Source organism: Acyrthosiphon pisum, chromosome X (genome assembly GCF_005508785.2).
Source record: "Acyrthosiphon pisum isolate AL4f chromosome X, pea_aphid_22Mar2018_4r6ur, whole genome shotgun sequence".
NCBI lineage: Eukaryota > Metazoa > Arthropoda > Insecta > Hemiptera > Aphididae > Acyrthosiphon > Acyrthosiphon pisum.
Window position 1 is genome coordinate 59,431,641 of NC_042493.1, and position 72,089 is coordinate 59,503,729.

Consider the following 72,089-nt stretch of genomic DNA (forward strand, 5'->3'; position numbering starts at 1 on the left):
TAAATAACTATACCTACCTAAACAATTAAAAAACTTATTATTATTATTATTATTATTTTTTTTTTTTTGGGGGGGGGCATTTGACCCAGGGTGCAATAAGTGTAAATACGGCCCTGCATATCTATAATACGGTGAATATTAGTTGTTGGTCGTTGGACCATATCAGCTTTTTGTTCTCAAACACAAGTCAATGAATATGTAGAATGTTGATCATAGATATACACTATACCTACAATAATGGTATATCCTGTTGTAACAAGGTATACATAATAATAGATTTAGATAGGCACTATAAAAAAAATGTTCTGGTTTTTAATATATTATATTATTAATTGTTTACGGAATTATAGTTTATGCCGTATTAAGTTTATACTGTTATAAGATAACAGCTCGGCATTATTAACAATGTTATAGTGAACTCAAAAACAACTGATTATGAAAACACTAATATAAAATACGACTATGTAATAATAATTAAAGATAAGACAATGTAAATATTAAAATGATTGCATTATCGCTAGTACTTATACCTATAGGTATTGTCATAATTTGTAATAAAGCTGTGAAATGTGATTACCTATAACATTATTAAAACGATAGATTAATAATAATAATAAATAAATAAAATAAATTATAATACTTCTACAGCAAAAGCGTCTCAGATAACATTATTAAATATTTAATTTTTCATCTTTTTGCGAAAAAGTCATAACCAAAATAGGGGACATCGGACATCTTTTGAACGCTTTTTTTTTTTTTTTGTTTGAATTGAAGTATATAATATAGTATACACCTATGGTATAAATATACGGAAATACCTATATAATATTATTAGTAGGTATATATTAAAAATAATATATTTAGTTGCATATATGTAGTGTTTGAAAATTTCATGAAATTTAAAAAAATGAAATATTTCAAACTGTGTGAAATATTTCAATTATCATTATTTTTGTAGTTTTGTCTTTTGAAATATTAAATAATTAATCTAAATAAATTAAATACCTCATTAGTGATTGACACACATTTTTTTCTTAGTTTTAATGTATAATAATATAATATTGTATTTTTTTGCTGTACCTATTATTTGATGTAAAAATGTTAAATAAATAAGGAGTAGATAGGTATATTGTATATGTACCATGTACGTGGTAACTCATACAGTTATATGTTAAAAATCAGATCAGAGTTTTCTTGATCGAGAATCCTTATGACATGTATTTGTATAATTGTATATAAAAAAAACATAATGAAAATAAAAATATAAAAATGGAATATAAATTTAAAAAAAAACGCTTGGGTATAACGTTTATCATATATGTTATATTATGAAAATCATTGTTTCTTATTAATGTTAACATGTATTATAATTATATAAAACAAAAAACATAATAAATATTAAAAAGAAACAGTAAAAGGAAACCAGTACTTAGGTATATATTATAAAAACCATAGTATTCTTGCTAACGATTCACATGAAATAATATAAATTATAATTATAATTTATATATAATAAAAATATAAAACAAAATAATATTTAAAAAATAAAAATCCAATATTTCACAAAACATTGAAATATTTCAAAATGAAATATTTCATCTACTTCAAACACTACATATATGTATAATGTATATGATAGATCGTTTTTCATTATTTGTATTCGTAAAAAGTTTTTTTTGAATTTCAATCATCCATCAGTAAGTATTTAGGTACCTACTTCAGAGTACAAAGAAATCTTACGATTGAGCACAGATTATGATAATGATATACCTACTATTAATATTATAATTATACAAGGTACTTACTGTCTAATATTATTCTAGTACGATTGTAAATGAGACAACCGTGGATTATAGTTTTCAATATGGTCTTTGATAATTTTTTAATATTTATATTAGAAAAAATGTGGTCAGGTGGGTTTGCCACTCTGCTGTATAGTAGTTGTCGAGCGTGTCATTGTAATGGATGTTTGAAGATAGTTTGGATTATTGTAACTATTTTTCCACACCACAAGCAATGCTTATTGAGATCAACATGACAACATTAATCAACAAGTAGTTTATTTATTTAACTGTATATTATTGTAGTTTTGATTTTATTGATAAATAAATATATCTACCTATTTATTATTTTTATTTTTACTATCAATATACAATCCGTATCATTATACTCCGGCCCACGAGAGTCCATACGTAAACCGCGCATTCATATAGTAATACGTGACGTCTGTTTTCTCCCACCATGATGCCATTCCCACTATTCGGCAACGTGCCAATGCGCAGTGACGGACGCGTTCTGACATATGGACTCTCGTGGGCCGGAGTATAGACACAATAAGAATATAGGCTCAAAGTAACAAATATGTCAGGTAACATTATTTTTATGAAAGCAGCCACCCATTGATGACATTTCCTATTGATAAATATATTAAAAGAATATTTGATGTTGCTTATTTTCGATACCTTAATATTCTAAATATTTAAATTAATATAATATAATAACCACGGGTTGATTACTTTCAGAATACTTTAGAATATTTTTAATAGTTAAATATTTTGTATTTTTGGTCGAAAGTATCGCTAATGTGCAGCTGCTTTCCACAAACTAATCAAGAAACTGAATTCAAGTAATTGTAAACTTTTTTTTTCTTTTATTAATTGATTGTTTTTTGACTTTGTATGCATGTTTATCTGTATTTTATTTGGTCAGTGTGCCACTAGGTACCTATAGATTGTAAATTTTGTTTAAAAATAAAAACATAAATTGATACAATTAGAAAAGTTATACAAATTGCCTATATCAAACTCCTTGTATTTGTATAATGTGGTATGTATTTATTTTAGTATAAAATATGGGTAATAATATAATATTTGAAGATGGTACCTATACACAAAACTTACAAATCCTACCTAATTCAACTTACCTATCGATGTACAATTATTTTATCATTTCATTCTATGTTTTTAGAAAATGACTAATGATAAGTTAGGTATCATTTTTATTCCCGTTTTAATCAATGTTTTGTTTGTTTTTTTTCTGACGCTTTTGAAAAACTAATATGAATTTTCCAATTTGACCTTTTAAAAGTACTAACTAGATTCACTTTCCCATCACAAAAGATGTTAAAGTTGAAATCGAAGCATTATTATTTATTTTAAAATCTTTACTCAGAATCGATAAAACAGGTACAATTGTAACATTTTTCATAAAATAATTTATTTCTGCCAAAATTCAAAATCTACATGTTGTTAAATAAAGACAAACATAGAAAAAAATAATGTCACAACTGTACCCAATACAGGTACAATATTGTAACAGCTACCGGGGACTAATATAATGTAGATAATAATTTAAAATGTAATATTAATTCATCACTTCTGGGAAAATTTTGAACTTATGTTTAGTTTATTTTTAAATTTTAATGTTTCATGTACAGAGTTTTGGTGGGAATTTATACCAAAAAAATATCATTTATAAGTATGTTATTTATTTATGTATCGTTTTTAATTAAATCTAAATTATTTACATTTCAATTGTTATTGATTAATTGCAAGTTCAAATAAAAAATAGTATTTTATTTTATCTTCCTTTTTTAATTATACATTTATTACATGACAAATTTATTTTTGATTTATGCCACTAGTGTACAATGTAAATATGTAATTTTTGAAATTACAAAAATACACTTTTAAATTGTAATATATATACATAGACATGCAAACAATTTTAAATGTAATTAAATTTCATACTTTCAATGGGAACATGGGATAAAGTTTTAAATGTGGCAAGGTGCAAATACTCTAAACATTTTAATTTTAAAACAATTAAAAACCATTTAACTTTGTATGACTACACAATAATATTATTGAGACAATATGATATTCAAAATAAATTAAATGTTATCTTTATTACAAAGTTTGATACATAATAATAATGTTGTAAGTAACAAGTAATTTATAATTGATGTGCATGTTGTAGTAAATGTCTACATTATTATCTACATAATTAAATATATTTGCTTATAGTTGACATAGTTTTTTACCTGACTTATAATTAATTAGTAAATTATATTGTATACAAAATAAATTTATGCACTTATCAATACATAGTTAAAATATATATATTTAAATTATACGATATAATTTTCATAGAGAAGTAACATTATGTATAATATCTAATTATATCTAATTTTAAAAGCTATTAGAGAGAGAAAACTGTCGAAGAAGAGATTTCGGCTGTATTTAATAGCTGTTTCATATCATTTAACAGGAACTTATAAACATTAATAGTAATACAATATGATTTAATAATAAGCAATAATTAATTAAAAAAAATTAATGTAATAGAAATACTGTAAGGAGACAATACATAATATAAGAAAATAAAACGCATTGTTAATACTGCGCAAGTAATTTGGTATTTTTTAAGTACTAAATTTACATAGTTGAGCAACTAGTATTGCAAAAATAAAAAAAAACATACAATTACATAATAAGATAATAAGATTAAAACTAAGGAGACAGGACATTATGTGGGAAAATGTTTGGGAATGTCTGTATTCCTATTATTTATTTGATGGCACAAAACAATAACTTACATGCAAATAAAAAAAAACTACATTCCATTTATACTATTTATGGACGGTGGAGACATTATAAGGGTAATACAAATTTTTGAAAACTACGTTGAGAAAATAAAAAGAATTGGATAATCTTCTAAAAAAATAAATAAAGTATTTAAACTTTGTAGACTATAATAATAAATTGATATGCAGGAAAGATAATTTAAATTATAGTTTTCATTTAATACTACCTATTTATGGATAATTATAACAAGAATAAACATGACAAAAAGTATAATAAAAGAATGATAAACAATAATAATATATTATATGTGTTGTATAGAGTGGGCCATGGTGTTTTTCTATTAGATATTGGAAAAAAGACTATAATCAGCCTCTTGTATACATTTTTCATATATTATATTGTTGATTTAAGGCACTCGTTAGTGGTAAGTGATTTATTAAATTGCATAACATCTTATATAATATCATGAACCTACATAACCTACATCCAATGATTGCATCACATCATATCACAGAAAAATGTAATTTAAAAAATAAAAATTTATCTGAACAATTACGAAATATTTAACAAACAACATTTAATAATCTGTATTTAATATATAATAAAATAATGGTTTGATAAATTTGTCATTGCTCTTTTTTTTAAACTTGATTGGCAAATCTTTGTTCAAATGATAACCCAGTTAAGAATTTATATAAAATACACAAAATGTTAGTGAAGTTAATAATCCCATAAAAGTTACATTAATAACTTAAATAGATGGTTGGGTTAAGATTTGTCAAAAATGTAGCAAAGAATGTTTATAATAATATAAACAACGGTAGCATAAGAAAAACATGACCAATTAAATTATTACTGATGTGATTAAAATATTTACAAATGTATGTAAATATGAATATAAAAAATGAGAAAACATACAGTGGTTATTTAAGAAAATAAAAAAAAAACTTTTACGGCTACAATAAGTTGGTAAAATGTATTAAAGTAAAGGAATTAAATTAAGACTATGTGTGATGGTGTAAATAATTAAAATAACCATGAAAAAACACTTTATAGAGGGGGAAAATATTGCAACATGGTCAGTGTGTTAAAATAAAAACAAAATGTAGTTTAACGTGAAATTAATAATAATTTTTATCAAATAATATTGTTCCTACGAGGAATATGGTATTAAATGTTAGGACTTTGTATTATGTGTTTGTTATCTCGAATGGTGACTTGGGTTATGTATGGACCTTGTTGCGGCGAAGACCTTTGCTGTTGCTGTTGATGATTGTGATCATGGTACATACTACTAGCATAATTGTTGTTGGTTGTCGGCCCTCTGTGTTGTAGCTGCTGATGCTGTTGCATACTGTTGTGTCCTTGAGCATCACTGCTTCCGTAGTTGTATAGCGCATAGTTTGGTGACTTGGTCGCAGGAACAGGATAATGATGCCGAGACGATTGTTGTTTTTGACTACGACCAGCACCATTTTTGTTGTTGTTTGCTGCCGCCACTGCCGCAGTTTGAGTAACACTGCCTACTAAACAGGGTAAGAGCGTGTGTGTGTAGGTGTGTGTGAGTGACAGAGATTGAGTGACGGGCCGGCGGCTATACATAAGTACGGAGGTTAGTAGGAGAGGGGGACAACTCACCTTGTCTAGTCAACGAGTTAGAATTGTTGTCCACCAGACGTGATGGGCCGCCGGTCGTGTACGGTAGAGATCTCATCACGCTTTCATATTCGTAATAATTAGAACTAGGTCGTGCAACAGATTCCTTAGGGTCACGTCTTTGAGAATGATAGTGCAACTGCCTTCGGCTAGAGAAAAAAAGAACATATACAATTAATGAAATCATCTTAAAAGTCGTCAATAAATGTTTAAGTGCCTTAAACCCTTAACATAGGACATTTAAACAAATGAAAAATATAAATTAAGACATCACAATTTGTACATTTTAATGTCAAAAAATTGTTTAATCAATTGGTCCAACTATTATTAAAAATAAACTCAATATGAATAATGTAAAAATTTAAACATTAAAAAATTATTAAAAATGACTTAAGGATAAAATGTATTTAAAAAAATGTGAGACACTTATTTCGGCTGGATACAACTCTTTTTTTTTCCTGACTATATTGTGTAGATTTAACGATTTTGTCTCAAGTAGCAGGTATATATTGTAATGAAATTACCAACCTCATTGATATATTTTTACTTAATCAAATTTTGTATGCGCTATAATGGTTACATTAGAATTTGTCCATATAAATAAAGTTGTTTGAAATTTGTAATTATGACTGAATTATGAACATCTCAAGAAAGCCTATTTAAAATAATGTGTAAAAAATATATTTAAATCTCAATGTCAAACTGTGAGGATGGATGAACATAAGAATTTACTAAAATGAGAATATTTACTACAAGGACCCGCAAAAATATATACATAAATAATCATTGATTTTCAATTTAGTGAAGAAAATATCAAGAAAAGGTAGAAAAAAGGATCTTTTTAATATTTATAGTAATTTTTTAGTAATCTTATCATTTTTTTGTATAAACTTAGTTCACCACATGTAAAGAAAGAAAGTAGAGAAGTACTTATAAGTATAATCACGCATTGTAATAATAGGCACATATCACAATCATAACTAAATAAATAATGGCATATACAATTCATAACAATTTAAGATCAGCCTTTTCATTTCTATAATCGAGTACATTTTAGTTTATGAAAAATACCATTAATCTTAGAAAGTCAATTATAATATAATTTTTTTTGTCCAAGAACAATATATATTGTACCATGGATCATTCAAGATAACAGCATAAAAGACAATATAATGTTTGACTCGCAGTTCAGTTCTTCAGTGGCTACAGATGAGTGCCAAGACTATGCTAGAGTAACTGATATTTTTATATGTGTCTTGAATGTACCAGTGTATGTTGTTGTTGTTCTTATTAAAATATGTTTGAATCAAGTATTTGTTATAATAGTGAATATAGCAAAATATTTTTAACAATTTGTGTACTATTTAAATGTTACATATTATGCATTGTAACTTTTATGTTTTTTAACAATTGAAATTGAATACATTAATTGTAATCATCACATGAAAACCTAGGTTATTTTTGGCTGGAACAATTACCTACCTTTCATCGTCGGTGTCATAATAGCAAGACACGGGTTTTTTTGTTTTGCCATGGTGTCGAAGCTTAACGCCGCGTATTTCATGCATCAAACTACAATCAAAAGTGCAAAGCATGCATGACATGGAAGAAAAAATATATAAATTAACACCTTATTCGACACCACAATTAATGATTAATGATGACTAATCTTAGTTTGTGGTGTCTGACACACATCACCAATAGTTGTGAAAATTATTGACATAATGAGAAAGATGTTCCAGAAGGACTTTTCCCAAACCTCAGTATATTCTTAAAATTACAATCAAGTGAACTTATCAACCAACAAAAGTGTAACATGCAAATATGTAATATGTACCTATGTATATCATACTGCGTAGTTATTGAGATCAAATATTTGTATGTACATTATACAAGTTATATTTAACACCATGCAAATGATAATTGTTCAAATCATGTATAGATGTTCAGAATTTTGAAAAAAAATTTAATTTAAAAACACTCATTGATTACTAACATGCAAAACAAATTAACAAAATTATCAGCAAAAAAAATTCACATTATGCATTTAGTGAAATAATAACAAACCTAAGATTCTGCTGTATTTCTTGGAAATTGACGTAATGGTTAAATCGAGAAGAATCAATTATACCTACACGACTACCAGGTCGATTTATTGCATTTTGAGTATTACCGATGGGCTGAAAAGAAAAAATAGTATTAAAATAAAATTAAGATTGTATAACAGAAGTACCATTGACTATAAGTTATAATACATACCTGTCGAACGTCAGATTCATAATGATTTTCGTCCCTCTCATCAGGAATAAACTTTCCACTACGTTCCATGTGTCTTCTTTGATGTTCAGCTCGAAGTTGTTGGATACGATCCATACGAGATTGTTCAGGATTAGACGGTTTTGCAGGCACATTTGAATAATTGGCTGTACCATCATCTATAGCTATTTCTCTACAATGATTTTGTTCTTGCTATAATGTAAAGGTAGGTAAAATTAAGTTACTTGCATACAATAATAGTTAAAAGTAATCATGCAAAATTATAAATTTGAATTATAATATACATTAAAAAATTTTTTTTAATAAAATAGGGTTGGGATTTTGTTTAGCTTTGTGAGTGGAATTGGGTAGGGGATCCTGAATTAAACTTTAAAGGGTAGTTTTGCTGTTTTTAGAGTATTTTCACAATTTATTATTGATGTGAATGTAAATTGTAGTACAGAATATATTTTCATTATTCAGTAACAGAAACAAGCATTTTAGTAGAGGTACTACATAGTGATAGTATAGAATGTGTAGGTAGTAGATATGCAATACTTATTGACCACTGTTTTGATATCTGTAAATAATTGAAGAGGTGACAAAACTTATTTGCTTAATTAAGCATTCATAAAAATATAGACTTTTAAGACATTTTTGCTATTTGAAAGACATTAAGAACCCAGCCTAGATGGTTACCAATTATTTTTCTAAAAAGTAAAGTAAATAATTTATATAGAAAAAATTTTAATTAGCAATAACACATTACATTTTAAGTTACCAATTTTATGATATTTTTTTTTAATAATTAACAAATTAATAATTAATACCTATCAATAATAATAATATGAAAATGTAAATTTTAAAAGATTTTATCTTACTGAAGTTTTATAAATTTACTAAGTGGAGATCTTTATGGCTGTATAGCTATAATAAAATATAACAAACGAATGAAAAGGCCCGTTTCGCATGAGAGCCTATCAAAGCTGTGCCAAGGCGGCAAAATTTGTATCATTTTAAAGGGTGGCAAATGATCCAATATGTATGGTTAATAGGGGAGCCAAATATTATTGACCTAGGGTTCCAATGAAAGTTAGAATAGCACTGTCCCGTATCATACCTGATGTAGTACGATTTTCAGTGACATTGGTTAAGTTCATTAGCACCACTCCGACGATAGCGTTTTTCCTTCGCTGGTACGGCGGGAATGAACTTAATCAATGTAAACTAAAAACACGTCCATGTGAAACGAACGGGCCTAATGTGTTTTAAAAATAATAAAATAGCTAATAATATTAATGTTTATAATATAATTTATCACTTTAAATACTATATTATTTTATAAAATGCAAAATGACATGTCATGTGTTAACTTAATGAAAACAATACCATTTCTGCCTGTCGCTGAATTAGTCTTTGGTATTGTTCTTGTATTCTAAGTTGTTCATCACGAGCATTTCTTCTGGCTATTTCTCGTTCACGGTCAGCAGAGTTATCTTCTTCTGAGCTTAAAGTACCATTTAAATCTGGTCCTCGTCGAGGTTTACTACCAAATCTAAAATATGAAAATTAATAAAAAAAAAATTATCATTACATTACAATAATAACTAACCTAAACATGGAACCAATCCCTTTAAGTAGTCCTGGTTTTTTCTTGTTAGCAACGACTGGTGGTGTATTTGGAACTTTGTAATTTGGTGGAGAATGAAGTGATGACTGTCTACGACCAATTGGATGATCATCACTCTCCTTCCCATCTACAATATATCATTATACAAGATACATGAATAAATTAGATTTAAATTAAAGTTTTTTAAAACTAGGACATTATATTAATTTATTGAATTTAACAAATTAAGTTAAAAATACATTTTTAATTATTCATGTTATTACATAACATAAAAAGAAAAGTTTTAAAAAAATGCGTATTTAAATAAATGATAACGGTAGATTCTTATTATGTCAAATAATAATATTTAAAACTTTTGTAATCACAAACTCAATTGAATTCACCTTGAAGTAATTCACATTACACAATAGTTACCTTTGAGTTTTAACATCACAAGAATTTACCGTTTATATACCATACATTGTGGCTTACAGAAAAATTAAAAATACAAAACAAGACAGCATTGAAGTTTGGATCATCACAAATTACCACTTTTTTTTTTTTTAAATATACACAATATGGCAAATTGTTATATCAAGTATATAAATACCGTAATCAGTAATACAGTGAAACTTCCATATTATGAAGTCTCATGGGACATAACAAAAATTTGTATTATAGGGAATTTTCTTAAATAAAATTGAATACATTTGGTATGTATGAAAGTTTCACTGTATCACAACTAAATAAGTTATTGCAAAAGTGTAAAACAAAATATTTGAACACTTGAATATTTGATAAACATATGTTGATCTTATTAGTATGAAAACAAGTGCTAGTGTTGCAGGTTAGCAACTATACTTAATGAATGGCACTTATATTAGGTGCTAACACTGCATTTTTTTTTTTTATCAAAATGATATAAAAAAAAAAAAAAATGAAAGTATGTGAGCCCACCATTACACTCTGGGAAAGTAAAACTTCTTTCATAAGTAATTTGACACGTGAAATTATATGTGAGTAAGGGAGAGAGTGAGAGAAATCAATACAACAAAAAAAAAAAAAACACATACAATTATAGAACAGTTATTATTAGTTTAAGGTAAGCGTAGTCCTTATGATATTATTTTTTATTCGTTACTATGGTTATAAACAAACGTGTACACATATATAGGTGTACAATTTACACGTTTATTTTAATTAATAGATAACACAAATGTTAATTAACTTAGACAAATGCTATTGTGATAGGAACCTTCTCCATGATATAATCTTTCATCAAAAAAAAAAATTAAGAATGAAAAAATCGGTTGAGTAGTTTCCGAGAACATTAGCATCAAAGATATCTTTTCATTTTTCGTTACAATTTTTTTTCCACCCACACCTCAATAAAGAAGTTTTACTTAAAACATCGTAAATGTTCAAAGAAATATTTTTCGGATTTAATAAAATTAATATTTATTTCTCACAATTTACAAAATATGCTAAATAAGTTAAATTTTCTCTAACCCATAAATATTCTGAAATATGAAAAAAATAATTTTCCTACAAACTCGTAGTTTAACGAATCATCTACATTTTTTACTCACATACAAATCAGTAATAATAATAAATCCAGTCTTCAATTATAAATTATAAGACTTGGAAATACATTATACAGACTTTAAATTGTATCATTTAACCTAACCTAATCAGGTATCTTATGGAAATACTCAAAAGTATAATATGTGATCATTCAAATACCAAAATACTTTTTACTTAACATTTAAAATATACATATTAATAAACCAACATGTTTCCAATCTTAGTTCATGTAAAGACAATGGACCATCCTTATCAATTGCAGCTCTAAAACTTTCATCGCATCCTCTACCACGCACTACTTTAACATTTCCCCGTTTTGATCCACCATCGGTCATTTGCACCTCTTGTACCATTGTTTGTAATGATTCCAGGCTGGAAGATTTTTTCAACCCAAGAGAAGGTCCAAGTTGCTGTTTTGGTGGAAAACCATTGCCTGCATAAAATAATTAACAATACAATTACATAGACAATATTGATTTGTATTATACTAACGAATTTTGGGATCATCTCCACGCTCTTCACGCAATTTTTTATTTCTTTGATATGTATCAGTATTTTTGGCATCTAACGTTGCATGTCGTTTTTCAGACATACTTTGCCGTCCGAATGCATCTCTTGAAAATCCTGAGTTGGCATTATCCAATGATAATCTTTATTGAAACAAATACAATTATATTATATATATACAATCTAATTTCATAATTACAATTTTTTTAATTTATTTTATAAAATTGTACATACTGGCTGGCATAAGTAACATCAGTGCTAGTTGAACCAGTTCTTGTTTGTGGCGATACGATTGGTGATGGTTTATCTTCCTCTATTTTTTTCCGACTAAACGAATAATGTACACAAAACATATTTAAAATAAATTATGGATATGATAAAAAAAATTAATTTTATAATCTTTTTACTATTGAAAACAAACTATATATTTAATATAATAAACCTTTTAATCCTGGATGACACACACAAAAATATCCACGAGAATACACGCACACAACCGTCTTTTAGACAATTAGACTGTATTTTAATGGGTTAATTAAACTTTGAACATTTATAGAATATGGATATTGTATACAGTTTAGAGTTGTATCAATTTAAGTTTACTACTTATTTAGAAGGTACTGATTTATTAGTTAAAATTTTGAATTTGCAAAAATTAATAAAAAAAAATTCTAAAAGCCTGTCTTTTAGACCAGTTAACGTGTATTCTGGGAACCAACTTTCAGAACAGAAGTAAAATAATATTATGCCTATAAAGTATAAATAAAGATTGATCGTTGTGGTTTGGACAAAATTCCAATTTTAATTTTACAAAACTTCCTCTCCTTAAATGTTGATCTATTATTTTTCTCATCTATACAATACAGATGTATTCAATAAAAAGGTAACACAAAATATTTTAAACACGTGATCTTGAATTTGTGGTAATTTGTTTGATCTTTATATCGTTTGAACACAAAGTAAAATAAATAAAGATACCAAAAAATAAATTTAGAAGTTAAGGGTATGTAAAATTTAAAATGAATATTATAGCTTAACTATACATTTAAGACAACTATATAAAAAAGGAAAAAAAATATTATTTTTAAACACGGTTTACACTATCGTGTTAAGTTTAATGTAGATTTAAGATTACATTAATTAAATATTTATAAAAGTATTTTGTGTATGAAACTAATATGGATGTAATTTATAATCTAAATTGTTAATGATGAATAATACAAACCCTTACCTAACAGTATTATAAATTGGGGGGTCTTCTTCAATAATTAACATCTCTTCTGATGATGGATTTACAGTAGGGCTATTTAACTTTTCTTCTTCTTTCAACATAATTGTTGTTTGATGTGTAGCCTGTAATTATTAGTTAATTTGTAATAAAGTTACATTTACAGTGAGTTATTATATTTAAGTTTACCTTATAATAACTTTCATTGCGCAATGCATTATAGCGATTTGAGTGTCCAGTTAACCTTTCCAAAACTGGATTGCGAATTGCAATTCCATCTAAACAAATTATAATCAATTTATTCATGTTAGAACATTATAATTATGTGGTCATTAATACATGAATATTTAACTATACAAATTTTAAGATAATTAAATTTAGTTACCTGGAGAAGTAGCTGCAGGTAATGTATTCCGTTTTGAAGTCTCTGATCCTTGTCTTTGATGCATAAAGATAACAGTGGTATCAGAGTTTTCACTTGTTCCAGAATTTTCTGCCGTATTTTGAGTACTACTATCACTGCTTTCAGCTCGGCTAAATGTTTCAGTGTTTGCTGTTTATGAAATTATATATAAATATGTATAACTTCTGTTTAAAATAGAAAAAATAATAAATTGCTTACCCGATGAATCTGTAAGTAGACTTGACGAAGAGTCACGACTACGTCTTCTATCTAATGTAGGAGAGCTATTACGTCGGCGGGCTACTATCAATGAAATAGCTCCAGGTACTGGCCCAGGATCTACATTCATCATAGTTCTACGTAATGTTTCCATAGCTGCTGCATTAGTTTGGCCAATCAATGACATACCATTTATGTATAATAGCTGGTCATTAGTACGTAATCTACCATCCCTAAAATGCATACCAATTTGTTTATCTTAATATTATACACATATTTATATCAATAAATACCTTGAAGCAGCACCGCCGTGAATAACATTTTTGATAAATATACCTAAGTCTTGTGAGAAGTCTTTATCATTAGAGTTATTACTAGATGATGTTTTACCTTTAACACTAATACCTAAAAAAACAATTATATATTAGTGTGTAAAAAATTATTTAAAAAGTATTTTACCTAAACCAGCTTTTTCTGAATCATGCACAGGAATGTCAAAGGTCAGTATTTCTTTATGTCTCCAAGGAAATGTTTGTGTTTCTTCCAAGCTTTTAACGTATTCCTAATAAATGATTATGAATTAAATATTAATATAATTTATACAAACAAAAATTATAATAAATTAAAGATATTATTAATTTTTAAGTATTTATAAACTATACCTGAACTGTATTACTGTTGGATTTTTCACTTGTTTCTATTAATTGATTTTCTGATGAAATTCCTACTTCTTGTTCATCATTTTCATCTAGATCCTGTAGAAATTTAACATCAATTATCATTAAAACCATAAGCTTATAATCTCATTTCTCTTAGTTAACTCACTTGATTAGATTTCTGGCCTACTTGGCTATTTACTACATCTTCTTGTCTAGAAACAATAATTTTAACCTTTGCACCAGATGGGACTTTTCGCAATACAGCAACTGCTTCAGATTGAGTCTTGCCTGTTAATTCTGTACCATTAACTGCTAATAATCTATCACCTGGTCGCAATCGTCCATCTTCAACAGCAGCTCCCTAAAAAAAACATTTAATGGAATTAGTTACATTTTTAGACTAACAATTTTTAAATATTACTTTTGGTAACACATTTTTTATGTAAATTGGACAATTTCCTCCAGCTGGATTATCTCTTGTTGTAATACTGAATCCAAGTCCATGAAGTCCTTTAGTAAGTTCTAATTCCATTTTCTTTCCAATTTTTCTAGTGTTAGCCACCATCAAGATATTGGATGCTGTATGTGTTGCAGCTGATATTTTTTTGGTTGGGGAAATGGTGGCTATTTTAGTATTTGAGTTGACTATAACATTACATAAATTAGTACAAATTGATGTTGATAACAAATTTTAAAAATGTTAAAATTAAATACTTTTATCTTTATCAGATGATCCAGTAGAAACATTTTCTTTATTACTATAAGTTGCAGTAGTGTTTGAGGATGGTTTAGGAAACACTGGTGGCGGTGGCTGTTTTTTATTACCAGCCACCGTATTTTGACTAGTTTGAATGTCCATATTATTCTTATGTTTTACCACTCTAAGTCTGAGTTCTGAAGAGTGTAGTGAATCTCGAAATATTTCTTGTATACTGGTTAAAAACAAATATTACTAACATTTGCCTTTAATATCTTTTATATTTTTAACTTACGCATTAAATGGTTGATCCAATAACGACCGGCCGTTGATTTCTATAATTCGATCATATACTTTCAATCTGCCATCACAGTGCACCCGACCACCAGGTTCAATACCTTGAACAAGAAGACCCCGTTCTTTGCCTAGAGCATTGTAATCTGGGACAACATGAATGCCTAATGAGCCACCACCAGTGCTTAACACTATAAATTCAGTGCTAAAAAACGAACATTTTAAATTAATTTTTGTGTAAATTAAATTAATTAAATTATCTATTTAAATACTTTTGTGACTCTGGTAAGTGACTAGGATTTGTATTTGCTTGCCCCAACGGTTCTTTCCTTCTGTGGTCTCTTGGTAATGATAATGATAAGGCTCGATTATTTGCCAAATCAGCAGCCTCTGCCCACCGAAACCCACTAATAATGTATAGATAAAATATAGCTAATTTGTTTCAAATTTAAATAATTATTTATAACAAAACAAAAATATTAAGTCGAACCTTGATGACTCTCCCAAGAATTGCATGGATAAACGATTCGAAGAATCACGATGAAATGATGGTGCAAGAAAATGATTGCTAATTGGTGGTTTATCTTTATCACCTAATTCTAACTCATCTTCATCTTCTTCAGAACACCTCCATTTGTCAGATAAACCAAACCCATTGATTTTCATGTAATCATCCTTAAATTTAAATTATTAATTAGATATAATATAATATAAATTATAAACCTTAAGTTAGAAAAATTAAAATTAAAACATATTTAATATTATGTTATATTAATTTTAATTTATATTAATCTTTAAATATTACACATTTAGGCTAGACATTATTTCTAAAACGTTATAAAAATTGTATAATATACAAGAACTAGAATTAATGTGATGATTGTTGTCTGCGTTAATGTTATGATACAAATATTACTCTGGGTATTAAATGCGTAGAACATAATATAATAATATGTTTTAAAAATGTCATAGTATAGATATTATCGTTGATTATAAATACTAGTTATAACCAATGATATTATGTTTTATTACTAATATACTTCTACTACTCTGAAAATGTAAAAAATAAATAAATATTTTGATTGATATAATTTATTAAATTAGTTAGAATATATTAAAATTTTAATTACGGTTCTTAGTTTTTCTTTGGGGTCGTGAATCATAGGAGCTGCTGACCATCGTTTAGATTGACCTGATGCAGCAGGTCTAGTATTGCTATTTCTTTTGCCCAAATTGTTTGCTATAGTATAAATGAAAAAAAAAAAAAATTACCAAATCTATAATTTAAATGATTTGTTACAGATTACACTTACGACATTCAAGTGGTAATTGATTAAGAGCTGGTTCACTACCTCTACGGACATGTAAAGCTGGGAAACCACAAGCAATTTGTTCATTAGTGACTTCAATGTCAGTTTGTAATCCATCTCGGCTCTAAAAATTTAAGTATTTAAAATAACAATATTACTATAATATCCTTAATTATTAATCATAATTTAAGTTTATAAAAACAAAAGATTTCTATAACAACTACTTAAATGAAAATATAATATACTATATACCAACTAGATTATCAATTAATAATCTCTTTATCAAATAAAATAACTATCGCTTTTATTTTATCCCGTGCCGTTTGAATTGTGTGCAATTCACAGGAAGCTGCCTTTGGCGGCGGTCACTGTTGCGACGCGCTTATGAACGCCGAATGTCGTCCCCGTTGGCGAGGTCGGATGAAATAAAACTTCATCATACTGCGCGTTACGCTACTATTTCGTCAAGTTTTTACTAGGGTTTCACAAATCTATTTGTACACGGAAAATTCTAAATACATCACGGTCGTGGTGTATCGTATATGTACATTGTACCTATACAAGGCCGCCAGTAGAAATATTTCTCAATGACGTGGGAGGGGGGGGGATAACAAAAAATATTTCGTAAATCTTAAATCCATGATTTAAATAATTGAGTGTTTGTATAACGTATATTATCATCTAAGCACGGCGGGGGGCGTTCCCATTGACCCCTCCCCCTACAGACAGCCTTGTGTACCCAACTGAGTCCATAGTTATACGAGGAACTTGTAATAATACACACACACACGTCTTATTATATCAAGAGCGACCAACAGATGTGCATTTTACTTCGACCGAATAATCCTGGGAAAACGGACTACATGTTTCTATCGGAATGCGGAAGCCATGAACATTCTCATGTAGTGCATATGATAGGACACTACTATAAATTATAATATAATTTATGGATATAAATTAATAATTATACCAAATATTCCGTGAATATTATTCACACCCGTGGACGGTTACTCCAAAAAGGTTCGATCGAAAGTCGGTCGCGGAGAAAATGGCCTACGCGGACGACTGTTTTTTTAGACATTTGAACGACGGAAATATCGCGATTCCAAGTTACCCACCCGTGAGCTCCGTATACCGTATGGTAGACAACCGTTGACCATCATACACTGCGGGTGCGTCTATTTCCTCCAAATATTATTTTGGACTAAAATTATATCCAGTTTCCTCCAAGTACTAAACTATTTAACCCATAGGGTTAGCATGTTTAACCTTTTTAGATATTATAGTTTTATTTGAATTAAACATATTATTATAATATGATAAAATAATTGTTTCAAAGGTAATTTTTTTCCTTTTGTTGATGTAATATGACTTGAAAATATAATTATTATAATCTTATAGGAGGAAAACGGAAAGTGAAAAAATACTATCAAGATTTATTTATTTTTCTGCTTTGAGGAAAATGGATAATGGGCCAACAACTTTGCTGTGCCCCGAAGACTCGGACGCAATCCTTATACGTTAATACGATTTAAAATGTATAATATTATATTTATAATATAAATGGTATATGGTAATCATGAGCGGGTAATGGTGATCACTAGGGCAGAGGACTAGTAGCATTTGCATATTTGTTTTGCAGTCACAAAAATATCAGAGTAAAAAAAAAATACGTTTTATGCTTTCACAAAGCTAATTTTGAAATTTTATTTTGAATAATTTTTTGTTTTTAGGGCATATTTCTTCAATTTTATACTTTTGGCGGTACATTTTAATTTCATTAATAATTTTATCAATTTTTTACACCACTGAAGTTTTCATTTTAAATAATACAAGTTGTAATATACAACTTAATTTTTGACGAATAATATGATTTTTAACTCCGTAGGCGCACGTTTTTCCTAGAAACGGTTGAAGATAGAGACGAGACGATAAGATTAATTTTATTAATAGATAGATAATTGTTTACAATGTGATGTCATATTGCCGGCATTAAATTTTATTTGTAAAATGCATATTTGGTGATTTTTTATGGCTACAGGTCCTCTGCCCTAGTGATCAATATTTTTCGCCAGTCAGTATTGGGAAGTTGGGACGAATAATCGTCCACGGCGTCGGTCATTTTCTCCGCGTTCTATTCTCGATCAAATAGTTTTTACGTCACCGCCCACACGTGCTTTTATACTTTTATGCTTTTAACGCGATGTCCAGTGCGACGATATTCTGACGAAATGATTCTTGAACGTATTACATACTTAATTACGAGGCTCATCACTTCTGCATTCCGAAAAATGTAGACGTAAAATGTACATGTTTTAAATTGTATAGGTAGGTACAGTATACATTATATTCACAAGTTCCTCGCAGGAGTGGAAGGAGGCTATATACATACGACTGCTATTTAGAATTTATTTTATTTGTTAAGTACCTGCTATGTATTATTTATTATATTAGGTAAGTACTAAAATGTGTGCGTTTAAAGTGTAGTAGAATCCAAGTGAAATCTTGGTAAATTAGTCACGGTATGCGCCATCCGACGGTTGTTAGTACAGCAAAATCTGACGTTTATTATTGTACATTATCGTAGTATTATTCACGCGTAAGTTCTATATTCCTATATGTACCACGTATATACTAGATCTGTAGCAGTATTATATTGTAGCTGATGGAGGTATATTATTCGTCGTTACTCGTTACTAAAATGTTTAGGATTCTCTGTGGCGTTGAGTCTACGAGTATTGAATTCAATTAATCTTAACATTGAAATTAGGTATAGTACTGTACATAATTGATTGATAATAATAAAATATTTAAAAAAGTTGTCTGATGTTTATGGTGACCTAAAAAAATGAATATACTCGAATGTATTTAACTAAAAAAAAACATTTTAGAATAAGCTGATAGTCAATATTATTATAAACTGGTTGGCTGAAATTTTTATTCAGTGGCAGGTGGTGCATAAGATAAACAGTCTCGTGAGTCATATCAAATATAAAGGTTTATACACGGCCATTTATGACTGTTACTTTAAGTTATAAAAAATTAAAAGCACTGTAGTAGGTATCACATAATATAACTAAATTTGAACTATTTAGGAAATTGAGTTGTGGAGACTGACGACAGTTTCAAGTCCTTCTTATCCTTATTTTTATTCATCATCTTTTTAACATTTTATTTAGCTTAATATACATATTTTACAACCTATTGTGTCTAATGGGTATATTGCCCACGGCCCACACAACGCACATGTAGTACCCTTGTCCTATAAATTAGTTAATGTATTACATTTCCGACTCATAAGTGTTGTGAGGCACTAAAACTAGAAAACAATATAATAATATATAATTATGTTTTATGTGTATTGATATCTTACGTGGAACATATCTGGACTAGAGGTAACACTAGCTCCATCTCCACCACCGTGTTGGTGAGGACTATTGCTATCACCGTCATCATAGAGTGCAACAATTTGTTCTCTATCATCCGCCACATCCCTGAGACGATCATCTGGATCCAAGATACCACCATCACTTTGAGACTGCAAACTGTGGACGGTCACCCATGAATTTGAGCTCTAGAATATTAAATTATGGATGGTTGTAATAAATTTGATATTTAATGAAAAATAAAATATTGGAAATACACTTCGGTACATTGAACCATCTTATTTTAGTATCCGAAATAAAAATGATGACGAATACAATTAAGACAAAAATGTAGATTTATGTTAATACAATATTTATTATTTGTATTCATAATTTTTAGATAAGTGTACCTAGTGATCTTCACTTCTTACGTTCTGTTTAGTTGGTCACTTATAGTATTTATAAAAATAAGAAAAAACTGATAATTAATAATACTCTATTATAGTTTCACGTTTTGTATTGTTTTGAAATTAATAAAAAAAATATTCCACTCACTCCGTCATGTTAATGTAATAATATCTAAGTTAATTGTACTATATAATTTGTACACAGGTAGTTAAAAAACACATTAAGTTTCCTAAATTGTGAATAAAAGAATAATGGTAATTGGTAAGCACATTCTATCTAATAGGTTTATAATGGGGAATCATCAAAATTCATGTATTGTTACAAATATACACTGTTACTTAATATCATCATAAGTTGATGTCTACAAATTGAAACTAAAACTATAAAATGTGTATATTGTTTAATAAAACATAATATTTCAACATATTTAATCAGTGTTTTTAAAATAATATTTAAAGAATTCAGTTAATTTTTTACAAGCAGTTATAACAGTTGAACACAAATCAAGTATTTTTAAAGGTAATTTTTAAGTACTTAACCCGTTTAATATAGGTTCCGGTTACATTGGTTAACAAAATAGGTAATACAATTTAATTAAAAAGGTTCGATAAACAAAATGTTTATTTTTTTGATAACTAAAATCGTCACAGTAACTAGCTATAATGAATGCAGTTTTTATGATATAAATAGTACTTACTACAATGTCTAAAACAGTTATAAGTTATAAGAAACGCATTTTTTTATCATCATCCAAATTTTATATATTCGATAAGAAAATCTACTAATGAGTTTTTATTACAAACGACAACGTCTAGACGAAAAAACAAGTATTTTATATATAGCTACTTCGATGATATTTATATTTCTATCACTAGCTCACTACCTATTTTATGACGATGATTAACCTGTTTATTGTTTACTCGTATTTTTAACTGACATACCTTATCAGATTAAGTCCTGGGTTAGCTCAGTCAATATTATAGAGTATACTTGAAAATAGACAAACGAATAATCCGGATAATAATTATAATATTATATTATTGTGGTATACAGTTTTACATAATTATTAGTAACTATTTTGATATAATAACAGTAGCCATTTCATTTAATGTGATGTTATTCAAATACCACGTATTATTGTACGAGCAGTGAACACTGCAGTCTTATTGACATTTTTTATTTATGATAAAATATCGTTTTTATATTTCCTTACAATAATAATTGCTGTAATTAATTAACTTGGTACACAAACCATAATCGGATAGTGGTTAAAATTTAAACTTAAGCACCTCATTTTTTTTTTTAAATCAGATTAGTTTACAGTGATTGATCTAGATTCTAGACGTTTAGTTCAGAACTCTTCAATAACATATTTTTACAAATAAATTTAAAATGGCATCATGATATTCACCTGAAATAATGAAGTGCCGGTCGAGATACAGCCATTTATGATATACTGATATTTTACTAAACAAAAATTATTATTTATTTCACAGTTTTAAGTTGGTATATTATACGTCTTGATAATACATAATATACATTACATATGATATATTATTTAATATTTAATAAAAGTCAATGAAATTGTTTTATAGGAATATTCATAATAATGTATAGAAACACATTATTTAAATGCTGGCGTAGTAAATTATACGAGTTAATAAACTCCCGCATAATATTTATCAGTCATCATTCATCATCATACACAATGCGAAAACAATAATCATATGTATAATATTATAGAGGTATGTTATAAAAAATATTTATACTTGAGATATCTGCGAGTATTATATCTCTGTATTGCCTACGTATGTATAATTTTATACTTCAATGGGAAATTAATGTTATCGCGGTTTATAATTTATATGAACCTAAAAATGCGTTTTTTTTTAGATTGTCGTGGTTAAAAATCGTTGAATAAATAATGATAAGATTACTTATTTAACTTTTTAATTTGAAATACTTAAATGTACATTTACATTACCTATTGAAGTATAATAAGTTTAATTACTCCAGGTTTGAAACAAAAAATATTATTGTATCAGGAAATATATGCAGGCATCGTAACTTATAAGTTATAAGCATATTGAATATTAATTAATATAATTAGGTAGGTACTAGGTACTACATATAGTAAGCCTTCAATATCCTTAATACAGTACCCACTAAATAAAAATTATTGATGAAATAATGACAATAAAATCAATTACATTATAATATTGATATAATTCACAGAAAAATAGTATTTATTTCTATGTTATAGGTATAAAAATGTGTATTATTTTAATTCTTACCTTGTAAGGTACCTTAACGAGTTTTAGCTATAGGTAATAATAAGGAATAATATGTAGGTACCCATATACAGAAAATGATTTTTCTAATTTGATGCGTTATTGAATTCATAAAGGTAATACAAAATACAATAGGCAGGTACATTTCTATGCATGGTTATTAAAATTCAGAACGTTTCAAAATGTTTAGGTAGGTACCTAATAGTTTTTTTTCACTTAAACAATTTGCATAATTAATTTAATTTAGTTTTAAATAAAAACAATAAAAATGTAAATCATAAGAAAAATTAATTTTAATTCTGCTTCATAAAATAGATTCCACGCTCTCGTAATTGTATACCTTGAGAAGGTTTATAAAATAAATGTAAAGCGATTTAAAAAATAAGTAGAATATTATAATTTTTGAAAGAAGGCAGGTTTAAACGGCATCATTTTATAATGGTTGATCTCATCATCATTATTTATATATATTTTTAATAAATTAGTTTATTATTCCTTTAAAATGTATAGTTAAACAATTTAAATAATACGAAATCATAGCCTGCTAGGGGTTAGTGACACGACGAGCGAAGTGTGACAATGGTATCGACTCTCGGCTAATGTATATCATTTTACCTTTTGATAATTGTTGTATAATATAGGTCATATAATATGAAAAACTATTTATTAATGGCGTCAATTAAGGAATAAAAAAAATTATATATAATATTGTATAGGTACGTAATACGTATAGAGTAGGTATATACATATTATTTGCAATAAATTCGTAATTGTAGGTATACCTCGCCGGGTTCGGTCGATGATACTTTATTGAGTTGTTGAGCTTTTTGAACTTGATAGGTTTTTCTGCGTCCAAATACTTTGGCCAACTTTCCAATGACAGATGCACTTCGTTTACCACAGTTGCAATTTTGATGAGATGAACAGTTTTCCAACATGATAATAACATTATCGACGATATAAACAACGATTGTTAAACCCGAACTTCTACAACAGTAGAATCGCACACAAAAATCGGACCATACGCGTAAGTATGCATAGCAATTTAAAACATGCACTCTAAATACATAAAGTACAAATGAAATTATTATTTTTTTTTTTGCTGCTTGAAACAGTTTTTTTAACAGACAGGCAAGGACGTATATGAGCTTGAAACAAACAACTACAGTTTATACACGTACCTACCTATAATTGTTCCTGTGAAAACAACTAAGTACTTTAATTTGTTCACAATTACTTAACTATTTAGAAATTATCTTTTTAATATAAATCAACATAACTAAGTAATATTATATTCTAAACATCATAATATAGTAAGATACATTTTAACGGTTAAACTAATAATAAATAATATAACTAACTTTAATACAATAAATACGACCAGATAAAAGAGATTAATTTATCATTATACGAAAATATATTATATTGGCCAACATAGCTATAACGCAAATTGGGTTTTAAGAATAATCGGAATGATTTAGGGCGTGAATTTTTTACTAACATTTCTGTAATTAATTATCTTGTATAAATTATGTAGGTACCTACAACATACAAATTATTAAATTATCGTTTTGTACCAATAATGTCATATTCCAATTAAAAATTTACATAATATTATTTATTTATTTTAAACTGAGGAGGTACCTGCCTACCTATTAATAATTTGTTTACGTAAATTTCAATTTTTAAAATTTTTATTCTAAACACCTATAGATCATTAAATAATATTGAAAAGGTTGGATTTTTATATAAATTTTGTTTACAGCTATCTGTTATCAAAGTAGGTACCTACCACACATAAATGCATACTTTTATTTTATTTTATTTTTTTGCATTATCATGTAGTAAGCCCTGATTTAACGTACTGTAGGCACCTATATTTTGCTAAGAAAAGTTAATTTACACAAATAACTTGAGGTATGCAATTTTTGTTGGGAAAGGGATAGATAAATAGTTTGTTTCATGTAGGTTTAAATTATTACCTTAGTTTATACGTTTTAAATGATAAATTTTTATAGAATTTCTAAAAATGTAAATTATTACAATTTGTGTACTAAAAAAATATTAAGTTAATTATAAATATTATGCCTAAATTGTTTGTGTCTCTACATATTATTAATTGATTTAAAAAAGTAATCAAAAATACTGATAAGCCTATATAACATATTTGCATGCAATAACAATAATTTTGGTTATGCGTTTTTTCTTATAGACGTGAGGTTTTAAAACTTTTTTTTTTTAATTTTCGATAACATTTTAAGAGATTACAAAATTGCGATGTGAAATGTATGAAATCAAATCAAGTGCACACTTTTAACAAGACATCCCACATCCATAAAAATCCGTTAAAAACCACACACTCTAACTAATTATTTTCTTAAAACTAGTAAATATATCATTATTTTTACATTTATCGTTTTTAATAGGTAAGATTGAATGTGTACCTATATTTATATTCATCAAAATGTAATATTAGTTAAGTTAGTTAAGTATACCAAATAACTATAGTTGAGATAAGATGAGAAAATTAATTTTAGAAACAAATAATGTGTAGTATAATATTGATTAAAAAATTAAAAATTGTATGTGAACACCAACTTAGGTACATATTACAGGTATAACCTATAAATACCGCTATTAATAATTAGTATATAACTTTTTCACAGTTAAGATTTATTTATTTTACATCAATATAAAGAATATATACGTAAATGTGTTTAGTTTTTTTTTTTTTTAATAGAAATGTAATTAAAACCGTAATATAAAGGTACAATATATTTTTTTCGGCGCGTCTTAGTTTCTTCGATTGTTCTCATCACAGTAGCCGACGTAATGATATTGGTGCAAGGTATTTGTCTACTTTTTTACTATTGTTTATAGAGAAAATTAATATCTGTTAATAAAGAACTGAATAATTAAGCCAAGCCGAGCAAAACGTAACAAAACAACAATACCGTAAATATTATGTATACGTAGTATTACGTATACAATTTCTTATAACATTGAGATAACCAATCAGAATCTATAACAATATTAATAATAATCAGTAAATATACACGAAAAATGTGGTGAGATACAGAAGTTGGGAGAGGGGTTACCAACTTTGGTAGATATTGAATAAATTTACATTTTATAGCATTGATGATACATTTTTATATTATGATAATAAATTAAAAGTTATTTAACTTGATTATTGAAAAACTATATAGATTTTGAAAATTTATTGTAAAGGTTATACTACCAGTTTCTAATGAGAAAAAATACTTAAATTAGGTATGTCATATCGTAAATAGTGATAAATCTATGACTACGGGTTTATAATTTTATTGAGTTTTAACTCATACAGTCATCGTCATGCCTATCTGTGTACAACTCAATAAATAGGTATGTTTTAAATTGCAACTGCAGCGTTATTATATTGTGTTAACAAGTTTTTTTATTGATTATAAAATTACTGAAATAAAAGTACTTGTAGGTATATAATTACCAGCTATAGCCAAAATGTATTGAAATACGAACATCAATTTCTAAAATACTAAAGTTAATGTGATTTCTTAATTTTATTAAAATCAAAATTCGTTATATTTGACCCACATTTATTCACAAAATCGAGATACAGTAAATCGCATAGTTGCATTAGAGATCATTTTGAAATAATATGAAATACTTTTAAGTGAAAGATAAAACACTGATAAAATAATACAAACAAACTAGAACATTAATGCATTTTAACGACAAATAACCACGTCTGCAACGTGTCACGCACTGCACAACACTAATAACGAGTGCCGAGTGGTACCTACAACAGGCACAGACATCGTGCGTATAACCTACAGCTGTTCGATGATAATATGAATGTTGTGTTCGTTTTACTATTACTAAAGGTAAAAGTTTTTTAATTTACATACCTACATAAGTAAAATATCCATTGACAGCAAATGTATTAAACGAGAATAATAAGTATAATAATAAATTCTTGAACATTTTTCTACACAAATAAAATATATTTAAATATAAATTATGAAATAATATAAAATAGTAAAATACTATAAATAATGGAAACAATTTTTATTTTTTATCAATAAATTAGTTTAAAGAGGACGTCGTACACACCCGCATATTATGTTCTATGTTATATCTATATTACTCGTAACATAACATATCTACGTATCGGATTCTTACTACAGTTTATTTATAGTGTTAATATTAGAACAAATTTACATATTATAAAATGTATAAAGGAGAATATACTCGAGCAAAATGTGTTGACCATATTTGTTTTTACGAGTTCGAAATAGTTTTAAAATTTTAAATCCATATGGGTAACTCATTATAAAATAAACATATTATAAAAAAAAAACCCTTCACTCGAGCACAGTTAAGTTGATCTCTACAAATGGTATGATATGTAAGTTTGGTCAAATATTAAAACTTTAAACAAACTCTACCTAGTATGAATGAATCCGGTACGTAGAAATGTAGAATTGCTATGTTACGCATGAGTAAGACAGAGACAACACTTCGGGACGAATTATACATTATTATACAATCAGTATACAGAATCATTTATTGCAAAATATATTTTAATTACCTATTTGGGAACCTATAATATTATAATATTGTACTCTACATAATTAAAACACATACATACTCGTATATAGGAAGGTATGAGGTATTTATATAAATAATGCATTAACAAATCTTTGCTCGAATTCAACTAAAATAATATGTTGATTGTAAAACTAAACATATAAATGTATTATATATTATAGTATTATATAGGTACCTACGTAATAATCAGATATCATCAACCTTCGTATATAGCGATAGACATATTTTATATTTTATTAAGCTAAAAAGAAATACTTTCAACTCTTGAACGAAGAACTCGAAATAAACGGTATATTGAGAACAAAATCCACTTCAAAGTGTCAAAACATGTTAATCATTACTCATTAGATATAGCCCAAAATTCTAGATAGTTTAAACTTGTTTCTTTTCCTCTTCAACTTCAATAGTTACCAAAAGTCGATTGTATTTGAAAAATTAAATCATCAAAATAATTAGGTAAATAGAACAAAAAAAGTATAATTTATAATTTTCATATTTAATAGCAAAAGTAAGTAGTAGTAAGTAGTCAATAATCAATTGTATATAATATATTATTATCAGTAACTCCTCAACATTTATAACACCATAGTCATTAAAATAAAGTCCATAAATAGAGCATTAATCAAGTAACTATATGTTAAAATTTTAAAATGTACAACTATTGCGTTTCACTCCTAACTATTAAAAATATATAGGTAAGTACATCGTATATAATAATTAATAAGCATTAGGTATGTACCAGGTACCTATGTAATTTTAACTGTTAATTCGCGCTGACGTGTCTTGAAATAATTTTGACTCTATAAAGAAATTAATCGGATGTTGTACAAACAGTTTAACTATTAACATACATTTTTATATAATATATTATAATTGCAAAAACAATTTTGAACATTTTTCTGATTTATTAAAACATAAATAGGTAGATAACACTTCTTTGGAAATTACTAAGCTTGTAAAATGTGTGCAAACACTGCAAACATACACAATAATATACAATTTTATAAAGATAAATTTCGATTTGATTAATTAATAGATATTTACGGATATTTAATATTTTTTTTAAATCAATAATATCTTTATTAGTTTTGGATTTTTAGTCAAATTCAAAATAATATTATTAAGTTTGTAAATTATTTTATTTGTTAATTATTAGGTAAGTACCTAATAAGAATTTAACGTTAAGATGAATACTCGAGCGGTGATGAGAGGATACCAGAATGGCAAAAGGGTATCTCGTATTTTTGCAAAATTATGGCCCACTGCTCTACCTATAAAAATATTAAATACTTATAAATTATAAGCTTATAACTAATTAACTAGTTATTCAAAATTCAATGTTTTACTTAAAAATGTTGAGAAAAATATTCTAAAAATGATAACGATAAAAAATATTTGCAAAAATGTTGTTTTATGGTGATATCTTTAAATTACGTAAAAAAATATTGCCATGAACAAATACTTTTTTTAGAAAATGAGTTGTATATATAGGTACCTACCTATATTTTATCTCTTTATTAAATGAATCACATTTTACAGCGGAATGATTTCACTGTGTTTTAAAATTGCTATACTTTATACATATTTATATGACATCGTCATTAAGTCTAACCATATAGGTGAATTTACTTAAATACTAAAAATTAAAATACTTATACTTACAACATTTTAAACGTGTGCTAAAACAAGTCTACGAAAACATTTTTAGAGTCATCACAAACTTTTTATTTTTACGTTTATAAATTATGTATAACACTTCAAAATCACAAGGTTTAATTATTTTTTAAAGTTTCACTTCAAAAATAATTTTATCATAAATAACTATAATTTATTATCCTATATGTTAAACACAACGTACGTAAAGATATTTATGTAATTTTAAAATAAATTGTATTATATTAAATTTATTATCTGTACAATTGTGGGTTTTTGTCAACTTCATACGTAATATATTTCAACTATATAAGTATACAGATAATATTTAGCCTTGTATATTATGCGCCTTTTAAAATAGGATATATGCAATATAACATGACTTTCTGTATTCATAATAGCCATATATTATTAGTTTAATAATATTTTGTTTCTGAGAGAATGTCCACTTCAAAAATATTATGTGATATACAATTAATTAGAGGTTAAACATATATTGTATTAATAAACTAAATTAATAATTGTTGATGTTTAGTGATTATCGGGAGTGTTGTTAAGAAATTACTTAATTTTTTGATAGTTTCTATTAAAATGCTTCAATAAATGCAAATACAGTATACACTACGAAGTTTCCACTATTTTAAAACGTTCTGTTGGATCACATTATTTTACGAATTTACGATATAAAGAAAATTTATTAAAAATAGAAAATTAATTTTTAAATTGATACATTTATGGGTACCTACACTTATCAATATATATATTATTTTCAAAATATTTTGACTTATTTTGAGCTCTTTACGGACATTGTCAGTTTTCATTTTTTTTTTAGTTTTTTTTCGAAAAATATCAATAAAATTTTATTTGTTGATTAAAAAAGTTTGAAAATTTAATAAAAGGCTCCTAGTATATTGTTTCAAAAGCAGATGAAAAATATTAAAAATCCGTTAGTCACAGTTTTTTTATAAGCATTTAAAGTTCAAAAATTGACAAAATATGGAAAAATCACGAAAATTAGCAAATTATTTTGAGTTAAGAATTCGTAAAAATTTTTCTTTTTAAATCTAAGATTTTAAAATGTAATACAAGATTCCTTATAAGATTATCTACCTTTATCAAACAAAAAATATCTATAAGAAAGTCAAATTAAATTTTTATGATCGTTTGAAATTAAAATTTTTAGAACATTGGATATTCACTCGATTTCTTATGTAGCGATTTCCTTATTTTGTTGTAATTCAAAAACGAATAACTGTAGATACATGAAAATTTGACTGAATGTTTATATTAGTATTTCCTATAAACCATACAATTTTGAAAATATTTTGACTCTTTTTGAGCATTTTACAGACATACGTAACCTACTGTACAGCAGAGCGAAATCCACTTACCCACCTTTTTTTTGTTGGTTTTTTCCAACGCTTATGTAAACTACTGGGAATTTTTTACTTTTACTTGTGTTCAGAAATGTTATCGAATAAATTTGTTTATTATAGTTGATAGTTTGATACAATTGGCAAAAGATTGATACTTTTAACAAAAAGAACAAAATAATTAATATTTGTGTAGCGATTTTTGACATGTGCGTGCACGTGCGGTAGCACTCCGCTGTTTCTTTTACACACAGTCACGCACACTAATGATAACACATTTACACGACCCTCACGCACGCACTTTGAAAATTGTCTTTTATTCAACTCCTGAAAAACGGTTGGTATCGAGAATACCCCCAGAATCCCTATTACATTTTATTTCAACTGTGTTCATAAAATCTTAATTTTTAGCAGGTATTAATAATAATAAGTAATAACAATATTAACTCTCGATTATTGATTTAAATGTATACAGTATACTAGTATAGGTATGCGTGTAAAACTAGTAAGGTTTCGAAATTCAATTCTACATCGCAATACAAAATATATACGACGGAATAATATAATATGAATAAAATATATTTTTACTATAAGTTAAAGTTAAATAATTATTCCTTTAAATAAGTATTTAATGATTATATAAACACTTGTGTTAAGATAATATCGGGGATAATATTATAAAAGCTTACGTAAAAATCAGTATAAAAATATATTTATATCATGAGAAACATACAAAATATATAATATAAGGTGACTCGCAACTATTAAGTCGTCGTACTGGTACTACCACTAGGGAATAGTGTTTGCAACAATTGTATACCGGATAACAAAAATCCAAAAACAATTAACAAATAGTACCTAGAAGCATCGAAACGAAATTAGTAAATAGTGTTGTGTGGATACACAGATATCGTAGGCAACGAAAGTCACAACTATAATAATGGAATACCTTTATAATACCTTAATAACCTTTTATCAACCATCTAACGACATAGAGATAAAAAAAAACATAATATTAAAAAAAATAGCAAAATTTATGAAGAAAAAACACGAAATTAAGTCAAACTAAAAGAGAATAAGAAATTTTCGACTATGCGTACAGTCTGTTCACTCAAAAATTCTTAATGACAAGAGAATAAGCCCGTATGTATATAATAATCGTAGTCTTTTCGTCCGCTTTTTATTTTATCACAGTCTCTCACAATAATGATCACTAAAGCCCCGTCCAGACCAAAGAAAAATCTGTCGTTTACAATGTTCCTGATTTCCCGTCATAAGCAGTAACATAAATATTTGTCGACGACGTGTTTCTTGGTCTGGCCCGACAACAAAACATTTTAACTGAATCTATAATCATCATCGATTCAAACTCGACATAGGGCATATCCTAGATGTCTCACTAGGACCAGACCTAGGAAACAACATCAAGGCATTAATTTGTATGAAATAAAATATAGGTAAATCATTCTGTTTAACTAAAATAAAAATAATAAAAATAGTAGGTATTATTAAAATCTAAATTAAAAATGTGACTAATAGCCATAGGTATTGTCGCAAAAGTTGGCAATTAAGATCAATAAAAAAATTAAATAATTAATATTTATGCATGATAAAATAGGTAAATGTAATTTGAAATTCCAATATTACAAAATAATAATTTCAATGGTAACCAATATACGTAATATGAGTATTAATCATAATATATTCATATCACGTACCATCAATTAATTTAATATCAACCGACCCAATTGTTTTATATACCTACATAATATAGTAAGTATCCAAAAAGTAGATTGTAGATATACAAGTTACAAGTAACTATAGTATAACCATATAAAACAAATTTGATTTCAAGTTTCAATCATGTTTTTTTATGTCTTTTGAGATGTAAAAAACTATCTACAAATTTTTTTATGCAATCAAAATTTACTGTTGTCTATTTATACCTATAGTAAAACCCAAAGTTATTTAGTTCTATTATATAGACATATATTTAATATTATAGATATTATTTGAATACATTTTTATCGAGACTTTGTTTGTTGTACATCCATAAAATGAGAGAATTATCGACGACTGGTTGACTCATTGTCAAATGTATTAATTAATTTGAACTTAAAAACAACACTTATCATAAAACATGAAACAATAATAATTACAATTTATTATTGTATAGTTATGTCATAAAATGTCTTAAAAATTAAATTTAACCGTTAAACTTGGTTTAGATTATATTATTATAATTATAGGTATCGATGATCTATTCATTTTTGACGACAATTGGCGACATCAATTCCTTGTCGGCATCGGTTCAAAAAAAAAGGTTAGTAGATAGGTACATGACGTAATAGTACCTACTACAGTTATGATTTAAAATTCATCCAGTTAATAATAGAATAAAATATGTATTACGATACGATGCCCGTAGAACAATAGACAACAAAACGAAATGTTAATATCAGTAAAAATATGACAGTTCTTAATATCGTGTGCTAACTGCTAATATTGTTACACGTGGAGATGTAGGGTATATAATATTATTATATGTACATATCAAGCTTATTAGACGTTTACTGAATTAGCGAATTCTAAGAGACCTTGTATTAGACGATACATGCATATTGTATACATATGTAGGCGTGAGCACATACAGTATATGTATATATTCAATAATATATTATATGTACTGTACGTGCATGGCCAGTTTTGCAGAACAAGAACGATCATCAACACAACCAATAACGACCTTGTTGACTTTCATAATGTAAAGTGTGTGAGTCTGGACTCCCAGAATACTGTTGTAAGAAAATACAAGAATATTTTTTGGACAATCAGTAGTTTATTTTGTTCAAATACTTAGTGCTTGCTTAGTTCCTACCTATACAACGTAATTATTAATTAATAATACGTAAAATAATATATATAATATTATTAAATATTTGAGTGTTGATCTAATTCTAATATATTTCAATAAACGTCTATATACATTAAGTTAAGAATTTTTTTGATGAAATGCTAAACAGAAAATAATTTATCTACAGGGGGCGGGCATGTGTAGACTGAAAAGTGGAGACTTACTATGGAAAGTCTGTGATAGTTTGAAGGTTGATAGCCCTTTGACTGTAAACAAAACATCGATATTAATATTATGCTATATAGGTACCTAGGTACATTAAATATAGATTTTTGGAATTTTCAAGAAGATCTGAAGAAAACAGTCTGTTAAAGTAAGTAATACTTTAATCATATTATGTTCTAGCAACTTACAAATTGATAATTCTAAAGAACTAATTAGACGTGTAAGAAATTTAAAACATTTTAGAAAATTTAAAAACTCGCGGAAAAATTACATAACACTTTTGAAAACTTTAAATACCTACTTTTGTACCTTTGTAAGTAGGTACTTATACAATTTTAGTGTCAACAATTTAAAATCATCTTTTTAATAAGAATTTTTTAACAAACACCTAAGTATTACCTACCAACTTATTTATTATTATTTTTTATAAGTGTTTACAATTTGAAAAATTATAATCGTTTTATTCGGTTTTATTACTAGAAGAAATAATAAATTAAAATTATAGGTAGTACCGCCTTAAAATTTTAGCAAATATGTAAAATATATTTTACATTATATTATTAATCTGGACATTTATTAGAATTACTGTTATTTTTTTATATACACTAAACATACATTTTTGTTTTATTTACGCCTCTGAACACATGTTAGGTGCTTTATCTGTATTTTATACATCTTATCATTAATAATATATTTTTAAATTTTTATTATAGCTCTAATTATTAAGTATTTGACTATTTGTGTCATGAGTTCATGATACTCGGTTAACAATACTTTTTAAACCTCAATTTATATAGCATTAAAATTGTATGATTTGTTATTGCTTTCAAACATTTACTAGTACTTCCAGTACCTTAAAAATTATAATACAAACACACAATACTAACTAGTATTGACTTAAGTAAAATAAAAATAATATTCTCTCCAAAAAGTTTACTTTCATATCTGATTAAAATATTTTTTAATGTAGTTAATAATATGTGTAATAGTATGTACAGTTATATGTATAAATAATAAATATATAGTAAATCGGGCCATACATGTTCTTTTATTTATAGATAAGCTCTTGTATGCCTTGTATATTATCAGTAAAGACATATGTATAGAGTAGAGTATATAGGTACCTCCTACTAAAATATAATATTATCAATATTCTACAACAAAAAAGTCCTAACTGTCGCTTATATAAACACGTTCTAACATAATACCAATATAAAATATTTGGAAAGAATATCAATATATTTAGTCATACTTAACCACTAATATTTAAAACAAACAATGAATAATTATTATTTCTAACAATATTAATATAATAGTTTAAATGCTGGTTAAAATACTTAATAATAAAATAATATAGAGTTATGTGGGCAACAGGGGCCATAAATCATAATCAACATCTAAAATACAAGAGTAAAAATGTTTTAGTATGTAGGTATAACAATACAGAACAAAAATATTTTGGGAATATATTATACAAATGTAAATAAAATGTAGATATTTAGGTAGGTAATTGGAAATATTAAAACAAGGTATTTATTATTATATTTTAAACAAAACTATCTTTTTTTTTTTAAATCATTATTGTAATTATAAAAATCTATAAGGGGGGCGAGGTGGCCGAGCGGTCTAAGGCGTTGGTTGTGGCGCTGCCGTCGCTGGTTCGATTCCCTGCCACCGGGCGGCATTTTTCTTCGGACAAGTCACGGTGTCCAGAGAACAAGTGCCGCCATCTCCCTCATGGCATGGCAGATACCTACGGGTGCTCAATCAAAAATTCTGCCAAACCCAACACACACGTGTTCCTCCTACCCAATCTAAAAACCTACAGTTCCATCCTCTCACCCAATGGCCTATGTTGCGGCGGGTTATCCAAAAAAAAAAAAATCTATAAGGAAAATTTTGTTTTTATTAAGGATTGATAAGTTGTTTAATTTGTTTTAGCTATTAGGTACAACATAATATCATTCCAGGTATTATTCAAAACCAAACCATATTATATTACCTATTTCATTCTTAAACAGTTTTAAACTAACAATTTGAGCTGCTATAAATTATAATAATATGATATATTATACAAAAGCATAGACACCCAGAGGTTTGAACTTGCAAGCTAGTAATTCAACATTGTTTAACTTTTTTTTTTTTAATATTTAGGTTTACATGATAGTATCATCGTTTTTTCAAAATTACCCACATTTGTTTTGAGTTAATGTCTTGATTATAAACAGTAATATAAATACATACATTTATTATGAGTAAATAACATGGTAAAAATAATAAGTAGATAGGTAATAAAAAACATAATATTTTAGATGAGTAATATTTCAATTACAGCTATATCAGTACCCATGTCAAAATCCTTGATACAATTGCACTTGATGTTTTCCTACAAAATAATCTTATATGACCATATTACTCAGTTTGTAGACTACCATTTATGGTTCATAAAAACAGATGTTTTCAGAGATGTTTTGGTACTCACTATTTTTATATATTCCTAGAATAGCAATCATAAATTAAAACTAGTGGATTATTCTTCGACAATTTTGTAAGAGCTTATCTGGCTTCCTATAATTATTTAATTTTAGATTAAAAAGTAATACCTAAAAACTTGGGTAGATACTTTACTTAACTACCTATATAAAAAAAAATGTATAATGTCACATTTTTTATTCAGTATTTATCATACCTTATTAGGTTTTAATATGTAGAATCCCGAATACGATAAATAATATTATAAAATATAAAACAGTTGGTATTATTTAGGAATCTATAATAATCTGATAATAATAATTGGTAGGTAATCAACGAGGTAATCAATAACATTAATTTGTTTTATTAAATTTTAAATGTGAGTAAATATTACCCACCTACACATATAGTCTAGTAGGCAAGTGGCAAGCTGGTGGTTACTCTAATTTTCTGGTAAAAATATAAATTATTACAAAATACCTGCTGAAGGCTACAACCGAGGCTACAACTTATTATTTAAATGCAATGATTTAAAATGTCTGTTGGCTGGACAAGTATGTATGCAGTTAATAAGTTAATGTCAAGTTACACAAACAATCACTAGGTAAACATTTGATAAATCAATACTGAGCTAATGGTCACTTAAACTATATCATTGTAGTGGTTCATAATTGGTCGAGTAATTGGTTCTAGAATTGGTCCATTAAATTTTAGTGAATCGTGAATCATTGAATTAATCAATTTTATATTATGTAACTTTATAACCGTCTTAAAATCAATAAACTCCTCGGCACATCAGAGGTACACGATTAAATAAATAACCGAGGGGTAAACCACTCTTGGTAATCAGTGTACAAATGTTTGGAAATGTTTGGAAATGTTTGGTAATCATTGGAAATCTTTAGAAATCCCTAGAAATCTATGGTAATCTTTGGGAATCTCTGGTAGTTTTTTGAAATTTAGAATTAATTTTCGATTTTGCAAACCTCAGTAGACATGTTAAAACAAATAATCATAGCATTTTGGTGAATTAATTTAAAATAAATGACAAATGTATAAGATTTAAATAATAAGGTTATATAATCCTATTTAAGTTCAAAACACGGTGTCAACACTTGATATTCAAATTTTTCTATTGAATTATAATAAATTGCAAAATTGTTTATTATGATTTTGAAAAGTTTCAACTACTTGTGATTGTATCGTTTAAATTGTCCTAAATTTATAATTAGGGGTAGTTCAACATGAAAAAAAGCGGGTAAGTGTGCGATAATCTGCTGTACAGTAGGTTACAAGTTATAAGTATGTACTGTAATGTATGGTGTTAAATTTAATTCAACTCTGAATTCAATGATATAATATACCTATCATCGTATAAGAAAAAACGATTCTGAGCGGAGATGGTTTATCAGCCTTGGATATTTTATATTATACTTATAGTGTTAATATTACAGTGTTATTATTAATACAGTACCTAGCCAGTAGGTTTAATTAATATTATTTGCATATTATCATATTTAAATACAATAATATTATACCTACTTCAGAAGTTTCAAATACCTACCCACACGAATAATAGTTTTAAATTAGAAGAAAATAACTAAAATTGTTATTCTTGTTTATTTAATATGCAATTTTGTCCAAATTTGAATTTTAAATAACTATAAAAAAAAACTGTTTATAACATAGGAACTTATTATAATTACTTAAGCAAAGTAGATAATGTCGGGCCTTTGTGGATTGTTGTTGATATATTGATGCCAAGTGCTAACCGAGGTGCTAACCATAATGATCAATAACTATAACAAAAACCTTTGAGTACCTACCTAGCTTGAAAAAAAAGGAAAAAAGTGTAGTGGTGACTAACAGTGACTTGAAGTGAGAGGGAATGGTAAATCATCTATAGTTATCACTCATCAGGGATGCAAGTACAAATTGTATGATAGTATTTTTATAAATAGATACTTATTTTAAATTAGGTTGGTCGGGGGTAAAATTTAAGGAATGGTACGAGGAAAGGTACCTACCCAGGTACCTATACCTAAACGTTGAAATATAAATTCTTTCTAATCAAGAATAGTGACATATATTTATTAATATGGAGCTATACTGACTTAAAATGTAACTATACCTGAGTACTAAAGTAAATAAAAATGTTCAAGCAATTTTACTCTTAAATTTATGAAAATATACTTGATTACAAGGTAGGTACCTATGTATACTATATGTCTATATTATTGCACATAACATACTCGTTCAACAGACATAAAGTTACATTCCACATCATTCTATAAGCCTTGTATCTTGTTTAAGACAAACGTTAACTGTTCATAATATCTAGGTACCTATTATTTTACCGGCAGGTTGTGCTATCACTTATCAGTTTAAAAACACATCATGACAATTCAATATATAATTAATGTTTAATAATGCACAGTGCCCATTAGATGGATAGGAATACATCATTTGGCCGACCTACCTACCTATAAGTAATGATTAATACCTATCACAACAACAGATATCTCGGTTGACGGTTTCTTTTAGATTCGATTTTCGTCATTCTGATAGGAGGGCAGATATACCTAGGTATATATATATATAATAGTAGGTATATCAGTTACCCTAACTTTGTTTTCCTTCATAACATTTTAAAAATGTCAAAATGGTCATAGATCCATAGATTTGGCAGTTATAAAGCATGTTGGATTGACGAATAAGAACACTTGAAGAACACTAATATCCACAATGGTTCTAAAACCGTTTAAACATAATATGTACCTACCTATCCATACGTATACGTAGAAGTGACTGTTTGTGACTATCTATTCTATTGCTTTAACATTGATGTAAGAACTGCATGGGACTCACCTTTCCAGTGGCTTTCTTGTATCGAGTGATAGCCTGTTGAATTAAATCTCTGACCAATATTTCTCCACGTCCACAGGGGACGATGACCCTAGTTGAACCAAAGCAGACAGTGACTTTCATCGTGTCGCAGTCGCATCACCAGCGTCTCGAGCACGGCAGCAGTGTGATGTGACGATAATATTATTCTAATCGAACAAACCGACGACATTGCCAATTCTCCACCGTGGGGCTCGACATTGGCATCTGGTACCTGAGAACAGTCTGTAGTCGTAGAAGTAGAACCAGTGGGTCACAGCAGTCGTTGTGTCGTTTTCACGTTAACGGAGGCGACTCAAATATCGGGCTCGACGGACTAAAAATACGACAAGTACCACCCCGAGTGGGTGCCCAAAATTTATTTATTAATAATATTATAGTGATGTGCGTACAGTCGATTGTACCTCCACCACTGGACGATAACGATAACGGCGATAATAAAATATGATAATGAATCGACGGCGTTCGGACTCGGCCGGCGCAGACAGCGATATAATATCGTTGACCGGCTAAGCGGGGACAAACGATATTATAATATCGCGTCCGGACGGTTCGGCGTATCGTTTACCGTCGGAAAACGAGCGGAAAATGGCGCGGACGGACAGGATGAAAAACGGTCGAAAAAAGCGAACGGCCGAACGGGGCAAACGGACGTGCGACGGCGGCGGCGGCTACAACGGCTATCATCAGTGTACGGACGGCCGTAGTAAACAAAGACCCATCCGGTGTGCTGTGTACGCGTGTGTGCCTGTGCGTGTGTGTGCGGACGGCGGCGGCCCCGGTGGTGGCTTCGGCGTCGGCCGGTGACGGGTCGCGGCGGAGGAGTGGGGAAAACGGCCGCAGATAAAATTACGAGGGAACCGCCGCCGCCGCCGCCGCAGCCACCACCGCCACTCGCTCGCCTCTAAAACCGTTCGCACCGTTTTCCGTTGAATCGGAAGCGAGGCGGCGGCGGCGGTTTCTGGTGATGCGGATCGGCCGCCGCCGAAACCGGTTTATTGATGTGTGCACAGTGCAGCAGACGCGAGACGTCGACCGTCGCGTCAGACGGCTCATTTCAATAATAAATAATAATGATGATGTAGCTGATGATAAATATTGCGTCCTCGCAGCGAAAATTCGTCAACCGGTCGCCGCCGAAAATCTATATAATAATATTATCATTATACCGGGTGATCCATTTAACGCGTAAGTCGCACCCGTTGTTTCAATATCGCTGTTACTGCGGGTTTGAAAATATTTTTTTACATAGTTTTAAGTTGTGAAAGAACAACATTTTTCTAAAAAATAAATTTTTTTTCATCATCGTAATAAATAATTATATCTTTTACTGTTTTTATGACAACGTGCATTTTTAATTTCTTATTTTAAAGTAGATTATTTTTGTAGACTGTAGTACTTCGACATAATATGTAAATCAAATTTTGGACGAGGTGTTTTGAGTTTATGTGTTACAAGTAGGCCAGGGACGCCCGGAGACAAATGCACCACCTGAAAAAAATTATTTATAATAATTTGAAGTTTTCAAATAAATAATAAAAAATCTTTCTTTGTTAATTAATTTTCGAGATCATGTCCAAAATTTCATGTTGAAAAACTGTTGCACTATAGTACTTATTTTATCGATTTTTAGGGAATATTAAATATTAATAGCCAATAGATATATGGTACTATGTTACATCGTACGGGCTTGAAATTGAAATTAGGAAATTTAAAACTTTATAGGTACCCATAATTATTGTTATAATATTTTCTTTAAAAGTTAGGTACCTAAGTCTGCGATAGGTATCTATATATTATGACTATTATGTATACCTATAATGTTTATTAATTTTACATAACCAAGCTTGATATTTTGTTTTTGTATAATTGTTTTTATAGCTAAGATAAAAAGTGTTTAAAACGCTGAAAGTTAAACTATGGATACCAATATTGCGTTTGAGTTGTAATTAATATTTACATTTTACATTGTTTAGTGTTTACAATATGTTTGTAATACGATTTTGTTCAACAGTATAAATCAATATAAATGATTGTCTACTTGTCTCCAAATAAAAAAAAATGTACAATAGATTGTATAGATAGAATTGATATAACTGTTTGTTGATTGTATCGATTTCTATCTTAATTCTTAACATGATTTTTATACATATAATATATGCATATTATATTATATATTTTTTTATATTTACAAGTAATAAACAATCTGTATCAATTATACTAGACACAATAAAAATATGTGATAAAAGTTAACAGGTCATGAGGTTTTGTTGAAAGAAGCCACCCATTGATAACAATTTCTGTTGGCTTGACAATAAATTTAAGATAAGATAAGAGATCACGAACACACTTACGCTTCAAACGTCTTGGAGGATTTCCAGGTATTGTGGAGTGGCACTTGTAAATCATAAATTATATAATTAAGCAGAAATATGCAAAAAGCAAAAATAATCAAAAAATTTGGAAATAAGAATTTTTTAAAAAAAAAGCAAAAATACCGACTTTTTTTGTTGGTTAAATATATTCATAATTCATACATAAGTATATTGTGTTATTTCAAAAAAAAAATTGTAAAAGATTATATTTCAAAGTTAAATGCATACCTGCACGGTGCATATCTATTACATATAAATATATAATTATAAAAATAAATATTTGATTTTTTTTTCGTCAGACATTTTTAATCGAGAATTTTAGGTAGAAATGTAGAATAGCCAGTATTACATATTGTTGTATGCAGTTCGTCAGTGATCCAAAAGATGATGATTTGAAGTAAAGTTGTAGTCAATTTCAACAGTGAAATGAAGAATAGTGTATTTTTATAAATAATAATTGTACAGTAGTCGTATAAACTATAAGCATGTTTGTATTTTGAGTGGCGGTCATCTGTACATCTCAATATGCTGTAGTCCTAGCTTCTCTATATAATATTATGATGTCGGCTCCTTTGGTATGGACGTGGACGTGATAAAGGCTCATGGTAAGTTGTTGTTATCGTAACAATGTAACCACCTGGCTCTGTCGTTTCTAATGCCAATTTATTACGTTTACCAAATTTTGAAAAGGCAAATAGATCGCGATTCGTGGTACATACGCTGGCAGTTAAATGTTACCCATGAATCTATTGATTTATAGTTTTGTTTACTTAGATGGTAGTTTAGATGTTATTAATTAGAATAACATATAAGTGAAACTCGTTCTCCTTAACATAATATAATGTAATATGAATTCGTGAGACCGAAGCTCGCGACAATATAGAGTATAGACGTATACCTAGTATAGTATTTTGTAGGAATAACAGGAGAAAACCAAAGAAATAAAAAGAATAAATATAAAATCCAAATTTGTATATATCTATTATTTTGCTATTATGTTATATTAAATTAGACATTTAGACATTAGTTATACCTTATAATTTATAATTACAAATGTAGGTGGTAGATCAAAAATCCACCTGAGCAGATGTACTGGTGTGTGGTTACTGCAGGTTAGGTATACTAATTATATTTGTTTTAGGGATTTTAGTCTATAGGGGTTTTGTAATCCAATTTTTTTTTACTATATTGTACATTTGTACCTACTTACCATGACTATGACAAGACTTTCGTTTGTACAAAACAGCTGTAAAAAAAATATAATGATAATATTACCATAACAGTGTTCTATTGTCAAAACCATTTATCATTTTCAAAAGGTTTGTAAAAATGTGTACGTTACGACCGTTACGTCTGTACCTAATAGTATATATAGGACGTATAGGTACTATATTAGAATTTATTAAATACAAATTCAAAAAAAGCGGGTAAGTGAATTTCGCTCTGCTGTACAGTAACAATTGAGTCAATGTATAGTGGATTATATTAAGCTTGAATTCAATATCATTGTATAAGAAAAACAATTCTGAGTGGAGACGGTTCGTCAGTCTGGATTTTTTATATTGTTATTATTTATTATAAGTTGAATTAATATTATGATATTATAAATTTTTATATATTGTTATGATAATAAACAAAGTGTTAGAAATTAATATCGTATATTTTGTAATTATTCAGTAGTTTTTCCCGTGACATTAAAATAAATATCTATTGATAAAATCGATAAATGACCTCTTTAAAGTACCACCTTGATCCAATTTGTTAAAAGATAAGGCACTATAGTTATATACTTATATTATATATGTTGAAATGAAATCGAAGCACTCCTTCTAGTAAAAATGTTGTACCTACTTATACAGGAAAAAAAATAATAAACACCATTGTAAAACCACTAGCTTCCTCGCTCCGCTCGGAATCTAAAATAACATTTTACTTCAAAGATACGAGAATATTTCTCAAAAGTCGTATTATTGAATATTATTATTATTATTATCATCAGTACCTGGATTTATTAATACCATTTCAGTGCTGTGGATGGATGTGTAGTAATTCGTCAAGAAATCCAGAGACAAAAAGTCTATTTAAAAAAAAGTTGGACAAAAAGTCTGGATTCATTTTTTTACTGTCGGACAAAAAGTTCAAAAATACAAAGTATTATACTTGAATTCGATTACTATTAATTATACTTACCTACAGTTTACAAATATTATTATTATTCCATTTACAAATTTAAAATAATAATAATTCTGAACTTAGGAAACGAGCCCGTAAACCAACATGATGTTATAGATCCTTGTTTACCCGTATTCAGAAAACGTTTACTGCATCATCGGCGAGGTAGGCTACTACGCAGGATCAGCTTGTTTACCATTCCCTATTTCATTTATACCTTGCCCCCTCAGGCAACAATCTCAGGCCCCCGTGTTCAAGGCTACAATTGCCCGATCATGACTTAGGATACAGCCAATTCACGCAGTTTCGTACCCCTGGTTGTACACTCCCGCCTCGTCAGTCATCATAGTGGTACACTGCATAAGCAAAATTTCGGTTTCGGATATCAAAATTTATTTTTTCTGATTTCGTTTTTGGTTTTGAATACCGGTTTTCAATTTTTCCAATTTTGATTTCGGTTTTGATTACCGATATTGTTTTTTTTTCGATTTTGTTTGCGGTTTCGGTATCGATTTTGGTTTTAAATGGTTGTAACCGATATCAAATATCGTTTTCAATCCCTGCTTTTCGCCATTTCTCAGCGCCATCAAACCCTTAACTTATCAGTGTTCTGGCATTGATGGGCTCCTGAATTTTAATCATTGATTAGGTTTCTGAAGCATCATCTGATATAAGAGTGAACGCTTGTAATCTACAGAGTACAGACTTCTTAACGGTTTTTACAAGTGCATCTTTCCTACGTATGTGTGGTGGCTTAGTGCTTGCCAGTGTCGGTAGTCATTGCAGTGGTGTAGATTTAACTTATTCAACCCGCTTATTATATTTGTAGTTACTTCTATCAATTCATCTTCTAATTTTGCAGAATCTATATTTATGTTTACTGATTTTTTTTTTACAATAAGGTACCTATATTATTGTTAGTGTACAAATTCTAAAATGGTACCTTTATATTTAAAAATTATTAATTAAAATTTTTTTTTAATAATTATTATGATATAACAAATCATTTAAAAGTAATAAATAATTTTCTACAAAAAATAAAATAATCTTATTGCAGTGTATTTAAATACGGATAGTTTTTTTTTAAGTTTGTCGTTGGGGCCCATTTAAAATGATTGGGTGAAGACCAGTGTCGATGACTGGAGCGGTGGCCAGTGGGGTCCCCAATATTTTCCAATTAATATAAAAAGGGAGGGCCAAGCCTAAATTAGCAAATTTCCGTATTTGATTACAATTTTCACAACAAATATCAAAATTACAATATTTTGATACGTGAAAATAATTTCATGAAATACGTTTACAATAATACAATTAAAATATCGAGTGCAAAATGTAGAAAAATACGATAAGTAGTGAGTATCTATAGGTATTGTGTAGTGTCATCTACTATATTTTGGTTAATTTTAAGTTAAGTACCTACCATTGACTATTAATTATACCATGGATATATATCATTCACACCGTTCTACGGTAAGTCGATGTTGACTCAAAATCAAATAACAATAATATTATAGCATGATATAAAATACCTATATGTCAATATATTATAGATACCTACTAGACCTACTATATTATAATAAATGCAATGTTTCCATAAAAAATTAATTCAACATAAATACCATATTAATAGTAAAATAGAATACTATATAATAACATTATAATATATATGTATAGATATTTATATATAATATATATTATATAAGGCAGACGGACCGATTTTAACCTATTTTACAGAATTATTATTTATTATAGATATAACATAATACCTACTGTATAATATTGATTATTGATGTATCTCAATCTGACAGTCACGCTGATTATCGGTATTCTTTATAACCTATATTGCAGTATTCGAGGCAAAATATTATGTTTTGTCTACGTTTAAAGTACCTAGTATTATCATACGTATCTATACTTATAAATATTATTATTCTATATTGTTTAATATGAGGTATTCTATAGACTATAGTGTCTACGACGAACAAATACATTTTTAAAACGTCTATACGCATACAGAAATGAGTCAAATCGTTGCATATTTATACAATAACGGTAAAACGGCTTAAATAGGACAAAATATATCACACTATAATATATACGAGTATACGACTGTACGTAATTCTAAAAATGTTTAACTGTCAAAAATATTGTTTTTATTATGTTAACTATATTATATTATAACTAATTAGTAATAAGACAAGTTTCATATTCTTTGGTAGGTATACCTACAGAAATATATATTTCAACAACAAATAATAACATAACAAGACTAAGTATAGTGTATAATAATAATAAAAACATGAATAATTCCAAAAAAAATATAAGTTTTACATGATTACCTATATGAGAAAATACGAAAGAAAATATTAAAATAATAATATGTAATCATTGTACTCATTGTAGGTACTCATGAAAAAACAAAGTTGGTTACACAAATCGTATACCGGCATACCACTACACATGAAAATATATATAAAAATATAAAATTATCAATTATTATTAACCATAAAAATATTATAATATCAATGATTCCAAAAAAAAGGTATAGGTATTATACTAACTTAACTTTTTAAAAATAAGTTTAACTTTTAATAATGAGCTCTCCTTAGCCAAGGGCCCATGGGATTTGCACACATCGCACTCGTGTAGTCATAGGTACCTATGTATATAACACACGGTAATGGAAATACAAAAACGTATAACGTCAATTTTCGGTTTCTAAACGTATTTTAATAGAATACAATAAACTTTCATTCCATATACGATTAAAAACCAATTTGGTAATCTTTATATTTTTTTAACCATTTTTTAATACTGGCGTATATGAATTTACTTCGAAGAACAACGTTATAAAATTATTTATTTATTCAACTGTAGTTGATATTTGTATAAATAATACTCCAGTTAAATGAATTTATAGTTTTTTGTTTGGAATTATCAATCATAAATACCTATTAATTTTAAAATGGAAAGTTATAATTTGGATTCAACATAATATAACTACTCTATTATAGACAAGAAAATAATAAATATTAAAGGAATTTTTTTCAATACTTATAATTACGTATAATCTATATAATATATAAGAATCTAACTTGATTTTGGAGACAAAGGAAACCGGTTTGTTTGTTTATTTATTATTGTTATTATTATTATTAATTATTTATCTATTTGCTTGCACTTGCATTTTTCCATTTAAAATAATATTATATATTATTCATTGAAATAATAATTTATTATTACATTTTTCTACCTTATCACTATTCTAAAATAAAAATAATAAAATTTACCATTACAGTGGTTAAATTCAAAATGTAGGATATATAATTTTCAGAAATTAGCAATAACAATAACTACAATATGTAATTATATTATATTATTTGTATAGCCAAAAAATAGTCATATGTTTTTAAATTAAATTAAAAAAAAAATAATTTCTTCCGGAGGAAGGTCGGGCAGCTAGTATATTATAACTTGTTGGTATATTTGACTAATGAACAAAACATGTATATATAAGGTGTTTTAATCTTATGTTTATTAAGCTAAAAATAAATTTAATAAATTTATTAAAAATACATTAGCAATTGAAAAATAACATTATACCGTCACTGCGTTACCTTACATCGGTTGTTTTAAAATATTTCAATTTTTCTGCGGTAATAATTATTTTTGAACTATAATATTTTACATGCTTTTAACTTGTATGAAAATTAAAATATATTGTAAAAAACAACGTTAAAACACACATTGGTAGTTGCGTTACTTAAAGTTGCTTACTAATAACAAATAGTGCGCCAACATTCTCTTAAGATTAAGGCGAGTAAATAAGAAATATATCTAACGACTAATATTATGGTATATTTGTGAAATAATAAATTGTAAGTTATCATGTTTATACTATAAAATTATAGCATCAAATGTAATGCGTTGTATGATCACTTTTACATGATTTAAATATAAATCACGTTTAGATGCCTATAATAGTATAATATCATAAATATGCTCAACTTTGGAGGCTCTATTATGATATGAAAATTGAAAATCCGTGTAGAGCTTTACGGGCCGTTGAGCCGTTGATTATATTATTTATTATATCTTGGCGATAGTAACCACCAAAAATATATGCATCATCGTTTTATTTTAAGGTCGCTAAACACCATCATAGGTAGATAATTCACTTCTCGCAGTGAGTTGCGATCATAAAAATAGGTATTTCAGTAAGTAAAAGAAACACATTCAGCTGTATTAAAAACAATGCAAAGCATGGTGTGCATTATGAATTATGATTATAATTAATGGGTAATATAAAAACGACCTTCCAAGATGGACTGCGATTATATTATAGTTACCATCAGCTAGACGTCATACAACTCGGATACAATAATATAGTGTCAAAATTCTGGTGTAATAAAAACTACTACTTTACTAACTAGTAATAGTACTTCACACTTTATATCCAAACACAGCTATCTTATATTATTAATACAATATTATCAATATTTAAATACATATTTATTATTATAAAACGCAAATCAAAACTTAATACAATTTGTATAGAACTGCACGTTAGGGAAAATACTGGTCTACTCTTTTTTATTATATATACCTACTGCACTCTTTGAAAAATAATTTCAATTGTTACTATAACCTATACGGCTAAACAAAAATATAATATATACATAAGAAAATGAAGAGATCTATAAAATATATGACATTGAAAACATAAAAATCGTTTGAAGTTATTTTGAATTTTGTTGAAATATATTGTTTCTGTGTTACTAATAGTAAGGATGACAGAAAATTAGTGCATAATAAAAATGAGAACGGACTAACAATTTATACAAAGTTATTAATGCAGAATAATTTCTAAATTGTCGACAAGTGACAACTACGTTTTAAAAATCCCAATTTTGCAGAAGCTTTATTTCTAATAAAACATTGAAATTTGTTCACTTCCCGCCCTTGCCACACAAAATACTATTCTATTTTAATTTTAATCAGATAAAATAAATAATTAAAAAAATGTATGATAATACATTTTTGTATTATTCTCAACCTAAATACTTAAATTAAACGGATATAAACACGTATCACTGTATGAGTATTTTATAATTATTCACCAAATTATATGGTGTAAAATGCTCGGTTCAGTGGATGCTTGATTTATAGGGTAAACAATAATATTTATAATGAATTTGAAAATATTTGATAGTATCTACACATCTTTTAAAGTATTCTTATTTGTAATCAAAATATTTTTTTTTTTATTGATTACCTACTTATTCAAATACTTGTTTTAAATATTTTTCAAAATAAGTATCTGTATCTGAACTCTGATACTTTTAAAAAGTATATTTTACAAAACTGTCGATACCCCTTAGTGACGCCTATGTTTGCCAGCCACTGTGATATAAATGTGGTCTGTTGACGGTTGACGAGTGACGACGTGCGGTCGTTCGCGCGTTGGATTCCCCAGAGGTAACGATGACGGTGGAGATCCGAAGTCGTAACGGCGTAAAGCCATTATAGAACCCGGGGTGACTTACGGATATAAACTGTGTTGAATATAATTTTAGAAGTTAACCTTGGCGTCGGTGAAGGGGAGCAGCGGGGGCAATTGACCCCTCAGATATAATTCAAGGGGGACAAAAGTATATTTTGCCCCCTCCCCCTACTACATTAAAATTAAAGGGTATATAACGTTAAATTATGTTTAATTTATACGTTTACGTATTCAAAATTGGTCTCATTTTCATAAATGTATGAATATGAATATGAATAACATTATTATTATTATTATTATTGATTTATTATTTATTATTATAACATAATACATACCTAATAAACATATTGAGTAAGTTTTATTTATATATTGTTATCTACTTTAGAATATAACTTAAAGTTTAAGTTATAAAGTTTAAGTCTTAAAGTATAAAGTAGGAACATTTTTTTATATTTAATTAATTTATATATTGTTACTTTTGAATATAACTTCAGGTAAAAAGTAAATATGTTTTGTGTTTTGTTTCAATATATAAATGTCTAAATATAATGTATCTATATTTATATTATACAATAATTATATCAGCACATTTATAAAATTCTTATATTATAATATATATTACCTATATCAATATTAAAAGAATAAAATATTAAGAAAGGTTTTCTGTTATAAATCACAAATAAATATATAATAGTTGTTAGGTGTTTTAAGTTTTGCCCCCCCCCCCTCTAGAAAAATAGTTCCTGCGCCACTGGAAGTTAAATGTTATATTATAATACATTTTAAATTTCTTAAGAAAATGATTTTAACTTGAACAATATTGGCGTAAAATAATTGTAATTATGAATAAACAAAAAAACCTAACCTAACCTATATTTTTTTGATATGTCTATTTTTTTATTGAAATTAGAAAACAAACATGAACCATAATATTGGTTTCATATTGTAATAACTAATAGGTAGGAAGTAATTATTATTTTTAGAGATTTTACATTTGTAGACACTCATATAATCATGCCTGTCCTACAATTACTTAAACTTGACACTCAAGCTAACCATATAGGCAAGCTGCAAATCGAAATTTTATTGACTAAATGATTACAAGGAAATATCGATTCACTGTACCTGTTATCCTAAATCTCTTTCGATTGCCTTGTCCGAATATCACGCCACCCTGTTCCTTTTTCACTCCCTATACTTCCAGACTTCCTCAACTAATTATGGTCAAAATTAACCACTACGTTGCTGCATGTATTTAGCTAATCATAATTTAGACCCTTTTTTCTTGCTTTAATAATTAAATTATTGTCCTACCAATGTATTGTATTAAATGTATAATTTGAGTATTGGGCAAAAGCATATTATAAAACGTATTATAAAATAAAATTCGTTACATAAAAAAATATTACATAGGTACTTCTATTCTAGAAAAAAAACTTATTTTATATAAAATATATAACTACATCATACCTACATGTCAAATTCGCCGTCAAATATTCTAATGTTGGCCGGAAATTATGTTGATAATATTGATTTTTAATTCATCCTTAAGATAATTTTTTGTTTAAATTTCAAGATAATAATATATCAAATAGAATTATTTTTTTAAGTATAACTTTGTATTTTTTGTATACGTTTTGATTTGTTTGTATAATTGTGTAAATTAATATATATACGTATCATAGCTATAAATATTTTGTATTATATAATCTATAAAAAAAATTTAATATGGAATTATATTCCTGTAATAAAAAAAAATAATTTAAATAATAATGATTATATAGATAATATTATATGTATTTTAAATATAAACATATTCTGGGACAGTTGGGTATTAATCATTATTTAAAATAGCTAGAAAATATCGTTAAATATTAACTTTAATCTGTCGGGTGGCACTACTGAGTGTCCTCCCAATATAATATGTTAGTCTCGCTATGTAGGTACCTATAATGTATATATTACCTTCATTAAAATTATTTATTGTATCAAATGTGTATAGAAGGTAATTATATTTTAATAAAAAAAAATATTAACTTAGCAATAAAGGTACTACATAGTCATTGTCATTATTGACTTCCTAGAAATTCACTATAGCTATAGGTAGATAAAATGACTAAATATCAACATTGCCGCTAACGCATATAATATAGATAGATTAAGCTTTACCTGGATAGATAAAAAGCAAAAAAGCATCATTGATGCACGTCAATGACGAATAGCGGAATAGGTAGGTATAGTAGGTACCTACATAATATTACCAGGCATTGAACTAAATCAAAGTGCATGATGATGGCATGTACCTACTTACCTATTTAGTTGTTGGTTATTTACGTTAGATACTCAGCATACTTATTGTATGCACCTATTATAATATATATATTATATATATATATATATATACTATATGGAAAATATATTATGTCAGATAGTAAGACGGAGTGCAGGTGGGGTTACTTTGGACTACATTTTGATAAAAGGTTTAAGGTCACAGGCTAAATTGGATAAAATATGTACTGTAGTGTCGTGTTAATCGTGCACGCCGCAAAGGTTAGAAACTATTTGCACCACAGAACACGTTGAGATTATTATACTAACCACGCGAGGTGTGGTGCAAGCTCATATAGTTTCCCCGAGTATAATATGTGCCCAGTGGGCGGTCCTGGTTTGCGCACAAATACCAAAAATACAACTTGTCACAACTTGTTTGAGCACAAGACACTTGAATACTTGATACAGCACTCGATTCTCATTTGGAAGCAGTTTTAACTTTAAAATAAGCGTACCTACATGGTTTGCGACGTGACGTGGAACGTGGTTGCACCATAGGTAGGTACACTTCCATGTTAGTACCTACTACCTACATCATTTGGTACCAACTCATTTCTAGAGATGTGAGTTTATTATTGTACAGTGATATAAAATTGTATTGTACAAGATATTATACACATGGTAAAAAAATGTTTTCTTACAGGTTGTATACAAACAAAAAAATATTGGCTATATTTTATTGGAAAATCAATTTGATATTTAAGACTATAATTTACTATTAATTGTAACTATTATTTTAACTTAAAATTATTTCTAGTCACTAGGTATACCAGAGTTGGTAGCATGATGCCTTTAAATAAATACTCTTAAATAGTTCTTGTATTATTGTGGTTTTTAAAATGTTTCCTGCAATTATAAAACCATTGGTCACAACTATTGTTAATTTTCCGATAATTTGCTATAACACTGCTATACATATATTATGTTCTATACGGTATATTTCGGTATTATAAAAAAAATTAATACCGCATTTTAACATTTCTACTAATTTCAAATAGTACAGCTGGCTTACTATTACTATATAGGCTTATAGGACTGTCAATGAAAATATTTTCCACTGGTATGGTTAAAAATGTATGCGTAAGCTGCTATTACTCGTAAAATAACTTAATATGGCCTTGTTCTCGGGTTTAAATTTTAAAGCATCTAGTGTAGCTGTGTAGGTATTTATACTAATACTCGAGAATAATTATATTTATAGTTAATAATACTATGGTTGTTTTCCCCGCGGCCCGCGTATAAGCAATCGCCCATTAATTCTATTTGTAATTCATCTGGTAATATTTACTCCAGATGCATATTTTCTCCAAAAACTAATTTTATGTTTGACTATTGTTTATTGTGATTTAAATGACTACTCTTTTCAACGGTAATTATTTATGATATTTCTAATTACGTTTCAGCTTTAATACAGCATAGGACTACGTATACAAATATTAAACTTGATGTACAGCGAGCTTACAATAATGTATAGTGGCTTGTGGGGCAGTGATCTCAATATATAGGTGCTATTTTAAGCGTCCTATGTAAACATAAATAGTTCTTATAGCTTAAATGTTTTTTTCTTGTATTACATTGACGCATTCGAAAAAGGTGGATAATAATATAATAGTTATAGAAAAAAGGGGAGGAACATTATTATAAATTTAATTTATAAACTTTTTCCACGATTAAAACTAATACACATGATATTTTCAAGACACGTGATCTAATACTTCGCTGATTTCTAAATCCGTTTTTTAATAATAATATTATAATATGAATTTGTCATATAACGCGTTTGTCGTTGTATACATTTTATTTTATTACATTATTACCTGCAGGTACGCATACTATTGCTAATAATAATAAATTCACTACAAGTCCTCGAGTGAGAATATCAATGGTATTACAACTTTTTTTCAGGAAATGTACCTTTATAATAATATGCTAGATTTTCCGTTTTCGTTATAAGACGTGACTAACGGCTGCCTATCGCACCAGCACAAAGATAAGAAATAATTATTATGCGCGCGATCGGGTTGTATATCGCTGGTACCTACGTTTAATTTTATCACGTACCGTATGGCATTTTCCAGTAAAAATTGTAGATTGTCCGCCAACGAATTACGGCTGCCGTGTATGTGACACGCCGAGGTAATTTTTCCTCGACACAAACGTCCGCAATTATTATAAAGGTACTCGTGTACGTCCCACGGTTAACCTACAGCAACAGGCCACAACCGCGGTATATGACGTAGCCTGCAGTTGTAAATTAATAGGTGTACGTAGGCAGGTGATTTCTGTAGAATTATTTATGCTTTTAACAAACTATAGCACCGTCTGCCGGCATCGTTGTACAGGCATGTTGTATAATATCTTATAATATCTATAATATTATGTCGACTGCTAGGCACCCTATGTACATAGCCTATACCGCAGTATACATATTAATATAATATATACACATATACAATGAGTTCTGTGGGGAAGTGACTGGCTTGTGGTGTCATATTATGATATAGTATACCTAAATACCTTAGGTTATGAAAAAACGCACATTTATAATGAGGGAGGTCATACTCTTTTTGACTTTTTTAATTTGATAAAAATAATTGGTATACCTATATTGCTGGTTTGATGTTAGTTGATAGCACACTAATATAACTTTAAATTTAAAAAAAAATACGATAAAAAGTTGAAAAGTTTTGACGGTACATCAGCGCGTAAATGTGCGTTAGGTTTGGTTTGGTTTTGTTTAAAAAAAAAATAACTAAAAAATTCAAAGAGTTGGACCTCTTTTCTTCCTCTTGGATCCTTCAAAGGAGTTTTCTTTCATATTTTAAACTTTAAACTTTAAAATATACTATCATACTATGACGCCAGCCGGTCACTTCCTCCAGGAACACATTGTATATATTATAATTAGAGCGGCTATATTCGTGTATTATATTAACAGTATTTTACACTTCAATAATGCAAGCTGAGGCCGGAATGGTGCAGTGGTCACGCAGTTGATTACGACTTACACAATCATCGGTTCGATTCATAGGAAAGTGCAAAAAAATTTGTGTGGTTTTACGGGATCATCAATTTCCGGTGCCATCGTCCGATCATAAGTGCAACTAGGGGAGAGCTTTGGCCCCCGCAAAAAAACTTGTAATAACCCCCTCAAAATAAATTATTCTCTTTCCTAAAATATTAACAAATCTTTAAAAATTAAATAGTATTTATTGAACAATATTTTTTATTTTTTATTTTTTTTGGAAAAAAATGTAATTATTTAATGTTTTAAATTTTTATTTAATTATAAGCTGTATGCTAGTATTCGTTTTAAGGAAACAATTTATGTCGGTATGATATAAATTATTTTGCATTTGGTAAGATTATTACACATAATTTTACAGTATACCTATGCACTAAACTATGAGATAGAGATAGGTATAATAGCAGAATAAAAATCTCCTGAAAAAAATCTCCGACCCTAGGAAAAATAACCCCCAGACTATAACATTACTGATAGCCACAAATTTTAAAACGTAATTAGTGTAATTATTACATTGTTAATATTTAATTACAAATATATTATTATACTTGTATAATAAAGATATACTTTTCATTAAAACAATTAATACATAATAAATAATATAAAAAAATTAACAATAATATTGTTTTGTTTTATATCACGATGTGAAACAACATATGTTAAAAGTTCTTTTAAAAGATTACTGATAGGTACCTACATTCATTAACTATTTGTTTAATAATTATTCATTTTATTCGATGTATCGACCATTCGAATTATTTTTATTGTATGATCTTTTAAATATTGTATCTACCTATATTAAGTAAAACTTGTAAAATCTATTTCTAATATTAATAATTATTATATACATTCGTTAAAATATTATTAGGAAACGTAATGCTTTATTTCGGGAATATATTATTATATTATTATTAAACAAAAAATATTATTGTTAATGTTTGAAAATTTTAATATAAATATTAAAAAATAAATAATTGATTTTGTTTGTATTATTTTTTTTATATTTGTAAGTGAACATATTATATGGGGATGTAGAAGCATCGCCCCCATGGTTTACTTGTCATGTTATGTCTGGTGGGGGCTACAGCCCCCCCAAAATGTCAGCCCTAGTTGCCCCACTGCGTCCAATTGCGTCATCCAGTTTACAACTAGGTCCCACTGGCCATTCCACTGGGCATGTCTCCTCTTGGATAAGCGGAGTAGTATCATGCATAAAGGTAGTGATATATACATAGATAAACAAATCATATGATCTCCCTACTATCCATTTTTGATAAGCATTGACAAAGACCTTGAGGTTGTTTGAATAAACAAATACAGAAAAAAAAAATATTATAAGCTCTCAAGTATGCTTGTCTTTAAAATTGTGTGTAGTATGAAAAGTGCAGTGTGAGTATGACATTTAACAGTATGTTATTCTAATCACTAGATAACCAGCTATTTATCCAATACAATTTCTGATAAACATATCTGAATTCGTTATGCAATTTATATGAAAATGACTTTCTTAAATGTTTTAATTAATTTTTCAACTACAATATAATAATTAACATTGCAAAATTTATAATATTCAAAATGTAAAAATCTTATTTTGAAGGGTTAACTTCGAGTTGTTTCGGGATAAATTCAAATATGTTATCAGAAGTTTATCCGATGATTAGTGCATTCGGTATAAGATAGGTTTATTCTTGTAGAATACATAGACGGGATCGATATTGTAGTTAGTTAATCATCTATAGTTGAGTTTTAAAGGATATATTTAAAAATAAATCTACACTATAGGTAAATTCAAAAGTTTCAAAAAACAAAAAGTGAACTTTTAATTCCCCTTCGTTGTGTAGGTAACCGTACCTATACGGCTATACCTACATATTATTATAATAACTCTGCTGCCATCAGGAAATAATGGCCAATGGGTATTAATACAGTCGAGTCTCGATAACTCGAATTTATTTCTTTCCCTTTGAAGTAGTAACTAAGTCGTATTTGAGGCATATATAACACAACAAATATATTATTATAAATTGAATTAATTTATATTCCCCTTAAGGTTCTCGACGGTATTATTAAGTTGCACGTTGTTGACCAGATCTGACGTGTGACGTGATCTAGTGGACGACGTACGAAGTGTGTAGTAGACTAGACGACTTGTTTACGTTCAGTAGAAGGCGCCACTGCGATGATTCAATATTATAAGTTATAAGTTATAACACTCATAGTTAGAGATTTAAAATTCGATATTTTTTTTATAATACCGTATTAATAGAATCTTGAAAATTCTTAAATTATCGGAAGTTAAACAAAGTTATAAAACTATTGTACCTATATGACAACCAATTTTAAAATGACTAAAGGCATCCAGTGCCATTGAAATTGTGTACAATATAAAAATACGCTTTACGATAATAATGATCTTGTTTTGTAGAATCAACAAAATTTGATAATTTTCTTTTTAACTAATAGCTGAGGGTAATATTCTACAAGTTAAATCAAACTCCATTTTACAATATTTTAATCCCAAACTTTGTAATATGTCTTCAAAAATAATAGAATTTTAAGCGCTTTTTTAAAACTGATACTATACCATTTTTTGAAAAAAAAAAATTAAAAATCAAGTAAGAGGATGTCGCTCTGCTGTACAGTAGGGTTACAAGTGGGTCATTGTATAATGGATTGTATTAGACTTGAATTCAATGATATAATATCATTGTATAAGAAAAATGATTATGTAACGGAGATACAAATTTTTAAAAGGCTGGTTCACCACATTAGCTTATTAGGTACGCAATGTTAAAAAGTAGATACAAAAAAAATTTGGCAGATAGGAAGGGGTATGGCCATTTTATCAACCTCTCCACCTTCACTTGGCTACGTTACAGCCGGGTACATCTATGTAAAAAAAAATATTAACTCAAACCAACAGTTACGACATTATATGTTACGTCGGTTAATTGTTTGTCCAGGACATAATCACATAACATTATATTATTATCTCTGAAGTCTCATCTATATTGTTAATGGGAGGTGCCCATATCTCATATACTCAGCGACATCCGATCGACTGATCAACTCGCTCTTCGATGAATAATATATTTATAGCATCATCTATAGAAGTGTTTCCCAACCTTTTTGTTACGATGATCTCACTGAATCACTGAACAACTTATTTTGGTCGGGTGACATTCTACCAAAAAAAAAAAAAATCAACTATTCCATATAATAATAAAATATAGTACCTTCCTAAGTAATATTATTAACAATCGTTTTTATTATAATCAATTTAATTTAACTTAAGTAAAGTATTGCAATACTGAACATTTAATATTTAACTCTGTTCAATATAAAGATGATTTTTAAATTTAAACTAGGTACCTAATTTTTATATTGTTATATTTAATACGGTTTACAACTAAACAGTGACCCATCACAAAACTGCCAAGTTCCGACTGGATAGATTATGTAGTTAATAATTAGTAATTATTAATTACTGATGATAGACACACAAAAAACACACACATCATTGTAAAATCAATACATTCATCGCACCACTCAGAATCTAAAACAAAAATCATTTGTTACTAATGTAAAATGTAATATCCTTGTTTATTTGGATTTTTTTTAAATTCAAATTTTAACATTTGTCAGTGTCTTTAAAATATATGAATTAAACCAAGTTGTTATTGCAAAATGTTAACGAATAGGTATCATTTCACATTTGGCGCAAATGGGCTGTCGGAAAAAATATACCTTTTTTTATTTAGGCGCAAAATGAATTAATTTTTTTGGTGCAATTGGGCAATGCCCACTAAATTACAATACACAAGTTTTAAATCCCCCCCCCCCCCAAAAAAAAAATTCTGGGTTTGGTTTTGGGTATACTATTATTTTATAAATATGTTTACGACATGATATTTTATTTACAATGTACAATTGTATTACGCACATCATACACATACAAAACAACCCTCTCGCCATGTTCATTGGTGCATAGTTATTACGGTGTTCTTTATTTTATTTTAGATAACACGTGAATGTATTGTGTACCATGAAATATTTAAAAAGGTGTCGGCAGATGTTTGAAAACAATTCGATTGGAAAAAAAAGCCGTAAACTAACAAGATTAAAACCGGCACGCAGGCGTTGTGCACAAAAAAATATGCATAGGGTACCTATCATATAACATATATATTGTATTTATATTATATTATCATGCGTCAGGTAAATCAGGTTAAAAATCTGGGATAGTTATTAATCGATATTATTGTTTTTCAGTAAATTACAAAAAAGACATTTAAAAACACACGTTTTAAATTCACAATGAGAAAATAAAACGAAAAATATTATATGGACGTTTACGGAAAACATCGGTTGTAAGTTGAGTAAAATATTTTCATCGTGTGAATATCAAAGTTTAAACAATTTTATTTGATTATAATAATTGACGTGGAAAAGTGTGACGAGATATATATAGGGCAGTATAACTTACTATTGGCCGGTATGAATGCCCTTTAATTATTATTATAAATTCACAGTTTACCTAATAATTTATTATTAGTGAATATTATGAATCAACTTAAAAACTAATGAAAACCGTTTATAACCAAAATGTTCTATCATAATATAAACAACAACATAAAAAATGTCTATTATTACCTTCTAAGTAATAATAATTATTACAAATTGAATAATATTATGTTAAAGTGTATAATATTATCCAGTACCCTGCATAATTATTAATAATATGTTCAAAAATTTGCTATCGATGATTAAAATTAAAATAAACATATAGGTTAACTCATTTGAACTGAAATTATTTTATGGCTTAGTAAAATAAAGTATAGGTAATATTAACTTACGTACCGTTTATTATATTACTATATGTAGTATGCATATTATAAAAAATGATGCATATGAATATTCATTTAAATAATATTTAGCCTTTCGCACATCATACGCGTTAGAGTCTGCAGAAGCATTGTTACACGACTGAACGTTACACGCCGAACAACATTTACGATACATTTTCCACAATCCAGATACCATTTTTTTTTTCACTTAAAATAAACTTCATTTTATTTATACACGAACCTTTTTATTTTTATTAAATGTTAGGGTTAAAGAAGTTGTTGTATTTGAAATAAATAAAAATTGTTAAATTTTACATTTTAAGGATATATTCTCGGAACGTTTTACTTTGTGTGTCACGTTCGTTATTAAACGAATTTAACTTATTTCGAACTTAAAAGCTGCATCTTGTATAATTTATAATGACTATAAAGAAGTCAGTTGCAAAAAAAAAAAAACTGAGAAACTTTTCACTCCAAACTCTAAAGTTTAAGGACGCAAAGTGTTAAAGTATACATTTATACAAGAATGACATTTTTCCTACGTGTCTGATCCTATTATACCAAACTTAATATAGTCTATATTAGTTTGGGATCAAAATCAATTTCTTTCAATTTTGTAAAACGAATTGCTTGTACTATTAGATTATTTTCATCACTGTAACAAAAAACATTTAAAATGTTTAAAACGATTAGGTGCGTTTGATTAAAATATGAACAATTTTATCAAATACGCTATTTCTGTGGTTCTGTACAGACAGGTTGGCCTAAACGAAACGGATGAATAAATTACTAAAAGGGACAATTTTTTGATTATTTGTCCTTGATTATTCGAGAAAAATTGTGCTTACAATATTTTTTATGGTAATTCCACTTTCTAGAAAATATACAATATGTTTTTATACTGATAAAAATGTTTTTGACAATGTTTACGCCGGAGACGGTATTTTTTTATTACTTGACCACTGATTCATCTACACCCAACAAGTGATTAATGTATATTTTTTAGAATAGCAATTTTTTCTACTGTAAATAATAACCAGATCAAAAATGTACAAGTGGAATGAGAGCCAAAACCAGTATTACAATACATGCCTTGGTTGTTGACTTCAACGACAAAAGAAGGGCCAAGTTCAATGGCTATCCTGAAATTTATTTATAACAACATGAAATATTTTACAACAACTTAATATATCAATTCTTTTTATAACTTAGGATAATATATTGAAGCATAAGGTATGACTTGGCTAGTTCTAATATACGAATTATTACACGTTCACTGTCAATGTTTTAAATTAAATCAAAATTGGTCAGTCCTTTGACCCATATGTAGATCACTTTAAACTTTTCTGATCAGTCCGTGACCCACATGTGGTTTATTCTATACACTTATTTCTATGTAGATTTATTTGTATGCACTACATGCTATGAAATTCATAATAACACAGTTGAGCTGGTGAGATGATAAGATTTAAATAATTTATCAATTTTCAATGGGGACTTATCAATAAATAAACCATGAACCATATATGGGTCATCGGACAGTAAACGTTTTAAGTACCAACTAAAACAGTCACGGAACAGCACTATGTTCGATGGCTAGTTTCTACTAGCAAGCCAAATTTTCGGAAGAATTAATTAAGAACTCACAGTTTTAGAACTTGTGAAGGCTATAATGTAATTCGTGTATGAAAACTAGCCAAGTCAGACCTTTGGCTTCACTATATTGTCCTAAGTTATAAAAAGAAATTATATTTTAAGTTGTTATAAAATATTTTATGTTGTTGTTAATAAATTTCATGGTGGCCATTGAACTTGGCAACCATTTAGATCTAACTTCTATTGTCGTTGAAGTCAACAACCAAGGCATATATTGTAATACTGAATTTTGTTCTCATTTCACATATATGTTTTTGATCGGATTTTTTGTACAGAAATAATTATAAGTAAGTACCTCCCGGCTACCATAGGCGCAAATTGACTAAATTGTTTGGGGGGACTCAAGCCCCCTTCCTCATAGGCCATATTGCTTAGTACCAGAGAATATAAAAATTAGTACTAATTACTAGATTATGAACTGGGGGAACTTGACCAACATTTGGGGGGACTAAGCCTCCTATTTGCGCCAATGGTAAGTACTTATTCAGAGTAAAATTTATACCAAATGATTTTCGTTATACTATTTTATTTTTCTACGTTTAGGAACAGAAAACGGCACCGACGTCGGGTGCGGCTTGTGGCCACTGCAAGTAAGCCGGTTGGCCGCCCGACAGTCAGCTTCATTATATTATACCGTGCATTCTATATTTACTATATAGTATAATTTCAGTTAATAATAACATTATTGTTATTTATAGAGTATTTATAAAATTAATTAAAAAAATGATAATGTTATAAAGTTTTCAGTCATTAAAATACTAACAGTTGAAGATTTATTTTCAGGACTAATACTTAGTATGAATATTGGAATTTATTTAATAAATAGTAATCATGTGTCAAACCTTTATCAAATACTTTTAAGTGATGTAAAATTCAAATGCTTTTTTTCTCAGCTCCTTTATAACCAAGCTGTTGTTATTTCATTATATCATAGTGCTCATATAAATGTAAAATTTGTAGTTCTATTACATTTTACATGTTTTTAGAATATTTATACTAAATGTATTGTATGTTTTAAATTAGTACCTAGGTTAAAATAGAATTGAAATATTTGTATAGAATAATTCTATGTTATAATGTATTTATAGGTGTTAATTTTTGTATGTATTACAATTTTGTTTTAATTATATTTAATATTTAATTCTAATCATGTATTATGCATTTTTGACTTATGCAAATAAATATGTAATATTTATGACAACTTTATACCAATTATGTTTCACCTTTAGTCTCTAGAATATTATATTGTATTTTTGTTGAGTGGACTACGACAATCATTTTATTGTTCAGCTACTATAATGTACCTTTTCTCAATTATTATAGTAAAAGGCAATTAAATCAGTTTCAGAACTATCACTCAGTGGCGTATGTATAGAAAATATTTTTTTAAGGGGTTATGGCTTATGAGTTCAATTTTGTAAAAATATACTTTTTAAGTTTGACTGACATTTTTTTGTGGGGGGAGGGGGGGGCACTGGGATACTATTGGAGTTCCCAATATTAATGTAACGTTGAATGTGGTTATGTTAGGAATGTTTTTTATTAACTATATTGAAATGTTTCAGAAAAATATTTAATATTTATGGAACATACCTATTTTACAGTTTAGTATTGTATACAGTCTATTCACGAGAAACACGGAATAAGGCGTTTCTGCAATGATTTAGTAACTGCTAAGGAAGTTCCACAGGAACGTTTCAAAGTTACTAATGAATGTTTTTTTTATATAACAGTAACATTCCTTTGCACAGTGAGTAATAACATTTATTGTAAAATATTTACTGTTGTATACAACGTGTTCCTATAGAATACAGAGCGATTAGAAAAATATAAAATTATTTTATTACTTTTTGATTTGAGTATATTTTTAATTATCATTTTATTTACAAATATTTCTCCTGGTGGGTGGATAATTCATAATCGTAAGATAAACTATTTAATTGTAATTTTCTAAAAAATTAATATTAATTACATACATACAATAATGTAAGTACCTATGTTGCTGTGCGCGGGTCGCGGAATTCAATTAATTGATTGAAAAATTATAATAAAATGATAAAAATTTACTAGTTTCTGATTTATTCCTTTGTATTCACCCTATCTGCATGCCAAATTTGAAGTTTCTAGGTCTTCTGGAACTGGGTTAAAGTTTTGGTCAATAGGTTAGTCCGTGTTCAAAATGACGATTTTTGGATGTTAATATATAGATAACCGTTTGAGGTGTGTTTATGAAATTTGGAGCACATATGTATCATGTAAGTATCAATATATGAGCGAAATTTGACATGATTATGTGAAATAGTTTTTGAGTTATGAGGGGGTCAAAAGTGGCTCCAAATGGTTCGTGTGGACAATGGACATGATGCGGTCGCCAGCTTGAATTTGGCTGACACGCTTCCACGTGTCTATAGATATAGCGAATCAGTGGCGTAAATAGGAATTAAATTCGGGGGGGAGAGGTTATAAAAAAAATGTATTTAATTATTAATATAAATTAACTTTATTTTAATAATAAATTATAAAAACTAGAATATTATATAAATTAAATTAAAGCAAAAAATCCAATTTTCGAGGCAGCTTTGCAAAATTATTAATCACTTCTTCAGTGTCTATTGAAATACTGCGATGAATTGACATAAGGGCTAATCCTGTTAGTCGATTTTCACTTGTACTATTCCTTAAGTACGACATCAATTTTTTTAGTGTTGAAAATGATCTTTCCGATAATGCTGTTGATACCGGTAAAGTTACTAATATTGAAATCAAGCACCATATATTTGGAAAAAAATCAACGGATACTTTATTGAAAGTATCAATAGCAGACTTTGGACACTCATTCTGAGGAACTTTTTTCCATTTTTCTATCCATACTTTTAATTCTGATTCAAATGTATTGTAACTGTGTAAAACATGTTTATAAAAGTCTATACATTTTTCAAAATCATTATAGGTAACTAGGTTTAAATTTGTTGAGGAGATTTGGAATCAACTTTTTTAATACAGAAATAATTTCATTGTGTTTAGAAAATCGTTCTATTAATTGATTTTTAAAATAATCAATAAATGGTATAATTAATATTGTTTGTTTATAATACTGTTCCGGTGATTCAGCTGACGTATTACTACGAGACAATTGACGCCCAGTTATTCGAGGTATTTGAATAGTTTCATCCAATATACCTATTCAATTTTTTTTCGACTTCTAAAAACAATGTTTGAAATTCTTCATTGGCATTTATACGAATAAAAGATAAAACTTGTAAACAATTTTCAACATTTTCACAACACTCAGATAAATCACTATTTATTTTTTGTAATGCATTACATAATGGCAATGTAAAGGCAAAAAGTTTTTCTATGATATATAATGCTATTATAAATTGAGACGAGCGATGAGTCTTAGGTAATTGAAAAGTGAGTTGTGATGTTTCTGTATTATGATTATTTTCGAGATTATGTAATGCATAAGCTATAACTTCGTATAAATTTAAAATCTTTGAATCTCAACATACTTTCGTGACGATCTACCCAACGTGTTTCACACATTTTTATAAGGGTACTTTGTTGGGTACTTGGAATACGGTTTTTTATTTTGACCCCCCCCCCCCCCCCCCCTATATACGCCACCATAGCGGATATTTTTTTAGAAAATTATGACGTATTAAATTAAAATTCAAGCTGTTTTTGAGTTACCAATTTAACATTACGTACTAATGATAATACTATAATAGAGTTGAAAATTGTACAAATTAATCTATCTATCTATTAATATTTATAATTAGGAAAGATGTTAAAAGTATAACAAATACTAGATAATATAAGTAGTGTGTCTATTTCAGATTAATTTTATATTTTCGTAAACACATTTTTAAGGACTATATAATATTATTATTCCTAGTATAAACATTTTAATAACTGAAAAACTATTATCGTTCGAATTTTGAATAGGTACATCAAATTTACAAACATATTATCCACTAAATAATTTATAGCAAAAAAGGGTAGTTCTCATTTGAAAAATAAAAATATGTACACCACAGAACACTCATAAAGTATAGTATCTACACGAATATAAATAATTGAGGTCTTTAAATAAATGAGTATCTATCTATTTATAAATTCCTAAAATCAGAATTTAAACGAATTAATATTATTAAGTGGACAATTGGGGTGAAACCTGGTGAATCACTCTGTTTATTATGCATAGCCCATTTACATTTAACTTTTAATTGAGTTATACTTTTGTATCATTAAAGCTACTGTAGGGGTGTCATCAATAAATACAATAATACTATAATAGATGTGGTACCTACAGACAATATTATTATATAGTTTCAAAATTGAAATTATAAGTCCTTGGTTATGCAATAATAACTAATAAGCCACCTATTGAGCAGGTGAGTTTGGTGTATAGGTATATGCTTTCGTTTTAAATTTTAAGGTCATGATGAATCATCGAATGAAAAAATAATTTTAAATGGGGCTCATATGTAAACGAATAAATCACATTTTTATGTTAAAACTTTTAAAGAAAATTAAATATATATTATAGAGTTTCGAATTTCAAATTTGTTTGAAAACATTTCAGGATTTAACTTACATAACCTCTTGTGAAAATTAAAAAAGTAGTTTGCAGGAAAACGATCGATGTTGTTTTAATATAATATCTATATATATTGTATACAATTCCAAAACTAATTTTCAATTTAATCATCAAGTTCCAAAGTTATTAACCTTATATTTAATTCAAAATTAAATTTAAATCAGTAACGAACCCACATAATACTAAATTTGACGATTTTACGTTTTTAATGAATCTTACATAGGTTAAAATGTGATCTTCAGAAAAAAGTCGAAGCTGAAACTAATTCTATACCTATGGAAACATAATTGTCCAAGTAATAAAAATAATGTTACAATATGAAATATGTTAATAGTGTAAATATTTTTACATTAATGAAAAAAGAGGATTTCATTAAACACTGCTAAACACTTGCAGCCTATATATTGTATTAAAAAATTGTTCACTTTTTGGCAAATATTTTTTTTTAACATAATTTTAAACCATTAGAAAACAATATTTTAGAAAAAAAAAAATCTTTGCTTATGCTATCATTCTTTTTTATGAAGGCAAACATTTTTATGTCATATTCTAAATCTGTAGATCAATTTATGAGAATATTTCAATATATTATAAAAATCGAATTTTAAACTAGTAGTAACATATTATTTAAAGTTATTGGTTGTGTGTAGTATAATGGACCGACATTATCTATGTGCCAAAGCGAATCCTACTTGGTAATTTTATGAAAAGGTAAAAATTGAAAATTCACAATAATTTTCAAAAGCCTTCTGGAAAAAGAAAAAAGAAAAATAAGGAAAAATGGGAATATTTACGTTAAACCAATTATTAACAAAATCGATTTTGTAATTTTGAGTGACCCTCAAATTTTCACTAAATGCTAACTTTTTTTGTACAATATAATAAGACTCTTTTTGAGCTACTTATAAGCATAAGACATTCTTAATTTTTAAGAATTTTTATATTCAGGCTGCAACAAAAAGACTAACGACTAATAATTGTATATCTTTGAATTGAAATGTAAGACGTATATTTCAGTGATCCACACGACACCTACAGAACAAGCAGAGTGGTATCTACTTACCCACCTTTTTATACAAAGAGTGTTCTGCAAGAATTTACCCATTTTGTGATATCTCCTGATATAATTAATTTATCATAAATCTGTTTTTTTTATTTGGCTCATAGAGATAAAAACTACACATATTTTTTTCAAATTTAATTAAATTCTTCAGTAAAAAAGTTAAAAATATTATTTTTTAATTTTTAATTTTTGAAACAATTAAATATGGCCATTTTATAGAGTTTTTTTTTTTGTGAAAATTTAGATTTTTCAACATTTTATTTTCATTAATTTCATGATTTTTAATAATTTTTTTAGTTAACCTAAGTAAAATATCAAAGAACCGGTTTTTATCCGCCGTTGCCACTTAATATTAAACTATTCTATTTTAATTTTAATCGGATAATATAAAAAATTTATAAAATGTATAACAATATATTCTTGTATTATTTTCAACCTAAATACTTAAATCAAATACTTTGATAATAACCGCGTATGACTGCAGATACATGTATTTATAATTATATACCAAATAATACGGTGTAAAATGCTCGGTTCAGTGCATGCTTGATTTTTAGGGCAAAAAATATTTATGAAGAGTTTGAAACTATTTGATAGTATCCACAATTTTTTTTTAAGTATTCCTATTTGTTATCAAATAATTTTAGATTCTGAGTGGAGCTATGAATATGTATTGATTTTACAATGATTGGTATTTTTTTTTGTGTCTGTCACCACCGTTTGGGGCAGTAAAACAGATTCGATTTTCTTCAACAGTATTTTGTTTGATGGGAAAGTGAATCTAGTTGGTGTATTTGGGAGGTAAAAATTTAAAATTCCCAATAGTTTTAAAAAGCGCTAGGAAAAAAAACATAAAAATTAAGGAAAAACGGGAATTTTTACGCATAATCATTTTTCGAGAAAATCGATTTTGGTTTTTGGTGCAACTCTTCAAAAAATAACCGTAGGTATATGAAATTGACTGAATGACTGAATGTTTATATTATTAGTATTTTCTATAGACGATAAAATTTTCAAAATATTCTGATTTGTTTTGAAGTGTCTATGGACATTTTAAGTTTCCAATTTTAATAGTTTTTTAGATTCTGAGTTAAACGATGAATGTATTGATTTTACAATGATGTGTGTTTTTTTATTTTTTATTTTTTTTTTATTTTTGTGTCTGTCATCACCTTTTAGGACAGTAAAAGTGCTTGGATTTTCTTCAACAGTACCTTTTCTGATAGGAATGTGAATCTAGTTGGTACTTTGGAGGGTCAAAAGTAAAATTTTTCCAATAGTTTTCAAAAGCGCCGTGAAAAACAAAAGAAAAATTAAGGAAATACGGGAATTTTTACGCAAAATCTGTTTTCGAGAAAATTGATTTTGGTTTTTGGTGTAACATTAAAACAAAAGACCGTAGATACATGAAATTTTTACTGGTTGTTTATATTTCCATTTTCTATACATGATAAAATTTGAAAATTTCAGTTTCCAATTTAATTAGTTTTTTTTCTATGAATGTCAATAAAACTTTATTTGTTGAGTCAAAATACTTGAAAATTTAATATAAGGCTCCTACTATAATGTTGCAATGACATTTGAAAAATATTAAAAATCCTTAGTCACAGTTTTTTTTATTTGCATTTAAAGTTCAAAAATTGGCAAAATTTGTAAAAATCCCGAAAATTAGCAAATTATGTTTAGTTAAGAATTCATAAAAATTTTTCTTTTTAAATCTAAGATTTGAAAATGTAATACAAGATTCCTCATAGGTTTGACTACCTTTTTAAAAAAAAAAATGTCCACAAGTCAAATTAAATTTTTATGAGCGTTTGAAATTCCTATTTTTACAACACTTGATATTCACTGGATTTATCATGTTACGATTTTCTTATTTTGTTGTAATTAAAAAACAAATGACTGTAGATATTTGAAAATTTCACTGAATGTTAATATTTTCATTTCTTATACACCATAAAATTTTGAAAATATTTTGACTTTTATTGAGCTGTAAACAGTCACACACAGGACACTCTCAGTTTTCAATTTGTTTAGTTTTTTTTTCTATAAATATCAATAAAATTGATTGTTTGTTGGGTAAAAAAGCGTGAAAATTTAATGCAAGGTTCCTGATATATTGTTACAATAGCAGTTGAAAAATATTAAAAATACATAGGCACAATTTTTTTTTATAAGCATTTAAAGATAGAATTTTGACAACATATATCAAATTTTAATTTGAATAATTATTTTGTAGTTAAAAATTTATAAAATGGTCAACTTTTATATCTAAGGATTGAAAATTTAAAACAAGATTCCACGTAAGTAGTTTATTCTGTTACCAAAAAATCTAAAAACACATAAGCACAGTTTATTTTTATACTCATTTTAAGTTCAAATTTGGACGAAATTACATATTAAAAAACCTGGAATAACTATTTTAGTTATTTTGTTGTGATTGTATAATATTATTTGTGGGTGCTTGAAACTTCTAAAGTATACTTTTATATATCTATGATAGTACCACGGTTTGTTGTTGATGTATAACGTGTTACCTAATGGATATTGTGATATGATTAATTTGGAATTTATTATAGGTATAGACAATGATATTATATCATTGAATTCAAATTTAATACCATTACAGTGACCCACTTGTAATCTACTGTACAGCAGAGTGACATCCACTTACCCTCCTTTTTTTTCTTTTAATGTCAACTTAATTTTATATTTTGGTTAAAAAAGCTTGAAAATATCATTATTTTCGTTTAAAAACTATACCAATCATGTTACAACTCACAAGACATGGTGATACTGTTGATAGGGTTAATTATTTAATGTTTGTATAAGTAAAATATACATATTATTCATCCACTCCATTTTTTACGAGTTTAACCTATAATAATTATTATTATTCTACACAGGTTCTCGTAATTCGTTCTCTAACAAAAATACACTATATATTTTATGTTATTTCAAAAGTCCAGAGCAAGTATTACACGGGTGTAAATGACTGTTATAGTAGGCAGATATAATATAAAGTATATAATATTATGTGGTTTTAACGCAGTGAAATTGCCAACCGCGAACCACGCTTGTGTATTTGTCAGGTACTCTAAATCAGTGGTTCGTTAATAATATTATTGTTGTATTCAATGCACAAATCGATGTAAAAAATTATTGAAAAGTTATTAATACGTTGTGCTCATATTATTATATCGACTAAAATATGATACGATTATTGGGTGTATATATTTAGAATATAAATTTCTAGAATGCTGAGTCTTTCTCAAGCATTCTAATATATAATTACTATCTAAAACCTGCCTCCGCGGTAGGTACCGTGTGGAACAAACTACTGTCTCGACCGGCGATACACAGTCTGCACTGCAGCAGAAAACGGGACTATCTGGTAATAAGAAAATATCTTATTGACTTTTGTAATTGGAATTCGTGGAATGTGACTTTGCGAGGGCTTTTCAGAATATGGCGGGGGAATTTTCTTAGGTACTAGCTATATCGGGCCTTGGCCTTGATAGGCGATGGAGCTGTCAATAAATTAAACTAATTTATATATTTTTGATGCTTACCTAACTAAAAAATAAAAGTCATCAATTAGGGTTCGAGACATGTTACACTACCGAAATATATGCATGCATATATTATATGCAGTCAAAATTGTCAAAATATATGCAACTATATTTTCTTAATTATTTTTGAAAAATGCATAAAACACATTATAACAGAATAGTTATCTATTGCAATTTTGGAAATAAAAACCTCAAAAATAAGTAGGTACATAATCATAATAAAAATAATTTATAGACCTATGGTTATTGGATTTACTAATTCGAATATATATTGATTAATATGGATACTATTACGTAGGTACATGTTTAATGTTTTAAATTATCGTGAAATAAAACAACTTAATCTAAAAAAAAACTGGCTGCACATGTACTAGGCTGAAAAATAACGAATAACGTGATATGCGAACATGTATTTGATTTTCATTTTTCGTACAATCTAAATAACAATTATTTTTACTACAGTTTTGTCACAAAGATATAGTTATAAAATCTTACGAACCATAATTTTATGGTGATTTAAGGGCCAAGTCTCCACCAAAAATTTTAACAGCCCTCCGAAACATTTTCTAAGTTTTTTTTAAGGTCATTCAATATTATAATTGTAGGGCTTCAGGCTTCAGCCTCTCAAAATCTCACACGATATTTTAAGCCTATGCTACCTACTCAAGGGTATTTATAGGGAAATATTTTTGAATGTTATCCAAATATGATTTTTTCTGACAATTTTAAGTAAGTAAAAATAATATATAATACGAAATAGGCACAAATATGCTAACAATTGCTCAAATATGCACTTTTCCTAAAATATGCAAATTCAAACTTTGTATTTGATTTTGCCATTTGACAAAACAAAATTATGACTTACCTAGAATAATCTAAGACCACAATAAAAAAAAACATGCAAATGTGAAAAGTCCCGAACCATAGGTAGTCATAGTAAAGAATTGGAAAATATGTATTAACAAGGTGTAAAACTTTATAAATATTGCTTAATTTAATATCAGCTGCAGATCGTGTGATACTATAGCAGCTAATTGTAAAGATAATTATTCTTAAATATAGCGTATTCCTATTTTGATGATCATCGTCCTTATCAATATTCCAAATATTAATCAGTTTCTTACATATTGTGATCGTTTAATCTATACAGTATTGACCAACTGCAATATGCGTTTATGTGAAAATATGATGTTTTACTGTTTTTCATAGTATAATAATATATAGCAACATTTAAATATTACAAGTTTTTGGCTATAAAAATTTATATAGGTAGTAATTGTTCAACTATTATATCTTTATGAATCAAAAAAAATGTATTTTTAATTCAATAACTTAATTTAGTGGATAGAATTATTACCTAGCACATTTAAATTTCGGTTTCAAGTGGTGTAAACAATATTTGAATAATTGAGTTATTCAATGGAATATATCTTCAAAATATCGTTTTCCCAAACAACGCGGTCTACTCGTTTCAAAAGAATAATATTATACTCCAAGCTATTGTAGGGAAGTATAATAATAGGTACTGCCGTATGTACTCGTCGTAGTAGTAAGTACCTAATCTACTTAATATATACACTATATTATAATATAATAACTGTTTGATTATGCAATAATTATAACGAAATGTGTTCTATTTTACATATAATATTATTTTATAATCGGATTTGACTGCATTAAATAATTATTACGAACAGGTAGGTAGTTGCCAGTTGGTATACTATGGTATATAAAGCACCTATTCTAAATTAGAATTACACTGAATTAGTGTACAGTAA

General features: G+C 27.7%; 1 protein-coding gene across 8 annotated transcripts; it reads right to left on the minus strand.

The window, feature by feature from the left end:
• Positions 1 to 3,906: 3,906 nt before the first annotated feature.
• On the minus strand, positions 3,907 to 39,896 carry LOC100162138 (partitioning defective 3 homolog B). 8 transcript variants are annotated; one of them, XM_016807170.2, is made up of 28 exons: positions 26,560 to 26,952; positions 23,855 to 24,131; positions 20,382 to 20,582; positions 17,012 to 17,132; positions 16,829 to 16,938; positions 16,189 to 16,373; positions 15,971 to 16,105; positions 15,700 to 15,903; positions 15,422 to 15,639; positions 15,129 to 15,352; positions 14,874 to 15,068; positions 14,711 to 14,803; positions 14,508 to 14,610; positions 14,342 to 14,453; positions 14,049 to 14,281; positions 13,812 to 13,979; positions 13,616 to 13,704; positions 13,430 to 13,551; positions 12,433 to 12,525; positions 12,184 to 12,341; positions 11,900 to 12,124; positions 10,111 to 10,255; positions 9,888 to 10,053; positions 8,502 to 8,711; positions 8,310 to 8,422; positions 7,725 to 7,814; positions 6,225 to 6,391; positions 3,907 to 6,109 (listed from the first exon to the last, which is right to left on the minus strand). In XM_016807170.2, exons 2-28 carry the CDS (start codon positions 24,008 to 24,010, stop codon positions 5,757 to 5,759), a joined length of 4,389 nt encoding a protein of 1,462 aa, XP_016662659.1. In that variant the 5' UTR covers positions 24,011 to 24,131; positions 26,560 to 26,952; the 3' UTR covers positions 3,907 to 5,756. The 8 variants fall into 8 exon arrangements, with proteins under 8 accessions (XP_016662659.1, XP_029343570.1, XP_016662658.1 ...); XM_029487710.1 differs by having other exon boundaries at positions 3,907 to 6,112; positions 26,667 to 26,951; XM_016807169.2 differs by having other exon boundaries at positions 3,907 to 6,112; positions 23,855 to 24,059; positions 26,560 to 26,951.
• Between the last annotated feature and the right edge of the window lie 32,193 nt (positions 39,897 to 72,089).

What these genes read in the sequence shown, in the direction of transcription:
- LOC100162138 (XM_029487710.1), bottom strand. Translation starts at nt 24,010, where the DNA reads ATGTTGGAAAACTGTTCATCTCATCAAAATTGCAACTGTGGTAAACGA. An exon ending in TTCTTGGGAGAGTCATCAAG is followed by an intron (nt 16,106 to 16,188) that starts GTTCGACTTAAT and finishes ATACATTATTAG; the next exon opens with TGGGTTTCGGTGGGCAGAGG. An exon ending in TTCAGCGACAGGCAGAAATG is followed by an intron (nt 8,712 to 9,887) that starts GTATTGTTTTCA and finishes TTTACATTATAG; the next exon opens with CAAGAACAAAATCATTGTAG.